Below are 71,731 nucleotides of genomic sequence, written 5' to 3' on the forward strand. Positions count from 1 at the left end.
AACTTTTTAGGTCGCAGCTGTGATAATACTAATTTCCCACGCGTATTGATTGTACACATAATTCCAATGTTTGGGACTCGAACAAACGAGGGAAAGTAGTCATGTTTGTTTGGTTTTATCGTGGCCTGTACGTAATGTGATACACATAATTCCAATGTTATGGGTACAGTACAGAACAAACAATGCAATGTCATATTTGCCCAAATGACTATAGTAATGTTTGTCCAGTGCAATGTGATATTTGTCCAACAAACAATGCAAGTTGAAAGTAGTAATGTTTGTTCGCTTTTACCACATGAATTATGTTTGTTCGATTTTTTTTAATGCCATGATTTTGTCCAAAACAAAGCAAAAAAAAGCCCACAGAAGAAACAAATGGCGGTGACTATAATGCACTTTGAAGGGGAATTGATTACTTCATAAAAATGCACAAACGGTGAAAAATTGCACAAAAAATAAAAACAACCATACAACAGACCATTAAAAACACAGATTATTGATATTCAATTTTTTTTTTTTGTTCAGCAAAACAAAAAACTGTATTGATGGAAAAGCACATACAAGGTGTCAATGATACATCAACAAAGAGGAGGTTGGAGACCAACGAAGAGAAACAAAAACAGAAGGAAAACAATAACAATGTAACTCCAAGCCCATCCTCACAAAACCACATAATAGGGCAACCAGATGAAACTCCAAGGCAGCATGAACAAACTTCAGACCATACAGCCACCATTGAGACTTGAGCCTGAACCTTCAACCTCCATTGAGACTTGAGCCTGATCCTTCAACCTCCAAAAAAAAAAAATTAGTACAGCAGCAGACCAACAATTACAACAAGGCCCGCAGCAGACCTCCAATAACTTTCCCCAATCCAACAGCAGACTTCCAATACAGCACACCAAAACATCATTCAAACAATTGCAAAAAGGCCAATATGCAGCAGCAGACTGAAGCCTATTCGTTGATCCCATATAGCAGCAGCAGAGTACATATATAGCAGAGCAGATTTGAAGCACAGCAGAGCAGCAACCAGAAATGAGCATGCTTGACCCCATAAACTAAGCCAGAGCAACAAGCCAAAAATAAGGCAAAGCATAGCAACATTGAAGCACAGCAGAGCAAAAGTAGCCACCAAGAAGATATGGTAATACCACAGACTGACCAAAATCCTGCATACCACAGCTTGACCAAACTCCTGCACCCCAGTTTCAAAAAACACCAAACACCACCCCCTAAATGAGACTTTGATACTATCCAGAATACAATATATGTCGTCCACTGAATACTGTAGGCCTCTATAACTTTGCTTACAGCAAAGTGCAACCCTCACTTTCACCATCTCAGCCAATTCAGGGCCATCAACAATCTTATCATTAAAAAGGCAATCATTCCTACCTTTCCAAATCATTCCTAGGTGTGCAATACAAAAGAATACATATATAAACTAGCCTAGGATTTGGGGAACAGAACGCCTAGAACACCCCACTCTGATTGAGCATCTGCCAGCATGGCTTGGGCTTGGTCCAACTCAGCTTTAGTTGTCTGAATGGATGCAGAACGATGTCTAATTTGGGAGAGCATCATCCTTGCTTCTTGATTAAGCTGGTCGTGTTGCTGCTGCAGATGAGCCTTTCTTTGCCGGACAGAGGCAAGTTCTGCCATGAGTTTGGCTTCCTCAAGTTCAAGTGCTGAGTGTTGCTGAAGAATGGCTGCAGAGGTCTGCTGGCTGAGTTTGAGTGAAGTAGATATGGTGTGGGCTTCGTTTAGGAAATCCTTATTGGTTTGAATATCCTTCGAGCAAGTCTGAACCATCTCTGAAAGGGTTGGCCATTCTGTGATGATCTTGGCCAATTGCTTTAGTTGAATGGGGTTGAAAGGATTAGGGGAGAGGTTTACAACAGCAGAAAGACAGGCCAAGGTTTCATCAGGTTTGTGGAGAATGATTTCTTCAACTGGGGTGTTAATGAGGTTGATGAAGGTGGTTAAGGTTTGTTGAGTTTCAGCATCAAACAGATGTAGCCTTTGAGGCAATGGGGATATTTCGTCTAGATCTTGTTGAAGAATAGAAACTTCGGCCCAAATATCCTGGCATGGACCGACGGCCTGTGAACATTAATAGTTTGGTGAGAATATATGCTTGCAAGTAATAAAGAGTAAATAGGATGAGGTTGGAAATGGTAGTACCTGTCCTGATAACGTGCACGCAGACGGTTGGCCTTGTTCAGCTGTGGTTGTCGCATGAGGACGAGTTGTTTCTGGTACTGATGAGATGGCAGCATCAGCGCCTTGAGGGTGTTTCTCTGGTTCTGCTAGCAGGGGAAAGTCATGAGGACCTTCAAGTTCTGTCTCGCCCATTGGTCGTGGAGATGAGTCCTGTATTATGTCCATCCCTGTAAATTGGAGAACAATACCAGTTACTTAAAGAGAAGTTTTTTTTTCCCAAACGAACAGTAACATTTGTATTTCTATTTACCTTGGTTGTGGTGAACTTCTGGTTGAGGGGATTTTGTGTTGTCATCTGTTGGAGAGGATTGGCTGTTGATTGAAATGTCAAATTCAATCCTCTGAGATTCTTTGTTTGACGTTTGGGAATTGGAGGGGTTGGATGGTGATGGTTGAGGGCTAGAGACAGAAGGGACAATGTGTTGAGGAGAAGTGGAAGGATGTTGTGATGCAGACTGTGTGGATTGCTGTGGCAAAGACTGTGAAGCAGGTTGTAAGGGAGTTTGTTGCGATGCTTCAGGTGGTGGTGGAGTTGGTTGTACAGTGGGTTCTGTGGGTACATTACTGATTGGACTGGGAATTTGATGAATGTGTTGAGGAGAAGTGGAAGCATCGTCATCATCAGCAGCAGCAAGGAGTAATCTCCTTCTTTTTCTCTGCACAAAAGTAAGTGATCAGTCGGGCGTGAATGCAAATTCAGATGCTGTAAATATGTAAAGTGAAGGCTTACTTGGTAGAGCTGCCCTGAAGGATTTGATGTTGTTTCGCCAACCATTTGGCTGAGAGGGATATCCCACTCACTTAGGTCTGTGCTTAGAGCAGGAGCAGTGGAAGGCTCTTCTCTCTTCTTCGCCGTGACCTCTGTCTCAGCAGGGGTACGGGTGGTAGCTCCTCTCTGTGCTTGTGTCTGCGCGGCTGCGAAAGAGTCTGCCATTAATTTCGGAACTGAGGGGGTGTTTGTCTGAGTAGTTGCATCCATTGGATCCTTGCCTTTACGTTGGTCCCTAACCAATGGTTCAGCAGCAGGCACAATTTTGGCTGTCAAGGGTTAAACAAGTTAGTGTTGTAGAGAAAAAAACAAAACAAATTGCATGACACAGTCAGGGATATGAAGTATATGAAGGAAGGATACCTGTAGCCTTAAGCTTGGAAGGCGAGGATATGCGGCCCTGAATATGAATACAAGTATCGTTAAGGCAGCTTTCAAGTGGCTTGCAGAAAATAATGGCAGTCATAAGTCCCCACCAATGGTCAAAAGCAGCCGAGCAGTCCGAAGCAGGTTTGAAGAAGAAGGGGCCAAAATCTTGGAAAAGTTTGGTGTTCTCTGTCAGAATGGATTCAGCTTGTGTAGGATCTTTCAAGTGGATTCTGGATCCAATCTCCTCATGGATGGTTGGGTGGAAATAAGGATAAGGGATAGCCTGGGAAAGACCAAATTGCCTGGACCATTGATTGGGACAGTATGTCTCAAAACTGCAGCTGGATAGCTTGGCGGAGGATATGGAACAGCCAACCAAGACATGTCTACAGGTGAGAATGTGTCTCCAACTCTCATTTTGTTCTTGGACTTGCTCATTGTGTAAATCAGAAGGGTCTGTGAAGAGGAAGCGAAGTCTACTGGAGGAGAATTCAAAGTTTTGAAATGGCATGTACAGGTTGGAAGGTCTCTGGGAAGGAAGGTTGTAAAACATGGTAAGATGATTTGTGAAAGTGAGTTTTGAATGGCTGTTATAAGTGAGCAGTTGCTCAGCATAGGAGTGGCAAACAGGTTTCAAGGTGTTAGGTGGTGGGGGTCGTGCCTCAGGGAAATAGGCATACAACCAGGCCTGGAAGAGCCAGAAGGGGCCACCACAGTTGCCAGAAATCTTCTTGTCGACAAAGGAAAATAGGGCCTTGTAAAGGGTGGCAAGAAGATAAGGGGCTAAAGCCATAAGTTGGCCGTCTTGCATACACAAGGCAAGGGGGAGGTATTCTTTCGTGATCTTGTACCCAGGGACACAAAAAAGAAACTCACAAAGCCAAAGTAAGTAAAAAGCAGTTCTTTCTTTGTCATCGACAGGGGAACCACGCTTGCCTTGGTATTTTTTGGCAAATTCTGTATAGCACATGTCAGTGTTTAAAGTAAATGTCACTTTTGGAGGCTCAAGGAGAGCATGAATTGGATTGCCCAAGATTGGCAGACCAGTCAAGTGAGCTACATCTAAGATGGTAGGGGAAATCATACCAAAATTGAGGAGTAGGGAGTTACTAGACTGCGACCAAAAGCATGCAGCAGCAGCAATCAGCCCTTTCTCCACGTCATAAATTTTAGTCGACAGTCTAATTGCTTCAGCAATGCCCTGGTGCTTCCATACTTCGGCGTCGTGACCTTCAATTCTCCTGGCCCAGCTTCGCCAATCAGAGTCTGGTGACCTCCACCCTCTGAGTGGGTTTTTGCTGACATTCCAGTTAGTCCACTTGAGTCCAGCTTGGTTGAGAAGAAGGTTCTCACCATTACCAAGGGGATAGTATGGAGCTAGCTCGTCTGGGAAGTAAGACGCGAAGGTAGGGCCTAGAGTAGCCTTAGCGACAGAGCTTGGGCTGGGCAATAGGGTTGCAGCAAATTTTAGAGGAGCGATAAGTGCTCTGATAGGGTCTGGAAAGCGGAGTAGGTCTTCATTGTTCTCCTCAGATGGAGATGGTTGAGATTTTTTCGGTGCCATGGCTTAGGGTTTTGTGGTGCTCTGGTTTTGAACGGCAATGGTTGAGAAGAAGGAGTACAGTCTGGGGAGTTCGAATCAGAGGGAAATGAAGTGGTTTGAAGTTGAAAGGGTGGGTCTTTTATAGCTTATGATGGGGCCAGTATATTTAAAAGCTCTTATATTGGGCTGTACTTTATGCTTGTTTTGGGCCCAAACAATGGCCCCCTCGTTGAAGTTAAATATCATATGACTTGGACCCCCATGACCCCCTCTCTCTCTGATTGGCCACTTTTTTTTTTTTTTTTCAATTTCTTATTTTTTTTCCTTCTCCAAACAGCAGCCCCCACGTGTGTGTGTGTGTGTGGGGGGGGGGTGGTGGTGATTGGGGGGGTCTCAATCACTTCCGCAATATTTAACTTGAACATGGGGGCCATTGTTTGCACCAAGTTTTGCCAGTCTCTGTCGACAGATGGTCCACTTAATCGAGGGCATGTGGCCAAGTCTGAAGGAATGTCCACGACCTGAAAGTGGGCTCTCTGCATGTGGGTCACCTAGAAGTGATAGGGGAAGTTTTTACCACCAGTCACGGAGTTAGCGGGCACACTTTCAGGAGGAAGCATGAGACAAAGCAGGAGCCTTGCTCTGTCGACAGAAGTTTAAAACAGTTGGTGGCCATGAAATAAACACAAGAAAAGGGAGCTCGACAGATAGAAGTGGAGGTTTAGTATTGATATCCGTATACTGTTTTTGTGGCCCATCATTGCATGATCCTACACGTCTACACCATAACTGCCACTGTAACTGCCCCGACTTCGAATCTTCAAGTCCACTCTGCCAAATATTGACTCTTCCCTGTCGACCTTCCTTTTCACCATTGTGGGGCATGTCCCTCATCATTATGAGACAAAAATCGACAGAATATTGTCCACTAAACACAACCACAGTCCTTGCAAACTGGGTCAATGAACCGCAACACTTGGCCACTCACAGTTACTGCCCCTGACTATGAATCATCAAACTCTGCCAAATATTGAATTTTCCCTGTAATTTAATCAAAATATATTCAATGTCGGTAAACTTGAAAATACGTTTGAAATAACCTTTTTCTGTATTGTAATGACTTAAACACAATTGTTGTCCTACATTTTACGTAACGAAAATACACAACTTGTTTATATCAAAAACAAAATATACATCTCGGGTTTATAATCCAAAAAATGGGAACTACTTTTTTTTAAAAAAAAGTTCACTCATATTTTCACCTACATTCTGATTGGATATTAGATTAAAAATTCCTCTTTGCACCTATTTTTCCCACATCCTCCCAACAGCTGCTCCATTCAACTAACATTGAATCTTGCATGCCACCTGACTTACACGCTGGAGCAGTTACTGGCAGTGCTCATGGATTTAGTGGCCACCCTCCAACAGGAAACATGAACGAATTGGGAGTCTGTATCTGTCGAGGAAAGGCTAAAAGGACCTGGGCACAGGTGGTAACTTCAATTATATGCACTTCGACAGGTGGCAACTTACTTTCTACATTGTAACTTCTGTGTAGTTTTTTCCCTTCTACTTTCTACTTTGTTACAAACAACACAACAAAACAACAACTTACTTTCTACTTTCTACTTTCTACTTTGTTACTTTCTACTTTGTTACCATCACTTCATCGAAAGAAGTCTTCATCCATTTCAGGCATTTGAACCAATACCACAATTGCTTGATTTTCTTCTTGAACTTGTCAACTTTAAATTACTGCTTCGTTGCTGTCCATATAGGCCCACCATAATTTTACTAACAATAAACCCATAGTAAACATTAAATAATTTCACAACTCCTGTTCGTAACTCGTAATTCATATACCGATCGGCATGGAGATAAAGTAACGAGTTCGTTGGGTTACTTTCTCCAAGTAACACCCAAAATTAACTGCCACTTGGATTATATACAAAATGCATGTGCTGGTATGTAATTTTGCAAACCCACTTGGACAAAATTCGTATTTTACTCGAAATATAATACTAATTTACAGACACAAGTCATAACAAATCAATACGAAGCGAAACACATCGTTAGTTGATAAACCACACCGCAAAAAAACCCTTCAGTTAGATCCAACCAAATATGGAACAGAAACAAGCAACCCGCAATAGGAATCTTGGAATACAGACATAAGCCAATTTCCCACCCAAAACAACACACAGACAACCCATATATATCTCACCTCACCTTCAGTTAGTTTTGAAAATGACAAGTCACTGCAAACACAAATGACAACATCACTCTAAACAATATGGGAAATTTACAACTCGTGGCCTTGTACATAAGTAACGTTGTGCCATTTCCTGGCATTGTACATAACCAATTATTTACACGTTACGTACAGCAATCCGTGCAAAATGAAAACTACATACATTATTTCCATGTGTTTTCAATAGCTAAGGGAATAAGTAAATCATACAAATTATACAATTACCTGATTCACCTCATCAATTGTGTTCGAATCATTTTTCCACACTGCTGCTTCAACACTACCGTATTGGCCCACAGGCTGCTTGGAATCAGGAGAAACATCAAAAAATAGTCGCCGTTGCTTAATGTGCGGTGTACTTGGATCCACCAACCCAGTTTTGCAGCGAACGGGCAATGACTCCGCATTGTACTCACGGTCAGTTATGTGGGGTGTATCTGCATCTGAGTTATTACCCACTGTTCGGCTAAACCGAACCTTAGGACACGTTCGCTTTGTGTGCCCAATGCATTTGCAATTCCCACATTTTCTTGGTCTTCGACAGTTGGACGAGGCCCGTCCTGGGTTCCCTTTTGTCTTCACAACATCAGGATCTTCTACTCCAAATTGTCGACGGAATGAATGTTTCCCTTTGTCTCCATTCCCACCGTTCAAATTCCTCTCATATAACTCCTTCATCCGGGTCGTCATCGGAAGACATGCATCCCTAGCATCCTTGAAACCTTCCGTTGATTGCGAGGCATAGAAACACATTTCGTTGTAGGAAGAACACAATATCCCATACCGGGCCGTCTGTGTTGTAGTGCTATCAATTGAGGGTTGAGGCCATTGCTGGCCATCCTTGCTTGCAGCCCTTGTCCATCTATGCAGCACACAAGTTGGGGGAATTTGCGTTAAATTTTCAGCTTTCATAACACATATCATGTGGCAGCAAGGTAGCCCCAACGACTCAAACTTCATGCAAGAACATCTCATTGCAGCATCCATTGGACTGTGTGTTACTATCCATGATCTGTCCTTCACTCTGTACTTATGAATATAGTAGCATTTCTGACCATCCGGCAAAGGGAACACATCCTTCACATTCAACTTCCCCTCTTCTAAGATTTCATCACGGAACATTCTAAATATATTTCGGGTGAATAGCTCAGCTCCATGTCTCTCTATATCTCGCAATGGAGTAATCAATACCGGAAAAGTGTTATTTGTTTCAGCATCATCTCCAGCCTCGTTATACCTTATCCTTGCAAGAGCCCGATCATAGTGCCTAACAAATTCATATAGCTTCAATTTGTGTTGGAGGAAGGGATTGAAATAAGCATTCATACACTCCGAGCGCTGAGTGCTCTTCATCCCAGCAAAGAAATGTCCACGCATATATGCCTCAGCCCACATATGACGCTTCTCATATGTCTCCAACACCCAACTGTTGGTTTGAAGTCCAAATTCTTCGACCATTGTCGTCCAGCCATGCTCAAACTTTGTCTCATCCGTTTCCATGTCCATGCACTGCTTGAAAGCATGTGCAAAGCCACTTATGTGAACATTTGAAACAGCATTTTTCCCAAGATGCCAATTACATAATCGATGTCTTGCATCTGGAAATACTCTTCTGATTGCCTCTCGCATCGACTTATCCCCATCTGTCAGTACGGACACAGGTGCTTTATTGCCCATCGCCTCCATAAATGTTTCCAAAACCCATGTGTATGTCTCAATTGTCTCATTAGCTAGCAAAACACATGCAAATATCGTGGTCCTAAAGTGGCTAGTCACACCAGCCAACATGACAAACGGTTTCTTGTATGCATTGGTTCTGTAAGTTGAGTCAAATATCAACACATCACCAAACTTTGCGTAGTCGGCCCGCGATTTCGAATCTGCCCAGAACAGATTTTGTAACTTGTTATCGTTACACACATCATACTTGTAAAAAAAACGTGCATCAACATCAAGTTTTGCGCATAGGTAAACCAACGCACCCTGCGCATCACCATCCTCAACTTCTGCTCTACGTTCGGCTTGAATATGGTTGTGCAGATCCGTGCGGATGAAACCAACATTCTCATAAGACCCGGACTGATTTACCATATAGTCCATGATTTGGCTAGTCTTCACACCGACATTGCGCATAGCCATTGCTTGAGCTTTGTCACCGCTGTTTAAACTGCGATGTGACCTCAGATACATCACACAGTGTTGTTCCGCCAATTCATGGTTGTGGTCTGCGACGAAGTGAGTCACAACATACTTTCCCCCTTCACCAGCATCCGCATCGTACCGTATGCGAAATTGGGCTTTGCAACCTACTCTTGTTAGTGCCTTGGGAGCTCTACTCTTCTCAGCAACACGGTCCAAGTATTTTGGTAATCTCTGACCTTCCCTTGAACACAACCACAGCCTACTAACGACCTTTCCCTCTTTATTTGTGTTAAATCTGGATTTTCGTATACTAAATCCCTTCGCTTTAGCATACGCATTGTAGAAATCTTCTCCATCTTCGACCGAATCAAATTTCTGTTCCAGAATAGCACGTTCAACATCACCAACCATGTCATTGCGATGAGCATCGTCAACCATTTCTTTTTTCACATCGGCTCCGCCATCTTCAACGTTCATGTTGGTTGCTTCTTCATTGCTCGGACCAGCTTCGCAACCATGATCAGGTTCTGCCCGACTTTCATTCATCAAACGGATGTCATCTGCTTCATTTGGAATGTCATAACCATCACCTTCCCTTTTAACTTCCGCTGGGGCCATACTGCACATGACATTACTACCAACAATTACTTGATGACCGAAAATTGTTAACACAAACACAAACATGACATTTTCACACGGGTTACCTGTTTGTGCAAACACAAACACTCGCTTGAGAAACAGAAAGAGAAAGGTTAGCTGCCAATGGAGGGGTTTCCGTTGGAGCGAAGCGTAGAGCGGTTGAAGTTAGGATGGGGGTTTAGTTGAGGGAAAATAGCTGAAGTGAACGGGCCAGAGAGACAGAGAGGGAGACAGAGAGAGGGACACAGCTCCATACCTCATATCTAGTTCGAGAGAAGGGCTTCACTTCAGCAATGGAACCAACACAGCCTTCTAGTTACGTTGTTGTTGGAAATCGCCCGTTATACTGTTCCCTACAGAGCTTCGTCAATGGAACGAACCCAACAGGGGCTTCTCCCTGTAATGGAAATCAACGGTTACACTGACTCAACCTTACACACAGAGGAGAACAGAGAGAGATAGAGACGAAATACAGAGAGTGAGTGGGATGCAATCATGCAAATACAAGCATTAACCGGTTGCCCCGGTTTCAACTTTTTCAGGATTAAACAATTCAATGGTCTTGATCAATTATTGTAATCTAACGGCTAACAATTGGGTTGCATATGGTGTGCAACCTTAAGGGGGTTGCACACTTAAGCATGACCCTTTTATGTATTATGCGATTGGTGTATTTTTCCATTTATTATTTGTCAAACTATATAAGTGAGATTTGAAAGATCATTTTATATTCTATCTGAGGTGCTGAAATTTTACACAAATCAAACTCTACTGTTTTTTAATTTTTTATTTTATTTTATCAGATGACAAATATTAAATAAATAGATCAGTTGACTACTAGTTAGATAAACGATTCTCTCTATGCAGGAGAGAGACATTGTTTGGAAAAAGCTAAAAATTGGTTTTTTGGGTTAAAATTCACAAAAAAAATAAAATATGTTAAAATAGTCAATAAAATTAAGGCTTGGTTTGGCATCTACTATATAATCTATCTTTTTATCTTTTTTCCATCACATCACCTCTCTACTTTTCTGCACATCTTTTCGTAAAAAGATAAAAAGTGCACTTTTTTAGGACATCTCAAACCAACCATCAAATCAAACTCATAATTATTTCATTTTTTCTTTCACAAACATCACATCTGACTATAAAAAAAAATCTAATCATCTTTTCAAACATAAAAATTTTATCCTACTAAAATAGCCAACTTCCCAAACAAGGCCATAGAGTTCTCACTCCTAATAACATACATACGCTGTGAACAGTGTTGATTGTAATAACTAAAGATTAATACACACGCATATACACCAATCAGTTGTTGAAATGTTTCTTGAAGCTTGTCATGTGCATCTTTGTCACCCTTCTTTTTTATTTTTTATTATTATTATTTTTTTGGCTTATATAGTAAGCCTAGATTTAAATCTCTCACCAAAGCAAAGTTTTGAACCTCCAAAAACCCTCCCTTTTTTTCTCCTTCCGTCTCTCTCCCTCTCTCTCTCATGGACAATTTTTTCTTGTTATTGTATGTCATACCAATCTCCTTCCTCTTATTCAAGCTATTCAAGATTGTAGATCAAAAGAGACACCAATCATGCTACATATTGGACTACCAATGCTACAAGCCAAGTGATGACAGAAAGCTCAACACTGAGTTCTCTGGGGAAATCATGAAGCGAAACAAAAACCTAGGCCTCAACGAATACAAATTCCTCTTAAAAGCCATTGTCAGCTCAGGCATTGGAGAACAAACTTACGGACCGAGAATGGTTTTTCTCGGACGAGAAATCTGTCCACCATATGAAGATGGGATCTCCGAAATGGACGAATTCTTCGTGGACAGCATCGACAAGGTCTTGACGAGATCAAATGTTTCTCCCTCGGAGATCGATGTTCTCGTTTTAAATGTGTCGATGCTGTCTTCAGTCCCTTCTTTAGGTGCTCGAATCATCAATCGATACAAGACGAGAGAGGACATCAAGGTCTACAATCTCACTGGTATGGGTTGTAGCGCGAGCCTAATATCAATCAATATTATCGAAAACATATTCAAGACTCGCAAGAATTTGAATGCTCTTGTTGTGGCATCCGAGTCATTGACTCCCAACTGGTACCCCGGCAATGACCGATCGATGATACTGGCAAATTGCTTGTTTAGGTCAGGTGGGTGTGCTATACTCTTGACTAACAAACTGAGTTTACAACACAGAGCCATGTTTAAACTCAAGTGCTTGGTTCGAACCCACCACGGCTCGAGGGATGAGGCCTATGGTTGTTGCATGCAGAAAGAAGACGAACAAGGTCGAATAGGGTTTTACTTGGGTAAGACCCTTCCAAAGGCGGCCACACGAGCTTTCATAGACAATCTCAAAGAAATTTCACCCAAAATATTGCCTCTTCAAGAGCTGCTTCGGTTCACAATAGCCTCATTTCGACGAAGAATGAGTCAAAACCCTAGTAAAACCGGAGGAGGTATACCGGTGATCAATTTAAAGACAGGTGTGGATCATTTTTGCATACACACTGGAGGGAAGGCGGTGATCGATGGGATAGGACAGAGCTTGAGTCTGAGTGAGTATGATCTTGAGCCGTCGAGGATGACACTTCATCGGTTTGGTAACACATCGGCTAGTAGCCTTTGGTATGTGTTGGGGTACACGGAGGCTAAGGAGAGGCTCAAGAAAGGTGATACGGTGTTTATGATTAGTTTTGGGGCTGGTTTTAAGTGTAATAGTTGTTTGTGGGAGGTGATGAGAGATTTGGGAGACAGAAATGCATGGGATGACTGTATTGATAGCTACCCACCAGGAACCCTAGCCAACCCTTTCATGGAGAAGTATGGTTGGATCAACAATGAAGATCCTAGCACCTTCAAACTTCCAGGATAAAAAGGTCACAAAGCTTCATGGTCAGTTTTTTTTTTTTTTTAATCATCAAAATTCAAAACTCTATTGCTCCTTGTATTAATAGCGCCTTTTCTTCTTTTTTTTTTTTTTTTTTTTTTTTTTTTTTGGAAGCCAATGATCTACCCATAAGTAATAAGGTGTGCCACGTAGTTGCGGGAAATGTTTATTATTTTTATTTTTAGTTTTACATGTTTTCCTCGAGATTGATGATAGTGGTATTGGTTACTTATTTTGTCATCACTCAAGAAAGGATCGTTTGAGATGATCTAAATAAGTGTATTTTTTGTCTTTTTATGAAAAGATATATAAAAAAGTAGAGAGGTGATATGATGGAAATTAGGGGTGCAACTCGGGCGGGTTCGGTCGGGTTGGGGGTCTGCCCAAGCCCGACTCGAATTGTATTTGGCAGTGCCCAAGCCCGCCCAAGCCCGACCATGAACCCGAGCATTGCTGCCCAAGCCCGGCCCGAGCTTTGTATTTTGAGCTCGGGTTAGCCCGAATTGCCCGAATTGCCCGAATTACCCGAATTGCCCGAGTCCAGAAACATGTAGGTAGATCTAAGGGTAGACATAAAAGATGCTAATCTAATGGTAGAAGACTAACAAAAAAAAAATAAAAAATAAAAATTAAGACTAACTCTTTTACTTAATAGAAGACTAACCAAAAAAAAAATAAAAATTAAGACTAACTCTTTTACTTAATTTATATATATTATATAATTTATATAATATATTAAATTCAATTCGGGTTCGGGTTGCTCGGGTTGGCCATTGGTTCTGCCCAAGCCCGGCCCGAATTGCAATTCGGGCATCAAAATTTTGCCCAAGCCCGTCCAGATTGCAAGATATAGTTGCCCAAGCCCTAAAAAAACTCGGGCTGGGCTCGGGTTGCTCGGGTTAAGCCCGCCCGAGTTGCACCCCTAATGGAAATAAGATAAAAAGATAAAAATATTAATTATATAGGGGATGCCAAACCACTCCTTATCTTTTTTTACTAGAATTCTCTACGTTATTGAATAAATAAATAGATGGATTTGATTTATTTTTTTATAGATAATGGACATTTATAAGCTTAGAAGATAAATAAATTTAATCATTAAAATAGGCTACATAGCAAACTAAGGAAAAAATTATTAAGTATTTCCAAGTCCATAACAATTAAAATTTAACAATTTTTACATTGTCTATTAAATTATCAACAAATGCAAAAATGTTGGGTCCTTTTATCTAAACTAATAACCATCAGGGAAAGTCTATAGTACATTTTGTTCAAAAAATGTACGGTACATAAAAAATCAATGGTTAGGATTGAGCCACATCATTAAAAGTGACCTGCTAAACAGGTCACTTTTTATAATTATGAGTTAAAATCATATTTTTTCATAACTATAATCAAATTGATCATAACTTAGTTATAACCACATCTCATAACCAATACCATTTTGTTCATAACTAATATCACATATTTCATAATCATAATCACATATCTCATAACCAACACCACTTTAAACATAACAAATATCACATGTCGCATAACCATTGATCACATATCTCATAACTACTATCCACATAAATCATAACCACATCTCATAACTAGTCCCATTGAGTCATAACCAACATCACATATCTCATAACCAGTAGTCACATATCTCGTAGCCAATACCTTTTTGGCATAACCAACATCACATATCTCATAACCACTAATCACATATCTTATAATTAACACATTTTTACTCATAACCACACCACTTTGATCATAACCAACATCACATATCTCATAACTACTAGTTACATATCTAATAACCAACATCACATATCTCATAACCACTAGTTACATAACCAATATCTTATAACTCATAACCATTAATACATATAGCATAACCTCATCCTTTGACACCACTTTGCTCATAATCATTACCCACATATCTCATAACCACTAACACATATAGCATAACTAAACACCTTTTGACATCACTTTGCTCATAACAATTACCCACATATCTCATAACCACTAACACATATACCCACATATCTCATAACCACTAACACATATAGCATAACCAAATACCCTTTGACACCACTGTGCTTGTAACCATTACACACATATTTCATAACCACTAACACATATAGCATAATCAAACACCTTTTGACACCGCTTTGCTTATAACCATTACCCACATATCTCATAACCACTAACACATATAGCATAACCAAACACTCTTTGACACCACTTTACTCATAACCATTACCCACATATCTCATAACCAACATCACATATATCATAACTACTAATCACATATCTCATAACCAAACACCCTTTGACTTGTAACTATACCATTCTGCTCATAACCAAAATCGCATATCTTATAATCACTAATCATATATCTCATTACCTTTACCCACATATGTTATAACCATATCTCATAACCAGCACCCTTTGTTTCATAATCAATATCACATATATCATAACCACTAATCATATATCTCATAACCACTACCCACATATAGGGGTGTAAATTTGGCCCACGAGCTCGCGGCACACCCCAAGTCTACTCGTGTCCTAGATAGGCCCAACTAGGCTCGAGGCTAAACCCAACCTAAGATATGTGTTCTAGAGCCCGGCCCGACCCTGGTGTGTTATGGAGTGTGACCCATCTCGTGAGCTCGTCCCGAAATTTTCTTCCCCATCTGGCTCGACCCGACCCCAATGGTTCCCTACCCCCTTTGTCAGTGCAATGGTAAAAAATTTAAATCAAAACAATTTGAAAGAATCAAATAACCGTTAATTCCACCAACAATCAGTTTTTATTTTATTATATATATATATATATATATATATAAATTAACTCCTCCCTCCCAAGTCCTATAAATACCACCCCTCTCACATTTTATTTCTCACAAACAAATCTGTCTCTCAAACTCTCATTCTCTCTAAACTCTCAACTCTCTTAATTAATTTTGAAGTGTCATCCCTAAGTGACAATTGCAATTGATCACCTATCTCTATTTTAGATTTATTTTTAGTCATGGTATCTTCATTAAAGATAATAGAAATAATAATATACAAACGATATACTTTTTAAAATATCTATATACACTTATAGACATATATATATATATATATATATATATATATATAATTTAACTAAATTTTAATAAAAAATATGCTGATAAAAATTATCTATGACGTGATTTTATTTTGTTGCACTAAATAATTTTTCTCCTAAATTTTTTTCCCAACTTTTCTTCATTTTTTTCTCCACTCAATTTTCTTTCTCTTGATTTGTCCTAGTTGTGCCTGAGCTCTCTCTATTTCTTAATCAGACTTCTCTATTTCGCTGAATCATCGAACGACCATCGTTGATAGTTCTTCCTCACTGGATTCTTCTTCTCTATACTCTTGTGTCTCTGCAATAGATCCTTGAATGTGGGCTTTATTCACAAGGATTTGCACAATTATATTCAAGCCGAGCGCAAAATAGAAATGAAGGATGGTGACGCGGAGTGTGCTTTGGCTTACTTATGTGCAAAAGCTGATGCTAACCCTTACTTCTTTTACAAGTATGACAAGGATCAAGAGAACCGGCTTGGCAAATTGTTTTGGGCAGATTCAAGGTCTCGCCTAGACTATGCTGCATTTGGTGACGTGTTGGTCTTTGATATGACTTATAAAACGAATGCATATAACAAATCTTTTGTTATTTTCGTCGGGGTCAATAACCATTTTGAAACCACCATATTTGCATGCAACTTGCTTGTTGATGAGACAATTGTAACATACACATGGGTTTTGCAGAAGTTGTTAGAAACCATGGATAACAAAAGACCGGTGTCAGTGTTGATAGATGGGGATATGGCCATGCGTGAGGCAATACAAAAAGTCTTTCCAAATGCCAAGCATCGTCTATGTAATTGGCATATGCACAGAAATGCCAAGCGAAATGTTCGAGTCGATGGATTTGAAGGACATTTCAAGCATCTCATGGATCTTGATGCGAATGAGGTTGTATTTGAGGAAGCTTGGAGTAAGATGGTAAGAAAATATGGCCTTCAAAATAACAAGTGGGTATCAGACACCTACAACAACGAAGGCATGTGGGCTCAGTCATATTTGCGTGGTCATTTTTTTGCTGGAATGAAGAGCAGTCAGCGTTGTGAGGGTATGCATGCTTTTTTCAATGAGTGCCTCAAATGAAAACTGAAACTATTCGAATTTGTTAGATGTTTTGACATGGCCCTTTATCGATTACGGAACAAAGAAGCGGATGCCGAGGCAAAAACTGACAACAGTGATCCTTGTCTTACCACAACACTTCAGCCTCTAGAGAAACATGCAGCAACCATCTTTACCAGACGTTTGTTCTTAATGTTCCGTAATGAAATAATTGAGGAAGCATTGTTGATTTTTGATGGAAGGAAAGAGGAGTTCGATCATCGCATATACAAATTTTCAAAGTACACTGAATTTGGTTCCACATGGGAAGTGTCATACCATCCCGCAACTAGCATAATGAAATGTAGTTGCAAAAAGTTTGAGTTCTTTGGACTTCCTTGCAGCCACATGATTTCTATGATGAAATGCGAACACATGACTGAAATTCTCCCAAGTTGTGTGATGTATCGTTGGACAAAGCAAGCAAGAAAGGTTGGTGAACAACATTGCCAAGCCCAATTCTCTAGCACTCTCACACAGGAGACGCGTTTTGGGGTACTTTGCTCTTCTTTTACTGAAATGTGTTACTATGCCTCACAAACATCTGAAGGATTTGAAGAGGCTAGGAATGCATTTTTCACTATGACATGTCGGATGAAGCAGCTTTGCATGGCCAAGGGAACTAATGTTGATGAAGGAAAAAGTTCACTGCCGCCATTTGGGGTTGGGGATTCGAAAGTAGTGAACACGAAGGGGAATACTGGGGGATCCTACATGGCTAAACCTCGAAAGCCAAGGCGATGCCAGTGTTGCAGGTATACATTATATTGTGCTTTGTGTCTTAATTTTGTTATTGTGAGGTAGTGTTGACATTTTTGTTCTCTTTAATGATTGGTGATTTACTTGACAATGTAGGGTCGTCGGCCACACAAGGAGAACTTGCCCCCAAAACGATCATAAAACGGGACAAGTGGGTAGCAATTTGTTTGAGGAATAGGATGATTATGATCCAATTGGTACTCCCACCCCTTTTACACCGAAGCGTCCCAGGAATAATATTAGGCCATGTAAGACCCACCCTGTGAAGAGACGACTTTTTGTCACTAATGTGGATACGTCTCCAGTGCAGTTGAGCAAGGATGTTAATGACTTGCGTAGTTGCGATGCACAAGTCGTCCAAAATTCAGCGTTCATTGATGCGGATACGTCTCTAGGTGATTACTTTTATGGCATCTTTTCAGTTCAAATTATGTTCATTTTGCTTACATTTGCTTTGCAAATTTTTATGTGGCAGCTTAATTCTAATTTCTTGATATGCCAAGATAGATTTTAGCTAGAACATTTTGATGTCATAACTAATTATGATGTTTACAACTTGATTATGAAAATAAATAATTTACGAAAACAAAATGACAAAAGAGTGTGTAATGACCAATATATCAAAATTCAATTTGTTATGATTTGAATCATAAATTTCAAGTGAACAAACCTTAATGACAATTTAATTTGTTTTTGCAGGTGTTGCTATGGGTAATAGTTGCTATGATCGAGCAGGTGATATTGGAGCTAAACTAAGATTTTTTTTTAAAAAAAAAAATTTGAGGACTTAAATTTGTTAGTATTTTGTATAAATACTCTTAAACGATGGTTGATGGATATTTGTTTTGTTGTATGGACTTAAATCTGTTAGTATTTTGATGGATATTTGTTTTGTATAAATTTCTAGCAAAGGCTATGAAGCCATTTTGTTTAGTGTTTTCGCTCATTTTCGAAGCAAATGCGCAACAGCAAGTGCATATAGAAAATTGAATGCCATTATTCAATCGTCTTTTCCCATAAAATATTCTCTTGAAAATGGCCAAACCATCATTTTAGCTCTGACAATTCTTTGCACAGTAGCATTTGCCACCAAAACGTCAATTGGAACTAATTGGCAGCATGCCTTGTTATTGTCGACCTCTTGTTTACTTTTATCATCGATGTTCTATGATTCGAGAATTTTATTTTTTTCATCTTGAAGAGTTCAGTTGGTACACCCTTCTCAATCTAGGGTCTTGGCCTTTTACAGCAATGAAAAGGATAAAGAAAGGTGACAGGCCTTTTACAGCTTTTAAAATTTTTATAAATATAAACTGAAAACTAAAAACGAAATAGTTACCAAACATACCATAATATTGTAATCAAGTCACAAAGTTTTGTGATATAAAATAGAAAATACATAACTGCATCACTAATTGGCGTAACGAAATTGTTTAAAATTTTAGAAAATCACAAATGTCGTAACTAATTTCCAAAATTTCATAACATTAACAAAAAATTATGTAACTATCCACTAATTGGTGTAACAAAAATATCTAAATTTTTTAAATAATTTAATCACCAATCGGGATCTCTAATGATACAGATAAACACAGAATGTAATGACAATAATCAAATAATTTAATCCACGACTTATAGCCATGGAACAGAAAATGAGAGTTGGAGAAAATTAACCAATAGAGCGAAAGGAAAGGGAATATGAGTAAGAGAGACTGAACGGACTTGTCGTCTGTGAAAATAATGTCAAAGATGGTGTTGTTTCCGATAAGGAACATCGGAGATATCTACAGTGACAATAAGGAATGAGAGAGATGTTTGATAGATGAAGAGAGCTGAGATAGCAAAACAGTACAACAAAATCGTAATATTCATTTTCAACAGTTCTATAAGATATGTACAAATTGATAAAATCATAACTACGGCCAAAGATTTGTATATGTGTGAAAGTTTAGAGAGAATGAGAGTTTGAGAGACAAATTTGTTGTGAGAAATAAAATGTGAGAGGGGTGGTATTTATAGGACTTGGGAGGGAGGAGTTAATTTATATATATATAAATAAAAAAAATAAAATTGATTGTTGGTGGAATTAATGGTTATATGACTCTTTCAAATTGTTTTGATTTAAATTTTTGACCATTTCACTGACAAAGGGGGCAAGGAGCCATTGGGGTCAGGTCGAGCTAGATGGGAAAGAAAATTTCGAGGCGATCTCACGGGATGGGTCACACTCCATAACACACCAGGGTCGGGTCGGGCTCTAGAACACATAGCTCAGGGTCTTAGGTTGGGTTTAGACTCAAGCCTAGTTAGGCCTACCCAGGGCACGAGCGGACTTGGGGTGTGCCGCGAGCTCATGGGCTAAATTTATACCCTTATATGTGGGTAGTGGTTCTGAGATATATGATTAGTAGTTATGATATATGTGATATTGATTATGAAACAAAGGGTGCTAGTTATGAGATGTGGTTATAATATATGTGGATAAAGGTAATGAGATATATGATTAGTGATTGCGAGATATGTGATTTTGGTTATGAGCAGAGTGGTATAGTTATAAGTCAAAGGGTGTTTGGTTATGAGATATGTGATTAGTAGTTATGATATATGTAATGTTGGTTATGAGATATGTGGGTAATGGTTATGAGTAAAGTGGTGTCAAAGGGTGTTTGGTTATGCTATATGTGTTAGTGGTTATGAGATATGTGGGTAATGGTTATGAGCAAAGTGGTGTCAAATGGTGTTTGGTTATGCTATATGTGTTAGTGGTTATGAGATATGTGGCTAATGGTTACGAGCAAAGTGGTGTCAAAGGGTATTTGGTTATGCTATACATGTTAGTGGTTATGAGATATGTGGGTAATAGTTATGAGCAAAGTGGTGTCAAAAGGTGTTTGGTTATGAAATATGTGGGTAATGGTTATAAAATATGTGGGTAATGGTTATGAGTGGTTATGAGATATGTGGGTAATAGTTATGAGCAAAGTGGTGTCAAAAGGTGTTTGGTTATGCTATATGTGGGTAATGGTTATGAGATATGTGGGTAATGGTTATGAGTAAAGTGGTGCCAAAGGATGTTTGGTTATGGTATATGTGTTAGTGGTTATGAGATATGTGGATAATGGTTATGAGTGGTTATGAGATATGTAGGTAATGGTTATGAGCAAAGTGGTGTCAATGGGGGTTTGGTTATACTATATGTATTAGTGGTTATGAGATATGTGGGTAATGGTTATGAGTGGTTATGAGATATGTGGGTAATGGTTATGAGTAAAGTGGTGTCAAAGGGTGTTTGGTTATACTATATGTGTTAGTGGTTATGAGATATGTGGGTAATGGTTATGAGTGGTTATGAGATATGTGGGTAATGGTTATGAGCAAAGTGGTGTCAAAGGGTATTTGGTTATGCTACATGTGTTAGTGGTTATGAGATATGTGGGTAATAGTTATGAGTGGTTATGAGATATGTGAGTAATGGTTATGAGCAAAGTGGCGTCAAAGGGTATTTGGTTTTGCTATATGTGTTAGTAGTTATGAGATATGTGGGTAATGGTTATGAGTAAAGTGGTGTCAAAGGGTATTTGGTTATGCTATATGTGTTAGTGGTTATGAGATATGTGGGTAATGGTTATGAGCAAAGTGGTGTCAAAGGGTGTGGTTATGCTATATGTATTAATGGTTATGAGTTATAAGATATTGGTTATGTGACTAGTGGTTGTGAGATATGTGATGTTGGTTATTAGATATGTGACTAGTAGTTATGAGATATGTGATGTTGGTTATGATCAAAGTGATGTGGTTATGAGCAAAAAGGTGTTAATTATAAGATATGTGATTAGTGGTTATGAAATATGCGATATTGGTCATGACAAAAAGGTGTTGGTTACGAGATATATAACTAGTGGTTATGAGATATGTGATGTTGTGTTGGTTACGAGATATGTAACTAGTGGTTATGAGATATGTGATGTTGGTTATGACTCAAAGGGATTGGTTATGAGATATGGTTATGATGTATGTGGGTAGTAGTTATGAGATGTGTGATTAGTGGTTATGAGATATGTGATATTAGTTATGACAAAAAGGTGTTGGTTATGAGATATGTGACTAGTGGTTATGAGATATGTGATGTTGGTTATGACTCAAAGGGATTGGTTATGAGATGTGGTTATGAGATATGTGATCAATAGTTATGAGATATGTGATATTTGTTATGATCAAAGTGGTGTTGGTTATGAGATATGTGATTATGATTATGAAATATGTGATGTTAGTTATGACTAAAATGGTGTTGGTTATGAGATGTGGTTATGAAATATGTGATATTAGTTATGAACAAAATGGTGTTGGTTATGAGATGTAGTTATAGCTAAGTTATGATCAATTTGATTATAGTTATGAAGAAATATGATTTTAGCTCATAACTATATAAAGTGACCTGTTTAGCAGGTCACTTTTAATGACCTGGTTATGAAGTAATATGGTATAAGTAAATAATTGAATATAACTAAGTTATGAGTTAATATGGTGATAGTTATGACTAATATGACATAGGTTATGATATAAAATCATATAAGTTCATAACTAAATGTATAGTACACCTAAATGTACCATAGCATCACCCTTTTAGCCTGAGGCTAAAAAGTCTCGTTTGGGATGGACTTTTGACTTTTTGACTTTTGTGAGAGAAAAAATATAATAATTATCAATTGAATGTGATGTTTTGTCTTATTAGACTAAAAAGTCTATTTTATGTTTTTGTGACTAAAATAACCAAAAAAACCTCAGGCTTTCTCTTCCCAAACGAAAAAGGACTTGAATGCCATAACTAGGCCCAGCTGCCCTCGACAAAAGATGTGGTTCGTTGCATATGTTTCTAATAGATAAATAAAATTTTTCACCATATATATAAGTACATATATATGTATAATATAATATATAAATTATATCTATACATATAAAAAAAAATTTAAATATATAGAAGCAATTTTAAATAGGATAAAAAAGTTTTTTGGTGCAAAATAAAAAGAGAAAGCAAGATGAGATAATAATGAAATATGTATTTTTTATCACTACAAGAAAAACCACCTTTGGCGACTAAATTTTTAGTCGCCAAAAGTCCGTTTTTAGTCGCCAAAAGTCGACTTTTTACTTTTCCCGAATAATTTTTTTAGTCGCTGGTTTTGTCGCGTATAGATAGTCGGCAGAGGTATTGCCGACTAAAACTTTTTTAGTCGCCAAAAAGCAGCTCTTTCGCGACCAACATTTTAGTCGCCAATAGTGATTTACACTTTTCAAAATCATACATTTGGCGACAAATCCTTTAATCGCCAATACTCACTGAATCGCCGACTAATCCATTTAGTCGCCAAAATAAAGACTTTTGGCGACTAATAATTTTAGTCGCCAAAGGTGCTTCCGTGAAAAAAAAAAATTATCAACTTTTTTGCTTGTTCTAAGATTCGAACCACGGACCTTCTACTTTGTAGACCTTTACCAACACACTCCCTCCACTATGCCACCACAAGATCACATGAATATATATGCAATATATATTATTTATATAGTATATTGACCCGTATTAATTTAAAACTATATATATAAATATAATTATTTTTATTCAATATTAATTTATGTAAAAAATAAATTAATTATTAAAAAAAAAAGGGAGCCACTTTTGGCGACTAAAGTTTTTTTTAGTCACCAAAAACCTTACTTTTGGCTACTACCAATAATTTAGTCGCTAAAAAAATTAATTTCCGTCTAAAAATAACCACTTTCGGCGACTAAACTGATTTTTAGTCGCCAAAACCGCCACTTTTGCCGACTAAACTCAATTTTAGTCGCCAATTGTCCACTTTTAGCTACTAAAAATTTTTTAGTAGCCAAAAACCTTTACATTTGGCTACAACATTTTTTTTGTCGGTAAAACACCTACAATCGGCGACCAAACCATTTTTAAGTCGCCAAAGCCTATACTTTTGGCTACTAATCTTTTTTAGTCGCTAAAAACCTTCACCTTTGGCTACTAAAATTGTTTTAGTTGCTAAAACCCATGTAATCAGCGACTAATCTGATTTTTAGTCGCCAATAAGTACACATTTGGCTACTAAACTGTTTTAGTCGCCAAAAGTTTTCACTTTTTGCTACTAATTCAATTTTAGTCGCCAATTTTCCTACTTTCAGTGACGAAATTTATATTTTTGGTCGCCAAAACTACTTTTTGTTGTAGTGTATACTGGGGACATTTTATATATAAAATGAGATATATATTTTTAAAATGGGGCGATGCACCAATAAATCCTAAATCTTTATCTTATGACCCATTTGGTCCTATAGTTTATCTTATGATCCAATTAGTCCCAAGCTTATGTTAATGACAAAATAACCGGTATTACACTATGTTTTGCGCTTTTTAATAAGGGTAAATAAGGAAAATCCCAACGTGGTATTGACTGAAATGCCCAAAACTCTGTAGATGTTTGTTTTCCCTCCAAACACATCAACAACATCAAACATCAACAAAACATCAACAACATCAAACTTTAAAAAAACATCATCAAACATCAAACATTACAACATTAATCATCAACATGTGAACATCAAACATTCCGGTCCAACAACGTCAACAAAAATTTTGAATTTTGGAAATTGACCATAGAGGGCATATACATCAAACAAAAACATCAACAACATCAAACATTAACAAAACATCATCAAACTTCAAACATCACCGACATTAATCATCAACATATGAACATCAAACATTCCGGTCCAACAACATCAACAAAAAAAATTGAATTTCAGGGCCTAAGCGAACATCAAACATTATTCTTCAAACATTGAACATCTCTACTATCAAACATCAAAACATCAGGGCCTAATTAAACATCAAACATTGAACATCAAAACATTGTTCTTCAGACTCCCATTTCCTCTGTGGAATTTCTAGATGGATTGATAACTGAGATCTCGTGGCAAGGTTTGCTTACGGTTCATGACACAACAGAGAAATATACGAACCAAAATTCAAGAGAAACATATTAAGATTTGAATTAATTAATAATTAAGGATTTAATGTGTAAATTGAATATGACTAGTCCTATTTACCTCTGGATCTGGATGAGTTATATGATCTCTTGCAGTGAAGAATGGCGCTCTGGATCCCATCGTGTTGTTCGAGAAGCGAATCGTCTCTTCTGGAAGCTACCGGCGGTATGATTCCGACGGCTAACGCAGCCGATCAGCTCTTTCTGAGATGCTTGCACACCTCTCGAAGAGGCGCTTGTCGAGACATAGACGGCGGAGCAACTGTTGTCTGCGGTGGCTTGGGCCCACTAAAAGACTCCACAGTGCTACTCAAACTGCTCGAAGTCGGCCTCTAACAAACATCTTCTCTCTCTTTCGCCATTGATGAATAGTTGCACAGTGAGAGAGAGAAATCACACCCTCAAAAGAGTATTGATGTAAAAATAAATGAATCAAATCACACCCTAAAAAATCTGGCAATACATTAGGACTAAATGGTATACAAAAAAATTTATAGGACTAAATGGTTTAACTTTTTCCAGCATAGGATTTATGAGTAATCTTTCCTTTAAAATGTCATGACAAATCATATTTTTTACAGAAACAAAAAAGCTATGATCCTTTATAGTTTTGTGGTAGTTCCGGCCCTACACACATATTGCATTAGTTGCAAGGATGGATTTAGGGGTTGTGAGTGGAGGTGAGTGCACCCTCAAAAATTTTAAAAATATTATATATTATATTAAAAAATTTTAAATAATTAAAAATTATAAGAAATTATATTTTTAACATTTTTTTGATACTCTCATAATAATAATTCTGAATCCGTCCATAATGAATTGGTGGATGAAGATTATTGGTTATGACACACCTTCAGTGCATGTCCATTCCAAGCAAACCATGGACACTACTAATAGACGGCTCTACTCAATGAAAATTTTCCATGTTGTCTATGTCCAAGGCCGATCCCGAGATTTAGGGTCGAATTTTAGAAATGGGATCCTCTTACATTAAAAAAAAAAAATTATAGACAAAACGATAAGTTACAACGTTTTTATTTATTTGTATCCACAAAAAAATTTACTTGCACATATAATCATTAAAATTATAAATAAAAATTTATTTTCATATATTAAGATAGGAAGCAATCATTAAAAATATTTAAAAAAAATAAAAATTTAGTCTTGTTGCTTTTTTTTGAACCCCATGTTCTTTGGGCCTATAGTATTTGAACCTTTTTTTTTTTCTAATATTTAAAAGACAAAATTATATTTGGGGCCCCTATTTTAGCCCCTAGTTGGGAGCCCAAGGCGCAGGTTACTGAGCAAGGAATCCGTGAAATCCGTAATCCGATCCAGTTCAGTCCAATCCAATAAGTTTGGATTGGTTTTTTGAATCCGTGGTTCGGTTTCGGATTGAAGAATTAAAAATCCGTAGTCCACAGATTGGTTCTAGATTAAACCACACGGTTCCGGATTGGAACCGATCCGGACCGTATACAAATAGTCTATATTTTTATTATATATCCTCCCCCATAATATCTTCTCTTATTCCATATAAAACTTAAACTCAAATCTAAACTCGCATAATATCTTCTTTTATTACTTTTGTTTGTTAGTTTTTAATTTTAATTTGTAATGGTCTAAATATTTATGGTGAAACCAATTTTCTTATGATTGTTTAAATTCTAGAACAATATGTCGCTATTATAGAAAGACATGTTGCTATTGTGGAACTAATATAGCGCTATGTTTATGTTTTTATGAAATTAAAGTGTTATATATATATTTTTTTGTTATTTAATTATGTGAATCCGTGGTCCTAAATCGATCCAATCCGTGTTTAAATGGATTGGTTCGGATTGATTCCATGATTTAAATGGATTGGATTAATTCTAATTTTTTAGGAACCGTAAATAACGAATTGGTCCTAGTTTTACTCCAATCCGGTCCAATCCAGACCATGCTCACCCCTAGTGCAGGCCTCTTTTGTCAGCGCCGGCCCTGCTTATGTCATACAAAGAAAATAAAAATAAAAAATTGATGTACTTGTTTAGAATTTTTTTTTTGGAGCCGTGCTACGTAGCTCGAAAGAGCGTCCCCCCTAATCCCCCAAAACGAGAAACGACGTCGTTTCGACGTTTTAGAATTTTTTTTTTTTTTTTTTTTTTTTTTTTTTTTTTTTCCGGTTCAATCAGAGAAGAAGAAGCAGACGAAGGGAAGAAGGGAAGAAGAGAAGAAAGAAAGAAGAAGAAGAGAAGAAGAAGGGAAGAAGGCAGAGGCGGAGGAAGAAGGCAGAGGCGGAGGCGACGTCGGCCGGGTGGAGCTACGACGATCGGCGGAGCTGCGACGATCGGACGATCGGCCGGAATGTAGGGGCCTCTGTGTGTGTGTGTCTCCATTCCCTCTTCTCTCTTCTCTCCCTCGCTCTCCCTCTCTCTCTCCCTCTCCCTCTCCCCCCTGCGTTTGAGCTCGAAAATGGTCGAAAATGGTCAAAAATGGCAGAAAAAAAAAAAAACCTAATGCCCAAAACGAGATTAGGGGAGGCAAGTTTCGAGCTCTCAAACATTTTTCTTTTTTTTTTTAATATTTATTATAACAATGACGTACCTGTTTAGAGTTTTTTTAATTTTTTTTAAAGTCAAAACATTCATATGGATGTTTATTTTAATTATGTTTTTGTATATATTTTACTTAGACACGGATGGCACTGAAACATCTAGTTAAATTTTGTCTAAAATTTAAAATTGCAAATTAGTTTCATTGCTCATATTATTATTCTCAACGATGATTAATGCATGAAAAAGAAGAAATCAATGTAAACTATTCTTGTATGGTAAACGACTTGACTGTACTAAAAATTTATTTTGGTTCAACTACACCATTTATTTTTATTTTATTTTTTAAATTGAAAAGGACATTTTCGAAAGTAGCGTTAAATTTAAACCACTATAGTCGATGAACAGCTGTTTCTTGGGTCCATCGAAACCAAAACAAAAAATTTAAATTTTTAGAATTTGTTTTTAAATTTAAAAAAAAATAAAAATAAAAATTGAAAATAAACACCGAAAACAAATTTGTAAATTTTCAAAATTTGTTTTTGACTCAAAAAAATAAAATCATATAAAATGATAAGTATTTTTTATTTTTTCATTTTTTTTTACCAAACTAAATTTTAGTTTGTTTGGAAAAAGAAAATATAAATCATATTTTGAAAACTCAATCAAACCGGGATAAGTGTGTTTTGTGCAACTTTTTGCAAACTTAAAATTGATAATTAAAAGCAAAAAGTTAAAATCATTCCTGTGCTTTTCAATAATCAAATTATTTAAGTTATTTCTATCTCATAAGTTATAAAAATAAATAAATAAAAAAATTAAAAAAAAACTCTATCACAAATTTTCAAAATAAATGAATATATATATATATATATATATCCCCATATAAGTTGCACGACACAAGGCGGCAAACGTTACCAGGCACTATATAAAAAGATTAATGCTTGGGAGTACTAAAAAGGGAGCACTACTGAGGTGGCTCTCCCTTTGATGTGATGGTTGTCTCTTGTGTTTTTCTTTTTTCTTTTATTTTTTACATTTTTTAACTCATTAGAGTTATTAGTGATGAGATTTTTTAGTGGTCTCTATCATTGCTGATATAAAAGTTAAGAAAAGACTTGGGGGTGATTTGGGAATCCAAATATAAACCGCCTTTTGCAGCTTAAAAAATGCAGCCTGAGTTAGGTAAAAAGGCTAGAACAGTACTTGGGAAGTTAGCAAAATGCAAGGTGTGAAATTACATGAACACTTCATGTTTACAAGTTGAGGGCTAGGGCAAATCACCATTTGCGGGTATTGTGGTCGTTTTATTGTGATGTAACATTATAAATAAATATTAACTCAAAAAATAAAAAATATTCTTTTATCACTTTTCAAAAAAGCCAAAAAGCTTGATTAAAAGTCAAAAGCCAACTTTTAACCATTTTTTCAAAACACTCCTTAATTTTGTAATTAAAAAATGCTAGTTTTTTTTTCGAAATTGGAAAAAAAAAATGCTTAAGTTATAAAATAAAATATATACAAAAAAATATTATAATTTATGTCCTTCGTGTCTGCATCAAAGTTTTAAGGTATGACCAACCCGTAGTTGGCTTTAAAGCAGTCACAAATCATAATAATGCAAACAATCATGTTTTCTAATCATGGATACTATAAAATTTTGATTAAGACATGGTTCCATTTATATTTTGTTTATTTGTTTTTATTTTAGTTTGATGATTCAGTTCCAGCCAAAATTTGCTACCTTCATTTGATTTCATAGAAAATCTTACATAAGGCATATCCTGCACATCAAATTAGTTTTTAAAACCATGTAAAAATGGTTAGGAATCCCATGTTCCCAAGTCTCAGTATTTTTTTGTCCCAATATACTCTCAACTGCATCATTTCTTGGACATTTTGAGAAACAAAATTCTCGAGATATAAAACTATACTGTTGAAGTGTATTGAGACAAATGAATAAATAGATTTGATAACAAAAGAATCGTGACTGCGAAAATGAGAGATGAACCAATTTGTGATGCATAGATTGATTTATATCATAACAAAATACCAAAAAGGGCAGGTGTGTGTGTGTGGAAGCAAGCATTGAAGGGGTTGTTGGGAGTTTTTGTGATGATCAATTGGGGGTGGTGATAACAGAAGCAGAGGAGAGATAATTCCTATTAATGTTCATCTTGTTAGGTGGGCACTTGTGTACATGAATAGGCACTGTAATTACTGCCTTCAAAAGGGCTTTATTGGATCATACCAAAACTCTGAAACTGCACCATTTTATTTTTTCTACTTCCTCTGCAATTGTCTCTGTTAACTACTTTAATAGCTGGGCAATTGAATCCAACTGTATTGGTGTTGGGTGGTATAAATCTTGATAAGTACTGGACACTAATCACTCGACTTGACTATAAATCCAATTCAAAATTGAGGGTGGTTATGTTTGTATCTCAGTTACTCTTCTGATCATAATGAAATCACAATAGTTATAAAAATAATCCTAATTTTAAGATGAAAATCGTAAATCTTGTCAAGCTAATTCCGATGCTCTTTCAAATGAAGTTGATGGCAGAGAAGTGGAAAAGAAGCATGGCGTTGCGCCAACAAAACTTAAAATTTGACAAGAAGTAACTATCATATATATCATTGTCATGACAGAATGCAAATCATGCAAATTGTCAAAGTTTTAAATGGCATTACATAAAGATGCCTTGGCCATATTTAGAGACCATTAGGCCTCCGTTCGGGAAGTGGGTTGGCTTTTTGACTATTTTAGCCTGGGGCTAAAAAGCCTGGCTTGGGAAGGATTTTTTGACTTTTTAATTTTTTTGACTTTTTTTGTGAGAGAGGAGTGTAATGATTATGGGTTGGATTTGATGTTTTGTTTTTTATGGCTAAAATAATCTATTTTATTTTTTGTGACTATTTTAGCCCTAACCCACCAAAACCTACTTCCCAAACTATGCAGTATTACAAATTACATGGCCCAATTTGAAAACAATGTTTAAACAAAGGTGTCCAACTTTCAGGCGTTAAACTCTTCTCCAGACTTCATTAAGCCACTAATTTTGAAAAGGCTCATGGTCCAACTCAAAGACCCAAAAAAAACAAAAAAAAAAAAAAATACTTCATTATAAAATGTTCCCAACTACATGTTTTTGTCCAAAAACACATAATGAACGTCTTTGTTAAAGCGTCCTTTTTTTCGTAATGATTTTTTTTTTTTTTTTCCAATTATATTTCGGTCTTTAAAAAAAAGCCAGTTCTCATACAAAGGCCCAGTCAAATCTTCCTTGAATAATGATCCTAATAATAAAGGTTGAACGTAAATTTTATATACAAAAATTAATAAATGTTTTTTTTTGTTTTATATATTCAAATATTGTTTTAACCTTCAATAAAGGTTGGGCCGTGCCTGAAAAGAGTAGGGCCCATTAGTTGGTGTGCAAAGTAGCTCTTACATAATGCCATTCTAGACCAAACCCAACAAAGTTTGGGGTTTGGGTTGTGGCCCATTGCATCAATTTCAACCCTTACAAACTAATGTGGGGGTGTGGGTATTAAATTTTGCATGTGGGTATATTCATTATGATATACACACACCAAAAAAAAAAAAAAAAAAAGAGTATGTTTATTATCAGTAATATTATACATAAATAAATTATTTTAGATTTTTTCAACGAGTCACAAATTTTTTTTATTTTTTTTTTTAAAATAAACGAGGCACAAGTTAAGATGGTTAAAAAGAGTGTACATTTTACATGAAAGTGATTGCAATAATATATATATATATATAAAATATAGCCTTTAAACATGTGCAAGCACACATTAACAAGACCATAGATTTACTACCAAATTCCTTAATAATTGAACACAAAAATTGGGGGATCGACATTAATAAATATACGCATGTGATTTAATATATATATATATATATATATATATATATTTTTTTTTACATATAAACGAAATTCTTACTACATTTTTTACCACTAGACTAGACAGAAAGGATTGAATCACATACATATATTGATTGATATAACCCCATTACTTGTAGAATATGTGCTAGGCGAAAAATCTCAAAGTCAGATAAATAAGATGGCACTTAAATTTCATATGGTGGTTCTAACTTGTAATCCCCAAATTCGTGCCATGCGACACACTAGAATGAATTAATACTTCGATTCCCTGCCAAATTCTAAAATATCTATTAATTAATTTGGATTATAGGTTAAGTTAGATATACTTTTCTTTGTTAACTGAACCTGATGTTGATTGATTTTAATACTATGTAGGTTTTGAAAACATCTTATTCGAATCGGAGTACTTAATGACAAAATTTTCTGTTGCTAAATTTTAAATTGCTTGCAAAACAATGAACAAATTTGTTATGTGCAACATTCGACAACGAGGGTTTGAAAGAGTTAATAATCAATCAAATAATTGGGAAGGATTATTGTTCATATTGAGGCAAGTATATGATTTTGGATTCAAACTAAAGCATTTTTTAAGATTTCGAAAATTGGCTTCTTCTATAATTCACATACAATAAACATTGTCTATATTATGACCTGCTCTCAATTGAAGGGCTATTATTGAAATGTTGATATGGATAACTCCGAAACATAGAGAAATCAATGTATATTCGTATTCTACCAATGTTGTTTTACTACACTGATGTACGTAAAAGTCATTATTTGACACAAAATCTTATGTCTTGAATTGGTAGATTTTTATCTAGTGCCCAATACAAATAATGTTTGGGAAATAGTAAAAATAAAAAATAATAATAAAAATGTCAAAGAAGACAAAAGGATTTTAAAAGTAGGTTTAAATTTCGTCTCATTAGACTTAACCCCGCCGATCCATTAGGTGTAGGCATGTCGGTCAATGGAAGAAAGTGTTTTAGGCATATATTTCTTGAAAAACAATAGACTTGTCATTTAAATCGAGAGAGTCGTTTCATGCGTCTAGTTCTAAATATTGGCACAAAAATAAAAGGTCATAACATAGTTATTGTAGTAATAATATTATCGACTTGGGATATCAATATTGACCAAGGTAATAATAGTAACAAAGACACATCTTTCAAAAATCAAGGGCCTTTAGTCTAGTTGGCTAATCTTTTGGCCACCAAGTCTCTCTTAGTGCCATTTTGGGAACATGGTAAAAAGTCACGTTTTTGGACAAAATGTCAAAAAACGTGACTGCCAAAAACGCCAAAAAAGTCATTTGGCAAGTGCTAAAAACGCAGCCCTAAAATTACAAATTAGGGCCCATGAAAAATAAATAAAAAAATAACTCTCTTATGTTGGGTAAGGGTATTTTGGTCATTTTAATTTGATTTGACACCATAAATAAATATTAAACTAAAAAGCAAAAAGCCAGCTTTTTACCAACTTCCCAAATCACTTCCAAAAAAGCCAAAAAGCTTGGTAAAAAGCCAAAAGCCAACTTTTTACCAACTTCCCAAAACAACCCGTTAATTCCTAGGAGTGAAATGAGAGGGTAAATTTTCTTACAAGGTGTATGAGGGTGAGTTTTAACTCCTAAAAATGCTAATTTAATAACTAATCATTGACTTTGGCAAAAAAAAAAAAAAAAAGAAAAAAAAAAAGACAATTCTTTCAAAGGAGCCTCTTCATTCCTTGAATACAGTGGTCACTCAAAGGCTGGAGTTTGCTTATTTTTTGGTGGAGAACTCTTTTCAACATCACTTTTTGCACCCTTTTTTCTCCTAAATGAAAGCATGCTATTTGGTGGTCCGAGTTTGTTTGACATTATCTTCCTAGTATCATTGCAGATCAAAAATAAAAACTAAAAAATCAAATTTTATTCTCTTATATGATTGGTTTTTTCATTGAGATTTACTACTTTATGAAAGATAAACAGAAAATGGCTAAAATCGACAATCCCGTGAGGGTGTATATCACATAAAAAGAATATACAATCTGAAAGTGAAAATAAAGAGAGAAAATAATTAACAATTCTAATTGGTTTGTTCTATTATTTCAGCCATCTATTTATAGCTTACATGATGCCTCTTTATCAATGGTTACAACCATTGGTATTGAGTCTCCAAACCCAATAGTCATAATGCTTAAAAGCATTGTGTCTTTGTGTTTCAAATTCAAACAACTTCCAGATTTATTTCCTCCTGCAAGAAGGTTTATTTCTTTGGGCAATGATTTGGTGTCACTACTAAAAATCGAACTTTTTGCGACGGTCTCAAACGTTGCAAATGGTCCATATATCGTGGCAAATTTGCGACGGTTACAAGACGTCGCTATCTTGTAGCGACGGCTAATCAATGATTTTTGCGACGGTTTAACTTGACAAAAAAAAGAGGAAAAAACTTCACTTTTAGTGACGATGTTGGTTGCCGTCATCAAAACTTTTTTAGTGACGGTATTTGACGTTGCGAAAAGTATTATTAGCGATGGTCTAAAACGTCACGAAAAAAGTTAAATTAAATTAATATCGTATTTGCGACAGTTTAAACTGTCGTGAAAAGTATTATTAGTGACAGTCTAAAACGTCACAAAAAAATAGAATTAAATTAATGCCATATTTGCGACAGTTTAAACCATTGCTAAAGGTTTGAACTAATATATATATGCTACAGGTTAATCCGTCGCTAATAAAATATAAGGAAATGATTTTTATAAAATCAATATATATTTTATTAATTCATTCCCTGTACAATTATTAATATTTTCTAAAATAAAATACATCCACATCCACATCCACATCTACATTCACATTCACAAACACAAAATCATACGTATATATATGTACCCTGTAATAATTGTCAACCAAATATTCTTTACAAAAATATATAAACCAACCTCCAACAATACTAATAATTTTTTATATTGAAGAGCTTAAATTTTTGTATCTAAAGCAAAACAAAAGTATCGACAATACAAATAAAAAAACATATATATTATAGTTTGTTTTAATATCAACAGTAAGCTCCAGTATTGATGTGAAGATATCATCACATACTCAAAAGGAGTTGCATCTGCAAAAAGAAACACAAAAAAAACATCATTTACAATATAATTAATTTCAAGCTTACAGAAAATGTAAAACTTTTGATATTTATTTCAACAAATAAATAAATACAAAAAAGATTGTAAACTGCAATATCGACATGCGAAGATATCATCACGTACTGTCAGAGAATATATAGATATATAGATATGTGCCATTATGGTGCACTGTGAGAGAATTTCTCAAAAGAATTTCAGACGTGAAGCAGAAGAATTTCTCAATGTCAAAGATAATATCACCGAGCAAACACAGAACTTTGACTTCATACTGATAAGACATTTTACGGCTAACATAACCACAAATCAGCATTAACCAACTTAGTCACTCTAGCTGGAACATGTTCTGATGCATTCCTCACTCCTTACACATCTACCATTTAAGAATGAGAATCCATTACCTATAAATAAATAAACAAAAATTAAGTATAACTGTGGGGATATATTTTCTGAATACCAACACGTGGCATGGTGACGCCGACGTGTCAGCCGAGGTGCCACGTGTCCTGGTCATGACGCCGAGATGATCTCGGCAAGGCCGAGGTTAACTCCGAAGATATCGGAATCCGAGATAAATGAATAATGGATAAGAGTCCTAAGACGAAGAGGGGACTTAACCAAGATAAGGATAAAGCTCTTAGGGAGTTTATCTTTATCTCTTAAAGAGTCCAAAGTAAGCACTAAATTGGAGTTCATAGAAGTCATACTTCTAGTAGGACTTGGATTGAGTATATTATAAAAAAGAGGCACCCCCGTGGGTCTAAGGTATGCAATTTATGTTTTGAGTATTAAGTTTTGCACTTGATTATCTTTGAGAGATATACTGACTTGATCGTCGGAGTGCCCCCGGGTGGAAGAACCACTGCCGGAGCCTTTTCTTTCTGTTACAGGTTACTGAAGCCATCTATTCTGCCTGTGCTCTCCAGCTGGTTACTAAGCAGGCAGTGTGGTCAGATTTTCACCCACACAATTTGGCGCCGTCTGTGGGAACGAAGGAAGAATAGATGGCCAGTAACGGACAGCAGGAAAATATTGGGGATGACGCTCCCGCTGGGAGTGGCAGACCAATTGACCTTGACATTGAAGGAGACCACCACAATACAGAAACCCGTGACCAGGGTCACAGAGAGAAAGACGTCATCCAGGAAGGCGACACGTCAAAAAGGACAGACCAAGGAAAGTACTACAATGAAGATAACCTCCAGGTATGGAGGGACAGATGCCTACGGAGGGATGAGGAAGTAAAAGAATTGGCGAACAAGCTGGCAGACCTTCAGTCAGTCGTCAACTTCATGATGCAGAATAATGTTATACAGCCACCATACCCGCTGCAAGATACGCCGATGCCACCAACCAATGCCCAGAAGGGCGGAAGAAAAACAATCCCCGACGTCCCAAAGAACATCGGCATGTTCAAAGGCAAGCACTTTGCTTTGACACAACCCATGGAGAAAGATCCAAACGGGCCCACCACGAGGACGAAAGCAGTGTACCAAAAAGACTAAAATCCATAGACAGCCGAGCTCCAGGAAGGAGTAAAGAAGACCTGAGGGATTACCTAAAAAGGAGGCAGCAGAATGTTAAAGCTGAGGTAAACTCCCTAGTAAAATCGAAGACAACCTTTTCGGTGGAACTGGACAAATTCGAACCACCAAAGAGATTCAGTATGCCGAGGTTTCAAATTTATGACGGTAAGTCAGATCCAAACTTTCATGTTGGACTATACCTGAATTCAATGGCGTTATATAGCGGGAACGAGCCGTTGCTCTGCAAAGTATTCCCCTCATCCTTTGGGGAAATTGCATCTGATTGGTTCCATAAATTACCAAAGGGAAGCATAAAGACATGGGAAGGCCTGGCCGAGATGTTTGTGGCCAGGTTCGTGACCAACAAGCTGGAACCCCTGAGGGTTGATGCTTTGATGGCCCTAAGAATCACCAAGGAAGAAGGCCTTAGGGCCTATGCGAAGAGGTACTACGAGGTGTTCAACCGAATACCCGAATGCAACCAAGAGGTAGTGATCGTGTCTTTCAAGAACGGCCTGAAAGATGACTGCCCGCTATGGAAGTCTTTGGCAAAAACATTGCCAAAAAGCATGGAAGAACTCATGGCAAGAATTGAGAAGTATGCCAGAGCCGAAGAAGATACATCGGGAAACAAAGAGATAAAGCAAGAAAAGGGAAACGGCTCGCCGAAGCGAATCCGAGGCAACAATGGGCCGACCAAACAAGAAACAGAGTTGAGAAGTAAACAGGCGGTAACGACGGTATTCCGAATCCCAATCCATAAAGTCCTAGATCAAATTCGAAACCAACCTTATTTCAGGGCTCCGGCAAGAGCACCAGGGGAATTCATGGGAAGGAACGTTGGTAGACGTTGTGCCTACCACAATGAAGAAGGACACCCAACTCAAGGTTGCAGAGCCTTGAAAGCACACTTGGAGGACCTGGTGAGACAAGGCCTTCTGAGGGACCTGGTCGATGAAGCCAGGACAAGGGAAGAACAGGCAAGGTTGCCTCAAGCACCAGTAGCGCCGCCTCCCCCAGCACAGCCACCACAAGCAGGAGGTCCGAGGGTGGTTAATGTGATCCGCTCAAGGGTCAACGAAAACGAAGTCAGAGGGGAGACCCAGAAGGTAAGACATTTACAGCATGTCTACTAAGTCGGGGAGAAGAGACATCGGCCAGAAGAATGCCAAGGGCTGATGATAGCCTTTATTGAAGCCGACCTGGAATTGGTCCAACATCCGCATAATGATGCCTTGGTAGTATCCCTCCAGGTTGGGGAGTGCCAAGTGAAACACATCCTAATAGATCAAGGCAGTTCCTGTGACATCATGTATGTCAGATGTTACAAGGAGCTGGGCCTTCACCCTGATGACTTAGAACAATCCAGCGGCCCGATGGTCGGCTTTAATGGAACGCCGACATGGCCACTGGGCGCAACAAGCTTGGAAGTACAAGCCGGCACTAAGAAGATCCAGACGGAATTTCTGGTAATTGACACGCCCTCACCATACAGCATCATCTTGGGAAGGCTGTGGTTGCATGCAATGGGGGCAGTTCCCTCAACGTTGCATCAACTACTGCGCTTCCCAACAGAGCATGGGATTGAAGAAGTCAGAGGGGATCAACTGCAAGCAAAAAACTGCTCCATGACAGCAATGAAGTCCACCTGTAGTATACAAGAGCCAAGGAACGCAGAAGTTGAAGATGAGGACATGGAGGTCCTAGAAGACGTCGGGAAAGAACCAGCCGAAAAAAGCAAAGAGGCGCTAAAAAAAATCTTCGTCCAGGAGGATGACGAAGAGCGTTTCTTTCTTCTCGGCTCAGGCCTAGCTAGAGAAGAAGAGAAAGAACTAGAAGATTTTTTAAGGGCAAACATAGAGGCGTTTGCCTGGACACCTTATGAAATGCCAGGCATTGACCCCGAGGTCACTTGCCACAGACTGAATGTCGACAGATCGGCAAAACCTGTGATTCAACGAGCCAGAAGACCGACGTTGATGCACGTCGAAGCAGTAGAAGAAGAGGTAGACAGACTCTTGGAGGCCAGGGCCATCCGAGAAGTTCAGTACCCAACATGGCTGTCCAACACAGTAGTAGTAAAAAAGAAGAATGGCAAATGGAGGGTTTGTGTAGACTTTACCAGCCTCAACAAAGCTTGCCCCAAAGACAGCTTTCCTCTGCCCAAAATCGACCAACTGGTAGACGCCACTTCAGGACATGAAAGGATGAGTTTTTTGGATGCATACAGAGGGTACCACCAGATTGCCATGTACCCTCCAGACGAGGAGAAAACCGCGTTCATCACCCCTAAAGGCCTGTACTGTTACAAGGTAATGCCTTTTGGGTTGAAAAACGCAGGAGCAACCTATCAGAGGTTAGTGACAAAGATGTTTAAGCACCTGATTGGCAAAACAGTAGAAGTCTACATCGACGACATGGTCGTGAAGACCAAGGAATCAAAGGGTCATCTTGCCGACCTAAAAGTGGTCTTTGACATACTCAAAAGATATCGGCTCCGACTCAACGCCTCGAAGTGCGCCTTTGGAGTTGGATCAGGTAAATTTTTGGGGTATTTGGTAACAAGAAAGGGCATTGAGGCCAGCCCAGACCAAATCAAGGCCATCATGGAACTACAGAGCCCGACATCGGCAAAACAAGTTCAAATGCTTACTGGAAGGGCCGCAGCCCTAAACAGATTCATCAGCAGAAGCTCAGATAAGTGCAGACCCTTCTTCAAACTGGTGAAAAAAGCCGCAGACTTCCTATGGACAGAAGAATGTGAAGCCGCCTTAACCAACCTAAAAAAGTACTTGACCACAACTCCGGTTCTTTCCAACCCAGTACCAGGGGAGGAACTGTTTTTGTACTTAGCAGTCTCAGAACATGCAATCAGTGCAGTGCTAATCCGAGAGGAAGAAGGGGAGCAAAAGGCAGTTTATTATGTAAGTAAAACTTTGGCCGACGCAGAAACAAGATACCTACCACTGGAAAAATTAATGCTGGCCTTAGTAATGGCTTCAAAGAAGTTGAACCATTACTTTCAGGCACACAAGATTGTGGTCCTAACAGAGCACCCACTGAAATCCTTGTTGCAACAAGGAGACTTAACAGGAAGGATAGCAAGATGGGCTGTAACCTTGGGCCAGTTTGACCTGGAGTTCAGGCCGAGAACAGCAATAAAGGGTCAAGTTTTGGCCGACTTCGTCGCAGAACTCACACCTGAAACCATCGCACATCGGGCTCCGTCGAGCGAAGATGAGCATTATCCCAACAAGCAAAAAGAATCCCAGCCAAAGACAAAAAAGCAAGAGAAGGAAAAGCTCAGACCCTGCAGCATCTACATCGGCGATACATTCAGACTATTCATCGATGGAAGTTCAAACCGCCAGGGAGCAGGGGCAGGAGTACTGCTGATATCTCCAGATGGAGAAATAGTAGAATAGTCCATCCGTTTGGGGTTCAAAGCCTCAAACAATGAGGCAGAATATGAAGCATTAATTACAGGGCTAAAGCTGGCAGCAGCAGCAGAAGCAGATGAGGTAATTGTTTTTTGTGATTCACAACTCATTGTTAACCAGTCAACAGGAGAATTTGCAGCCAGGGACGAAAGAATGTCGGCATATGCAAAATAAGTCATCAGATTGGCAGCCTTATTTCAGAACTGCAGATTGCTCCAAGTTAGCCGAGATGATAACACCCACGCCGACGCATTGGCTAACCTGGCCAGCTCAATTCAAACTAGAAAAACAAGGACAATTATGATCGACTACATGTCGGCCCCGAGCATAGATAAACAGAGTACCGAACAAGAAGCAATGTGCGTGGACTTCGGACCAAGCTGGATGGATGCAATCATTGCATTCCTAAAAGAGGGAAAGCTGCCAGAAGACCATAAGGAAGCACATAAAATCAGGCTGAAGTCGGCCAGATTCAGTCTAACAGCAGAAGGCCATCTCTACAGGAGGTCCTTCACTGGTCTGCTCTTAAGGTGCGTACACCCTTTGCAGGTTGAAGATTTTTTTTTACGAAATTCATGAAGGAATTTGTGGAAGCCATGCTGGGGGCAGATCATTAGCCCACAGGGCCATTACCCAGGGGTATTGGTGGCCCTACATGCAAAAGGATGCCGAAGCCTATGTGAAGAAGTGTGAACAATGCCAAAGGTTTGCACCTTTGATACATCAGCCAGCTGCTGACCTGAACCCAGTATCCAGCCCTTGGCCGTTTGCCCAATGGGGCATGGATCTGGTTGGACAACTTCCCCAGGCAACTGGGCAGAGAAAATACTTGCTGGTAGCAACAGACTACTTTACAAAATGGATAGAGGCAGAACCTCTTGCCAAAATCTGAGATGTGGACGTCAAGAATTTTATATGGAGAAACATTATCACCAGATTTGGGATTCCAAGAGCAATAATTGCCGACAACGGAACACAGTTTGACAGTAAACTCATCAAGAACTTTTGTGCAAAATTCAAAATCAAGAATTATTTCTCAACACCAAGTTTTCCTCAAAGCAATGGGCAAGCAGAGGCATCCAACGAAGTAATTCTAGATGGAATAAAGAAGAGGCTGCAGGCAGCAAAAGGAAAGTGGGTAGACGAGTTGCCCAACGTACTTTGGGCATATCGGACTACGCCGAGAAGATCAACAGGAGAATCCCCCTTTGCCATGGCTTATGGCACAGAAGCAGTCATCCCATTGGAGATTGGCATCCCGGGGATCAGAACCCAGGGAGTAGAGAATGGCACCAATGACGTACTCTTAGCCCGAGATCTGGATTTGTTGGAAGAACGAAGAGAGAAAGCTGTAATTCAACTTGCAGTATACCAGCAACAGCTTGCCAGAGCTTACAACAAGAAGGTCAATCCAAGAGATTTTCAAGTCGGCGACCTAGTCCTGAGAAAAGTCGTCGGGAACAAGAAGGATCCCAGGGAAGGTAAGCTTGGCCCAAACTGGGAAGGACCCTACAGAATTACATCAGTATTAGGCAATGGAGCTTATCGGCTTGAGGACAATGAGGGCAAAGCATTGCCCAGACCTTGGAATACTTGTAATTTGAAATTTTTCTATCATTAGATGTACATCATATTTTGGCCGATATCATCAATAAAGTCTTTTCAGAATTCTTTCAACACATATGATTGAGAAAGTTATGCATTGATGTTTATTGAAGACATAATTATGTGAACCCAAGTCAAACTCAGGTTCACATTGGGGGCAAAGAAAAGGCAGAGATTATTCCTTAATTCACTTGTTGAAATTTGTAGCAATTTACAAGTTGGAATTAAGCTGATTCCTTATCTTCACTTGTTGAAATTTGTAGCAATTTACAAGTTGAAGTTAAGCCGAGATTATTCCTTAATTCACTTGTTGAAATTTGTAGCAATTTACAAGTTGGAACTAAGCTGATTCCTTATCTTCACTTGTTGAAATTTGTAGCAATTTACAAGTCGAAGTTAAGCCGAGATTATTCCTTAATTCACTTGTTGAAATTTGTAGCAATTTACAAGTTAGAATTAAGCTGATTCCTTATCTTCACTTGTTGAAATTTGTAGCAATTTACAAGTTGAAGTTAAGCCAAGATTATTTCTTAATTCACTTGTTGAAATTTGTAGCAATTTACAAGTTAGAATTAAGTTGATTCATTTTCTTCACTTGTTGAAATTTGTAGCAATTTACAAGTTGAAGTTAAGCCGAGATTATTCCTTTGTTGAAATTTGTAGCAATTTACAAGTTGGAATTAAGCCGATTCCTTATCTTCACTTGTTGAAATTTGTAGCAATTTACAAGTTGAAGTTAAGCCGATGTTATTGCTTAAGTTCTCATAGCAGTATGTGGGTTGCTTAACCCTAAGGAAGATGCTTAAACACTTGTTGAAATTTGTAGCAATTTACAAGTTTATGTTAAACTGACATATGATCACCCGCTAAGGTATACAGAAATTTATAGGTTAAAGTAAAGGATAAGTATATTATTTAAACACTTGTTGAAATTTGTAGCAATTTACAAGTAGGTTAGACCGAGATCACTGTTTGATACTTGTTGAAACTTGAGAAGAAACTTGCAAAGTTTACATTAAGTAGTATATGTTTATACTTGTTAAAATTTATGAAAAGTTTGCAGGTCAGTATCTTGCCGAAGTAAAAGTTTTATTGTTATACCCGAGGTATATAACCCCGAGAAGATTACACAAAGGAAGCAAAATGAAAAAGCATGCAAAAATTTCTAAGTATAGAGCTTTGCAGAAGCAATCAACAGAACATCAGAAGGTTAAAAACATTCATAGAAGGAACAGTTGCAGTTACATAGAGAAAAGGCTACGTCGGCCATAAGAAGGAGTTTTTCATTGTCCAGAAATTAAAAAAGAGTACAAAATGCAAAATGCAGAAAAAGAAGAGAAAAGTACAAAAGACATTTTTTCAAGATTCTTCAGTGTTAGCCGCTGCAGGGACTGGGACCTCGGACGATTCTGGTGGAACCTCCTCGGCAACCTTTTTTGCTTCAATCTCAGCATCAATCTCAGCCAACGTATTGTCTAGATTTCTTTCAGCCAAAAGAAGGTCGGATGATAGTTGCCCGATGGCAATTTCATTGGGTGCCCCCCCAACCTCATCACCCTCCTCCTCCAAGGTTAAATCCATCACTTGCTCAGCAGGAGGAGGGGACTTAGCTTCAGTAGCATCCTTGGGTTTTCTCACCAAGGCCTCATCATCATTTTTTCCTTCATCCTCATCTTCGGCATCAGCCTCAGTCTCTGATTCAACCTGACTTGGAGGAGGAAATGGTAAAGGAATGGCATCGGCCTTACGAAAGGGCGAGTCAACAGGAAGATCAAGTTTTTTTATCAGGGACATCCAACCAAGGGAAAATCCCCTGTTGCATGCCTGCCTGACTTGAAGTTTATAATCCTCTACGACGTCGGCCATACCCTGGGCATAGGCCTTTTCATCGGCCTCTTTGACTTCGGCCTCTTTGGTGGCCAGAGCTTGCTGGAGCTCTTTCTCCGCTTGGGCCTTCTTAGCCTCGGCCTCTCTTTTCTCAGCCTCAGCAACTTTTTTAACAGCCTCAGCGGATTCAGCCTTCTCAAGAGCTAAAGTTTGGGCCTTAGTAGCCGCCTCGGCCTGATCTTCCAATTTTTTCATCCTTGATTCAAGAGATTTGATCTCTTTCTTCATGGAAGATGCTTCCCTCTTCATATCAACCAACCTTTGCCGATTTTCAAAAGATTGCATTGAAAATGAATGGGCGTGTTGGATGGCCTGAAGAAAAAACAGAAGTATTAGAAAATATTATCAGTAAGAAACAAGAAAGAAGAATCACAAATACAAACAGGAACACTTACTTGAACGGAGTGTTGGAGCATAAGAGTGTAATTCTCATACTTACTAAGCTCAGCATTTCGGTTCAAATCCTTCGGAAGAAGAAGAGCAGTACTAAGGGCGACACCAACGTTAATATCGTCGGCACTTTCACTGGCCATGATAGGCCTATCCTCCAGGGTTAGTTCAGGGGCCCATGGAACGTCGGGCATCTTGGACGCCGAGGTCGTCGCAGATGATGACCTCGGCCTTTTTGATTATGTAGACCCTGAGGGTTGGGCCCCAGCAGACCTCTTGGTGGAAGCAGAGGTTGATTTTTTGCTTTCTGCCAGCTGGGAGATAGGCAAAGCATCCTCAACCTCGGCATCAGTAGCCTTGGGCTTGGGCTGAGCCTTTTTTACTCTCTTTGGCTTTGGTGGGGGCATCGCATGCGATGGTTCAGCATCAGCGTCGGTTGGAAGGTCGGCAAGAAGATCTTGAACGACAGGCCTTGGACGAACCATCTCGGCAGTCTTTACAAGTCTTCGTCGACGTTTACGTTCTGGAATTGGTATTAAGTAGGGGGCCGAAGTGGATGAAAGATCGGCTGGGTCAGAGGTGGATCCTTGATCTGTTCGGGATGAAGACGCGGTTACAGTTGTGGCAGTTGGTGGGGAAAGACTCTTTTTCTTCTTTTTTGGGACGTCGGGTAAAGTGGATTTATATGTCGGAATGAAGTTCAGCAACAGGGGAGCCTTGCGCTTATGGATTGGAAGACCAAGAAGCTTCTTTAAATCTTGACCAGGGAAGAAGGATTGACGGAAGTTCTTTGGTGGTTGATGAAGATCTGCAGGACAAGCAAACAGACATTAGAAACAGACAAATTTTAAAGACTTAAATAAAAACAACTAAGCGTTGGCACTGGGCTCTTACCCTTGCCCTCTGTAATTGTTCGAGGAAGAGGGTAGAGGTGGACATCTTCATCTGGGCCAAATTCCCAATTTCCCGAAGCAATAAGAAAGTCATCCCCAGCCCCCTTGTTGGAGTCTGGGAGGTCGGCTACAATTTTGAACTCAGTAGACCTCGGCTTAAGGTAATAAACAAAGCCCCTATCCTTCAGGTTAAGGGGGCACATTATATAACAGTACTGAAGGTCGGCCAGGGTGATCCTAAGATTCTCTTGCCTAGCTAAAGCTATAATACCGTTAATCACCCTGTAGGAGTTGATAGTAAGTTGCATGGGGTTCAGCCTGTAGAAATGAAGAACTTCGCGAAACAAGGGATCAAGTGGAAGCCGAAGTCCACATTCAGTAAAAGCTACTATAGGAAAGAGCATCGTATGGTCTGTGGGCATGATGGTATCACCATCCCCAGCTAGCTTAAGGTGAACATCGGCTGGGATAGAGAATTCCTGCCTAAAGTATTCGAGTTTTGTTGGGGTATTTACCCTATGCCTCCACATACCCATTACGTCGACTTAAACAAAAGAAGAATGTGTTTCAGAAGATGGGCGCTTAAAGAAGGGTTGCAAAAACCTCGGCAAAGACCTAGGAAAGGACTGATAAGGCTTGTTTCAGTTTTCTCTAAAACTTAAAGGTTCTACACAAAAATCCCAAGCCTAAGAACTATAAAGATCAAGATCGAAGGCACAGATTTGGGACAGATACGAAAAACAGAAAACAAAGACGAAGTTTCAGATTCAAGAACAGAAGTATAGTTCTCAGAAACAAAAGAAATACAGAAGTAAAAAAAAAAAATCAAGAACAGTGGCAAGAAAAATGTTGAAACAGTGCAAATGTTCAAAATATGAGAGAAATCGAGCAACAAAGCGGTAATGGTAAAAACACATAAAAAATTGGGAGTAAAGGAAACAGGGCCTTACCAGAACAAATGAAGTCGGAAAGAACGACGCCGAGAAATAGTAACGATTGCAGGCACAATGAAACGGAGGAAACTTTGCTAAGGTGAAGGGACAGAAAATCGCAGAACTTCGAGTTAGAACAATGACAGCTTCGAAAGAGCTTCTTCAGAGAGAAAGAGCAAGAAATCAGAATAAAAAAGTGAAGAAAGAAAGAGGCAAGGAAAAGTTTTGACAAAAACGTGAAACGGCGGCAAAAATAGGGCATTTATTACGCCTAGAGCAACGCACGCGTCAGACGGCGCAGACAAATGACAGACGGCTTTCAGGCACGTCACAGACACGCTCCAATGAAGACAATACACGTGAAAAGAACGGTTAGATATGCATGACAGCTCATGCGCGTGAGAGAGTACGTTCGAAACCTTGTTCTCCGAAGAGAATACATCGGCTCGAAGTGGATTATCTCGGCTAAACGGTTTTTTTTTAGTTATTACTCAGAAAAGAAACGTCGAAATATCGATATAGGTTCCATCACCTCAGAATGCTGAGGTAATAGAACCTAGGGGGCAGTTGTGAGGATATATTTTCTGAATACCAACACGTGGCATGGTGACGCCGACGTGTCAGCCGAGGTGCCACGTGTCCTAGTCGTGATGCCGAGATGATCTCGGCAAGGCCGAGGTTAACTCCGAAGATATCGGAATCCGAGATAAACGAACAATGGACAAGAGTCCTAAGACGAAGAGGGGACTTAACCAAGATAAGGATAAAGCTCTTAGGGAGTTTATCTTTATCTCTTAAAGAGTCCAAAGTAAGTACTAAATTGGAGTTCATAGAAGTCATACTTCTAGTAGGACTTGGATTGAGTATATTATAAAAAAGAGGCACCCCCGTGGGTCTAAGGTATGCAATTTATGTTTTGAGTATTAAGTTTTGCACTTGATTATCTTTGAGAGATATACTGACTTGATCATCGGAGTGCCCCCGGGTGGAAGAACCACCGCCGGAGCCTTTTCTTTCTGTTATAGGTTACTGAAGCCATCTATTCTGCCTGTGCTCTCCAGCTGGTTACTAAGCAGGCAGTGTGGTCAGATTTTCACCCACACAATAACATATTCTATAAAGTTTCAATTTTACAATTGTTCAAAATCCATTGTAAAAGAATCATTGTCTAAAACACTAAATGCCACCTCAAATCCATCACCCATCACCTATCTATATCTTTAATTTCAATTTTCTTGATTGAAACTAGCATATAAAATACTAGTTCTATTGAATTAAGTAATTTGCTTGAGTCCAAAATAAAAAATAATAAACAATGGTAAATTACATTTATGGGCCTCTGGCCTCCCATACTATAAGCCTGTACCATACTAATGTCCTCATTGCATATGCAATAACATAATTCAACTAAGATTCATAGTCTAGTCTTGCCACAGTTCTTGTGCCCATTAATTTAAAGTAATCTGTTACTTATTATGGCTATACAATAACTAAGGTGATGAAATAACAATGTTTTATGTTTGTAGAATTGTGATCTTATATATCAATCTAGCATCAATTCAAGTAGTCATACAAAATGGCCAACCTGATAACATGAGTCAAATATAAAGTAATAATGACTTGAAGCAGATACATTTGAATTGGATGAAACAAACACTAGGTGCGGCAAGGGGCTGTGAACCATAAACCAAGAATGTTCTATTTTTAGCATGCACACTATAGATTGAAATCAAAAGTTGGTGTCTTTTTTAAGTGGCCCCATGGAGCAAAAAACTTGTGTGGAAAACAAAATCAATGTTTGACGTTGTCATTAGTTAGAAAGAAAAATATCAGTTAAGCACCTTCTCTATCTTTAATTCCTAGAAGTTGATAAACTCTTTGATATCCCCTTTGGTTGATTTCACAGATTTGTGCCCATGCTTTCCGATACTTCTCTTCCTCACCCTGTGATACAAGTTATGCCATAGGAAATGAAAACAAATAAGATAAATGATGAGACATGATGAAACCTCGAGATAAAATCATTAACCGGATTTTCTTCCAAAACAAAGAAACAAAATTTACAGTTTATAAATCAGATTTCCTCCAAAATAGAAAATTGAAAGTTATAGCTTTTAAGTTTTTTTAACAAATGAGAAATTTAATTATTACTATAATCAATCTCATAGGTCTTTAAGGCATAAAGGTAAATGATTCACCTGGAGACTGACCACCGCTTGTTGTGCCCTCTTCTTAAATTCAAGATCACTGTCAAGTCTTTGCTTTGATGCCTTATAGAATGCCTAATGATAGCATTCAAGTTAAATCAATAATACCCACTTTCGTTGAATTTCATGACTCATTTCAATGAAAAAAAAATTGAAATGTGCTAATTAGTTGTCTACGGCGAAGGCATAAGTTGCTCAAAGCAGCACAAGCAACTAGTTACTTGAACTGTTTGCTAATATAAGCAAGGGACTTTTTTGCTTGAACGTAGCATCAAAAAATATTCAAGTAACATGAAGAAGTATTCCGTCTGTACAAATTCAAGAATTTGACCTAATTTCCAAAAAAAAATTCTCACCACGAGATCTCCGATAGCTTGATCATTGACAGCCACCACGTTTGGAAATTTTTCGAAAAGAAATTCAATCAGCATACCAAACTACAGAACAAAAATAACATCTTTAAGACATAATAGGAAAGTAACAAAAAAAATTATCAAAATAGACTTTCATAATTCAGACAACACATAGGTCATAATATTATCACCTTCTAGAGCAGCAATAATCAATAAAAAATTATAATTTTTCCACTTAACACAATAAGGGCCTGTTGGAGTTCCTTCTCCAATCACATATCAAGGAGGGAAAAGGCACTGAAGAACTTAAAACCACTATTTCACCCAAGAAATTATTTTGATCCAAATGAAAAGGTTAACTCATAAAATGGGACAACCCATTACTAAGCCTCATAAAAAAATAAATAATTTTGACAGAACTTATATAAAATTTCAAGATGAAAGAGAGAAAACAAACACACAGATACAGATATGCATGTGCTCACACACACACAAACACTTACCTGTGTACCCCAGTCACCAACATGGTATCTCCGAAGAACCTCAACATTTGAAAACTCTAGCATGCGGGGCTAGAGTGTCTCCAATAATTCTAGATCGTAAGTGGCCGACATGCATTTCTTTGGCAATGTTGGGTGAGGAAAAGTCAACCGCTGCCCTTTTGACTGTAAGTTTCGGCGACCATGTTTCAATACCGTTTATTAGCATCTCTTGGCTACTCTGCAGTAGCAACAATATCTTTTAGCAAACAAGATTTTCACACCAAGTGAACTAACCAAGATAGCCCATGATTTTATATTGCTATCCATTGCTTTAAAAAATTATCAATACCTTTCCTATCCATTTTTTTGGGTGAATAAGTCATAAAATAAAAGACAAAAGATTACACAAATACAAGGGGAATTCCCCTGGCCCTAATAGAAACAGACAAAACACCCAGCAGAGCAAAAACTGAAGAAAACAAAAAAACTACCAACAAACTGCTAAAACCAAAACCTAAGGGACCACCACAAAAACAGCAGCTCACTGAATTAGAAAGCTACCAAACCCAGCATTGCAGCAAACAAAGAGAACCAGCTTGAATACTAGCAACAAGAGACAGCCACAAGAACAGCAGCACACAGACAGCAGGCACACTGCCATGCACCATTACAGAAGACTCTCACCATGTACCACAACAGGAAACTCTGAACAACACACTGACAGCATCAGCACCACTAAGAGCCATGAAAGGCAGCCAGAGACATAAAAAAGGAGCGCCCAGCTACAGCAACTTAAAGAATTCCACAGAAATGGATGATTTGCCAACTACCTCCATAAAGAGATCCTGAAAGGCCAAGAGATCAACACCACAGTGGAATATTCAACAAGCACTCAAAAGCAAAGGATTTCCTGAAATATAAGCTCTGTCACTCAGCCCACTAACTCTCAGCAGACTACCCTGCTGCAAACAAAGATAACAAATATGCAAACTCATATCACTCAACCCTCAATATAGAGTAAACACACAATCTCCCCTAACTTTTAACTCACTAACACTCAACACACATCCCTAACAAAGAGCCAGCTTAGGACCTGCATGAACAAACAGTTAGAAAGAATTTGAGGGCTCACATACTCAACCCTCAAAGAAACTCACTATATCACTCACTAACCTATTTTAGGACTCCCATCACTCAACCATCTTCCCTGTAGTGTACCAGTCAAACCTGCCACAGTTAGCTAACGAATCCAAAAAAAAAAAAACACTAACCAACTTCAGTGTACCTGTAAACAGAACATTAGCCATTTGATTGAACAATAGAAGGAGAAAGTGACCACTCCTTTATATGCGAATCATTAGCCTGATCAGCTTTAAACTTGCTCACAGACAACAATCTATGTCCGATCAGATTTTTAACCCTACTCAGCACAGAGTTCTCATTAGACTTTTTTGATTGGAAAATTCTGTAATTTCTTTCATGTCCAATACAAAAGATGGAGCAAGTAAGCACAAGTTTGTAAATGGTAGTGGACAAAGATGAGAGAAAAAGCAGCCAAAAAATAGGTGATTGTGGTCCTCATTTTGCTCCTCACACAATACACGTGTAGCAGATACACTAATACCAAACATAATCATCCTATCCAAGGTGCTAAGTCTATTCTGGAAAGCAAGCCAACTCACAGTGCTAACTCTAGGAATATGACACTTAAACCACAGCAGAGTAGACGAATTAACCTTGGGACCCTTAGGCCTCCATTCATTCCAAGCTGACTTTATAGAGAATACACCATCAGCAGAAGGTTGCCAAACAATCAAGTCCTCACTCAAACTGGGTCTCAAATGCTCAGGTGTGTACTACTCTTGATCTCATCTAACTCCCAAGTCTGGCAACTAGGCCACCTCCAAGTAAAACCATTGACAATAGACTCAACCTTAGCTTGAGCCTGAATACCAGAGTCATATATAACCCTATCCCCAAACTTTCTATGAAGAGGCCCCAAAGGATGCCAGTGGTCAAACCAGAGAAAAGTCCTCTTCCCATCACCAATTTTGCCTCTTATTTTTGTCCATAAGCTCATGGCAATGTGGCTGCCTCAAAAGAAATCCCCAATTTAACAATTCAAAAAAAATATACAAGAGTTTCCATTTCTATAAAAACCTGAGAAATTTTACAGGTGAACAACTCAAAACTTCAATTCACATATTTCCATAAATGAGCAATACCATTGGTAATCACCAAATCTTGGATTGCAAGCAGCAACAAGAGGCTCAACGTCATACTCATTATAGGAAGCACGTATGAAAGGAATAAGAAGTGTATCATCTTGTAAGAAGAACATTCAATTAAGTATTAAAGTGTATCATTGCTTCAGAAACTGTCATGGCAATGGGATTATGATTCTTTTTCTGCTTGTTCTTAGGAAAAATGGTTTTGATGTGACCTTTTTGACCGCAATTATAGCATGGGCCAACTTGGTTCTTGTTATGTTGTTATTTTTGCCATCCTTGCTGCTTTTTCCACCCTTTGTGGAACCCCTTCTTTCATTTTTTCTTGAAAAAAGTAGCCTTTCTCTTGTTGAATGGCGTGTGCGAATTATTTTGTGACTGTGTCGAAGATTGTGCCATCAACAAGTTAGAAGACAATCTTTCTTTACGCCTTCGCTTCATTCTTTCTTCTTCCAAAACTAAGAGTACATACAATGTTACCATTGAAATCTCTCGTCCGCTATGAGTTAGAGATGTGACAACATGATCCCAAGACAATAAAAGACTATTAAGTATGGTAGTTACTAGCATTTTGTCTGATAAAGAATGATCAACGTTGAGTAATTCTTTAACAATTAATTCCATTTGATTAACATGATCACAGACACTATCATTTTCACTCATACGAGTGTTATTGTATTTGTCTAAGAGCAATTGAATTTGAGTGTTTAATTGAATGCCATACTTACATTCTAGTGCTTCCATCATTTGTTTTGTAGTTTCATGTTCTTCAAATAGTGGAATAATATTGTCCTTCATATTGTGTAACATGGTTGCCTTTGCTATTGCATCGTCTTCTATCCACTTGTTTTGAGTCCAATTTGAATCATCATTTGGTTTATAAGTGGATAGAGTGTACAACGTTTTCTCATGTGTAAGAAGATAAGAAATGTGGCGCTTCCATGCTTGAAAATTAGTTCCATTAAGCACCTCAATTCTTGAAGCATCAATAGCACTTTTAATAGCCATTTTAAAAATGTGTTACAATAAAAGTAACAAATATGAATACACATGTCACGACCCAAACCCGCCCCTATAGGTTTAGCATCGTAACCGGCCAGTAATCCTTGGATTACCAAAGGCCTCTTAGCATGATAACATATTGCAAGGGCTGTGGAAGCAATTAGTCAAGATATACATAGTCCATAGAGCTGTGCAAACATACATGGAACCGATAACTTAAAACTTTTTATAACAGTGATACAAACTTTACACATCACTTCCAGATACACATTACTAGGCGTTTTGTCCAAGTACAACATGGTATAAACATAGCTTAACATGATTACAAAAACAGCCATGAAACTTGACTTCAATCGGAACCTCCTCGGGAGGCACAAAGGTTGGTTGACCAAAATTGAGACTTAGGCCATCAACTCTGGGCCTGGTCACGTGCCTGCTCACCTACATACATAATATAAATAGTGACCTAAAGCCTAGTGAATAACAACAAAGTAAAGACTTTAATGAATGTTGTCCATAACATATCTTAAATCTTATAGCAAAGAGAATCATAATCAGTTAATGGAACAGAATCATAATCTTGTCCATATTCAAATTCATGCGTGGTACATCCATTAGCACAAACATGTTTCTTAGGTCAAACTTATTAAGTCCCATAAAGGAACCTCTGGTACTGGGTATCATATCTCATACATCGGTCATAGTATTATTTCCCCCGGGCGAGGGCCTGTGCCACGGTATTGTTTCCCCCGGGCGAGGGCCTGTGCCACGGTATTGTTTCCCCCAAGCGAGGGCCTGGGCCACGGTATTAACCCCCGGGCTAGGGCCTCATGACCATAAGCCACAGTATTATGTCCTCTGAGCGAGGACCTCTGCTAAGGATACCACAATTACGTTCAAAGAAACTTGGACAATCATTCATTCATACAAAACATAGCATTTCAGAAACTTATCATCTCATATCATCTGAAAATAATTAAAGTTAAACATAACTTTATAGAGTTATTACTCACAGATAATTGGTAGCTCCAATCAGATGGTAAAGTGAGCAATTCACTTATCTTGAGGCGTGTGACCTACATAACATGGTAGATACATACATTGAATACACACACTTGGTTTAACATAACTTATTTTGTTGTTCTTAGTGTGTCTTTAGCCTTTAACCTCATTATGGAGTCTTAAACATGGCCTAGGAATGTCTAGGATGGAATGAGGATGCAAAAATGTACTTGAAACACTTAGCCAAATTTTTGCGGAAATAGGGGTCTCGCTCGAGCATGGCTTTCTGCGCTTGAGCGGACATGCCAAAAGTGAGTGGTCGCTCGAGCGTGGAATCCTTCGCTCAAGCGGTCTGTGAAATGTGAAAAAGTTCTGGTTGTAAGAAATCTTCGCTCGACGCTCGCTCGAGCGTGAGACATAGTTCCTCGCTCGAGTGCAAGTATTGTCGCTCGAGAGTGCGTCTAAATATGCAAATTCCTGAGAGCTTGCAATTTACATTCAAGCCATCCTTTTGTCGCTCGAGCGGAAGCATGAAAACAAAGACGGTCGCTCGAGCGTAGGATCCCTCGCTCAAGCATGGAAGCAAAATTCTGAATTTTTCAGATTTGCTCCCAAGCTTCAAAACATGAACCTAACACCTCAAAACTCATCCTCTTAGGCCAAAATTTTGGAAAATATTTAGAAACTCACAAAACATCATGGTTTAAAGATCATTTCATGAGATCAAGGCCCAAAAGTATGCCAATTGAACAAAATTCTGATATAAACTTTATGAATGTTTCAAGAACTTAACATGCAAGAATTTTCTTGAACTCAACATCTTCAAAACATGATCAAACTTGACAATTGGATAGAAAACATGATGAATAACCAAAATGTAAGTGAGATTGACACATGCATGAAAGAAGTCTTTGAAAGCATGCTCAATTTGTGAAGAAGTGAACATGCATGTATGGTATAACCCAAATCTTCCCAATTCTAATGCAATTCCTGCATGAATTCACTTAATTCATCAATAATCTTGTAGAACCCAACTTAATTACTCAATTAAGAGTTTAATCCCTTACCTAGAGGCTTGAATCTACAAGAGTTGAAGTTTAAACCCTCTAATCTTCTTCACTTAGACAACAACTCTAGAAATTCTTGGTTTTGAATTCAAATTCTCAAGTCTTGGACCAAATCTCCCTTCTCTCCCTCACTCTCCCGTTTGTATCATCAAAGGAATGAATTGGGAGTGTTTGGTTCTCAAAGAAGTCCACTAATTCCTTAATTAGATTTGGACAAAAGTGTAATTAATTTAAAGCCAAATAAAAGGACATTAATTTAATCTAATTTAATCGTTCCAAATTGACTTTTAATTAAAATTACCATAAAATTCCATAAATTCTAATTAACATATAAATCAAGTCAATTTCTAAGTCGGAGGCCGATAAGGCCTTCAATTCGCAAATCAAAACGAAGACATGAACAGATCTTTTTACATTAAACAGATATAAACACAAAATGATGCAATGCACATATAATCGACTCAGGATTTCTCCTTAATTACTTATCTGGCATACTTAAACATGAATTAGTGTTAATCATAGGTCGGGGCTGTTACAACACAAAAATAAAATAAAATAAATTACAATAAACATAACAACAATTTTTAATAAAGTTGTGCCTTGTAGTTGTTGAGTCAACCCCTGCGATAAGTAAAATATCGATGTGGCAGAGGAACGAAGTTTCCTTGCCTTGGGTAAGAAGAATAATGAAAACCCAGTAGCCAATTAAACCCAATCCTCTTTTTTTGAGTCTTATGAAACTAGGTACGAGCCCTAGGAACACAATTTCGCCCATAAAATGTTTTTACTTATGGTGATTTTGGTGATTTTGGCTTTTGAATTACTAAAAACGGCTTTGAAATGAATGAGAACGAGCCAAAAAACCACTCATAAGTGGGTTCAGCCGGTTTAAGGGGTTGGCTGAGCTAGTTTGAACTAGCTGGTGATGAGTCGGCTCAACACACAGGTTAACACATGGGTCAGCATGCAAAGCGAACAGGCACAAGTCAAGGTGCAGAGCAGAAGGGCGCAGGTTGGGGCCAACACGCGGAGCGTTGGGTGTTGGGCTAACGCACAAGTTTGGGCGCTGACGGATGGGCCACGGCTCTGGGCTGCGTCTCTGTTGTGCTTGGTTAGGCTGCTTGTGCCTCTGATGTGTTGGGTTGGCCTAATCTAATTCTTTTTAATATTTAAGCCCAGTATAACAAATTTTCTTGCTGTGAGTCTAAGTTTGGACCTTTTATTTTTGGTTTTGAATTTGGCCCAATAACTTGAGTTTTCGAAACAAATACAGATGCACCAATGGTATTATTGCTCTGGTTGTCTTCTCCGGTGATGGGTGTCAAAGACCAAACTTTGAAATTCGATTCTTTTGGGTCAATCCTTTGTCATTTTTCATAACAAAATTTATCGTTGTGATCAAAAGTCTGAGAAGAACAAGATGGTGCTAATGTGGAGATGTTAATGGAACTGAAAATTATTTCATAAAATTTCTTCCACCGGTATACTTCGGCTATACTTTTGGCAAGGTTCGGTACAATATCACCACCAACTGTTATTTTCTTTGGATATTTCTTTGGAAATACAATGCATTGGTGATGATTAAATAAACAAACAGAATTAACCAATGCCAAAGCTTGTCGATCAATAACTCTCTAAATTTTCGGTAAAAAGATTTCTGAAATTTTTTGTTCTTCTGAACTATATTTTGACATCTGCGATTATGTGTAAACAAGGCTTTGATACCACTGAAAGATAAACAAACAATGACTAAGATCGATAATCCCGTGAGGGTATTTATCACGTAAGAAGAATATACAATCCGGAAGTGAAAATAAAGAGAGAAAATAATTAACAATTCTAAGTGGTTTGTTCCATTGTTTCAGCCATCTATTTATAGCTTACATGATGCCTCTCTGTCAATGGTTACAACCATTGGTATTGTGTCTCCAAACCCAATAGTCACAATGCTTCAAAGCATTGTGTCATTATATTTCAAATTCAAACAACTTCCAGATTTATTTCTTTTAGGAAGGTTTATTTCTTTAGGCTATGATTCGGTGTGAGAAGGTCTGAGAGGGTAATTTGTGCGCAAAATTAGGCCGAGATAAGTAAGCCTGTGGGATTGGGCCGAGATAGGTGTATTCAGGGGCCGAGCCATGGACTAAAGTAATTATTTTGGAAGCTTTGGTCATGGTAGCTCGATCAGGGCTTGGCTATTAGAGTCCGGTCTAGCGGTCACACCTAAGGTACTTGCTTGAGTTAAACCGAGCTAAAGATAGCTCAGCAGAGCAACTCCAGAGACCTAGTTGACTGAGATTAGCTTGTTCAGCACCGAGCTACGTGAGCACGGTTATACTTTGTGTCAACCGAAGTAAGGGTTGTTGTTATCGTATTTTGATAGATAGTGAGTAGGGTGTTATCATGGCATGTATTATCCTTGCGAAAGTAATTCCTAAGAGGACTTAGCTAAGGAGAGTTAGAGTCCTATTAGGATTGTGCTAGGGATTTGTGATTCCTAGGAGGCCTCTACTAAGGAGAGTTGGAGTCCTACTAGGATTGTGCTAGGTGGAATCTATAAAAGCTCATGACAGGACTTATGTATAGGTATCACAATTTTTACTCTAAAAATACACAGGGTTTTTGGGTCTATTGTCTATTTGCTGACTTAGGCATCGGAGAGGTTTCCGGTACACACCCGCCAGCTAGCTCACATTTGTGTTTTCAGGAAGTAAAGCAACAACGTTTGGAGGAGGGCAAACTTGATCGACAGGTTTATACGAGAAAGATTATTTTGTGCTCGTACAATTGGCGCTGTCTGTGGGAAGACACAAAGAACAAAACCTTTTGATCGAGTTTTCCTCTCTAGTTGAAACCAATGGCGCACAATGAAGATTTTCTGCAATCTGTTATCGATGGGCAAACCCCGAATGGGGGCGGGAGGCACGAAGGTTTACCTTCTATCTCACCCATGGCAGAATTAGAACCCTAGTGACGGAACTCCCGGAGGGACACATGGGAGAGATGGAGCACTAGTCCCCGTTGCTCTCAAAGTCCTGAAAGGTAGAGGCGGAGGTTGGATTCTCAAGTTCTGGAGGATCGCGTGAGGGAGCAAGACGAGTTAATAAGGAGAATAGTGGTAGACATGGAGGCAATAAAGCGCCAGATAAAGGAAAAAGGGGTGGTGACAGAAGAAGCGCTCAAAAGCAACATGCCTTCCTACCACTCGAAAGATTGTGACAGACATGTCACGCCATCGCAAGCAGAAAGTCGGAGCCTTAGAACAGGCAACACTCAATCAAGGACTTCCAGGACTCATTACTCCAGGTCTGAGAAAACGAGGACTGAAAGGTCGTATACAGAAGGAAGCAGCTATCGGCCCTCGCACACGCACCAAATGACATCTAGGCACACGGAGTTACCTAGGTCGGCAGATCTGCGAAAAGTGCTCCAAGAGAGGGCCCGATGGAAGGAGGACACCAGGGCTCACGACCCTTGCAGAGTTTTAGCCTTACAGCGATTGGTCCCAAGGACACATGGGAGTGTCGAGGTAGGGATGCCAATACCGCACCTTGCTTATGAACCAGCGGATAAAGTATTAGCAAGGTTACAAAGCTTGCCGTTCGTTTTGGCAATTGAGAATGCACCACTACCCTCAGGCTTCCACCAACCTAAGTTCACCACTTATGAGGAGAAGTCAGACCCCTACATGTACTTAAGCCACTTTCACCAGGTTATGGCAGTATACCAGTGAAACGAGACTCTAATGTGTATCCTATTTCCATCCAGCCTTGGCGACATAGGTCTAACCTGGTTCGAAAGGCTACCAGAAGGCAGCATAGCCTCATGGGCCCAGTTGGCAGAAGTGTTCGTGACTTGATTCCGAACGAATACCAAGACACCAGTGGAGATTGACCAGTTACTTTCCATTGACATGGGCGAAAAAGAGACATTGAGGTCTTACAACAGTCGATATTAGGAGACTTTCAACCAGATTGGGGATTGCCCTACAAATCTTGCCATCGCACAATACAAACGAGGTTTACCAGTCGGTAACAAATTAAGGGACTCAATGACAATGATGCCACCCCTCACGATGGAAGCCCTAATGGAGAGAGTGCATCAACATATCCGAGTAAAGGAAGATAACGCCCGTGCTAAAGCAAAATCTGGTACAATATCGATGCCAGATAAAATGGCTACAGCAAAAATCAACACGGTAGAACAACCAAGCCAGAATGGACGAGGCCAACGAGCCAACAGAGAGGACCCAGAAAAAAGGAAGTTAAGAGTCTGCACTACCATTACCACAGTATTCAATAAACCTATCTACCGGATTCTTAGCGAAATACGTGATAAATCCTTCGTTTGGCGACCAGCCAAGTTGGGAGAAGCACAAAAGAGCTATGATGAGAGGTCCCGTTGCACTTTCCATGATGAGAAGGGGTACCGCACTAAAAATTTCACACCATTGAGGCAACATCTAGAGGAGTTAGTGGCTGCTGGACACCTGGACCAGTATATAGAAGGGGGAACACTGCCAGCCCCCTAGGACCTCAACAGACCAAGCGGGATGCCGGTCAACGGTCCACCCCAAGGTGTACTCAACGTTATATATGGGATCGTCGAACCTAAGTGGGTATGTGAGCTCAGGGGGATGATCAAAAAGGCTGAGCACTTGAGAGAGGTATTAAGTGCACAACCTACCATCAAAAGGGGCAGAACAGAGGCTACGAACGAAATATCCTTTTCGGATAAGGATCTAGCAAGGCTACATTGCCCCCACAATGATGCGCTGGTGGTCACTTTACGCGTCAAGAATTTCAACATTAAGCGGATTCTGATTGACCAAGGAAGCTCATGCGAGATAATGTACTACGAGACCTTCAAATAACGAAAATTGAAGGACAAAGACTTGGCACCTGCAACATCTCCCCTTTGTCGGTTTGAACTCAATGCCAGAGTGGCTAGTGGACAAGATAGTCCTCCCAGTCAAGGCAGGAACCATGACAAAACAGGTGAAATTCTGGGTATTGAAGGTCCCTTCCACTTATAACATAATTTTGGGAAGGGAATGGCTGCGTGCCATGCGCTCAGTGGCGTCAACCTACCATCAGGCATTACGATTGTCTAACGAAACCGGTGTGATTGAAGAAGTCTTAGGAGACCAAATCATGTCGAAGCAGTGTTTCGTCACAGTAAATGGCAGAGGTGCTGCAAAAGGGTTTGTTCAAATGGTAGAAGAACCAGAAAGCAACGAACTGTTTGCAGATGTCGGCAAAGCAGCAGAGCAGAAGGCAGTGGAAGACTTGGTTGAGGTAAGGATAGATGAAAAGAACCCAGAAAAGTTCTTTTTGCTCGGCTCGTCTTTGTCCAGCACTGAGAGAAAAAAAGTCATGCAATTCTTAACCTCTAACATTGAAGTGTTTGCTTGGACACCATACGACATGCCTGGCATTAACCCAAATTTCATCTGCTATCAACTTAATGTCCACCTAACTGCCAAGCCAATTATTCAGTGAACTCACAGATTGGCACTCCACCACGTAGAGATAGTAACAGAAGAAATAGGAAACCTACTGGAGGCAAGAGCCATCAAAGAAGTACACCACCCCAAGTGGATCTCCAACACTGTAGTAGTGCCAAAGAAGAACGGCAAGTGGCATGTTTGTGTGGACTACAAAATGGTCAACAAAGTATGCCCAAAAGACAGTTTTCCCCTACCACGGATAGATCAACTGGTGGACCTGACGGCAGGACATAATCGACTTAGCTTCTTTGATGCGTATCGAGGTTACCATCAGATCGTTATGTATGAACCAGACCAGGAGGTCACATCATTTACAACGCCTAGGGGATTGTACTGTTACAAGGTCATGCCTTTTGGCCTAAAGAACGCAGGGGCTAAATTCCAATGGATGGTCACCACAATGTTTGAACCATTCTTAGGCAGAACAATGGAGGCTTACATAGATGCCATGGTGGTCAAGAGCAAGGATAAGAAGGACCATCTCAGGGACCTAGATGAAATGTTTCAGATTTTGAAGTCCCACAAGTTACGTCTAAACACATCTAAGTGCGCATTCGGCATAGGATCAGGTAAATTCCTAGGCTTTCTAGTGACCAACAGGGGTATAGAAGCTGATCCCTCTCAGATCAAAGCAATCCAAAATCTTGAGAGGCCCAACACAATCAAAGAGGTACAGCATCTCACTGGCCTAGCCGCGTTCAACCGGTTCATAAGTCGGTTGTCAGAAAGATGTCGACCATTCTTCCAAGCATTGAAGGCCAAATTTGAGTGGGATGAGGAATGCGACTGCGCCCTAGAAAGCTTAAAAGACTACATGACCTCTCCTCTGTTGTTAGTAACCCCGGTGCCAGGAGAAGAGCTCTTTTTGTATTTAGCGGTTTCACAGCATGCAGTCAGCGCAGTGTTGGTCAGAGCGGAAGGAATCCAACACCTGCCTATCTTTTATGTTAGCAAAACCTTGCTGGGTGCTGAAACAAGGTACCTACCATTGGAAAAGCTGGCATTAGCTTTGATGATGGCCTCAAGATAGTTGTCTCACTATTTTCATGCCCACACCGTGATCGTCCTAGCGGTTTTTCCATTAAAGGCCTTGTTTAAGAGGGCGGATTTTTCTGGACAAATCTTGAAATGGACAGTAGAGTTGGGGCAGTTTGATATCAAGTTTTAACCCAGAATCGCAATAAAATCCCAAGCTTTAGCAACTTTATGGCTGAGTTCACACTAGGAAGTCATCACATATGCCCGGTCGATTTGACCGACGCAACCGAAGTAAGAGGGAAAAATGCTACGGGAACTACGCAGCCCCTAATGCAGGATGCCCAGCTACATTACAAGCCATACAGGATTGAGGACAGGAAGGAAGGAACAAACCATGCTATTCCAAGTGAGGACTCATCAAAAAGTAAAGACTTGAGGCAGTTAGAAAGTAAGGATCAAACCCCAACAGCAGGCATGGACTTGGAAGAAAACACCAGCAATACCCATGATCCCAAGACATCATCCGATCCCTCTACTTGCTGGAAGTTATTCGTCAGAGAGATGTGGAAACTCTTCGTGGAAGGAGCATCCAACAGGCACGGTGCAGGACTTGGCATAGTCCTCATCTCACCAGATGGCCTAACAATTGAACAGATAATCAACCTTGGCTTCCCAGCATCCAACAAGGAGGCAGCGTATGAAGCACTATTAGTAGGCTTAAAATCAGCACTTTACATGAAGGCCACCGAGCTGATGGTATACAGTAACTCCCAGTTGGTAGTCAACCAGATTTTGGGGGACTACGAGGCAAAAGATGATAGGATGGTTAAGTACTAAGAGTTAGTCAGAAAAGAGATCATGAAGTTCGAAGTAGTCCGGATAAAGCAAATCGGCCGAGAGGAAAATAGTAGAGCAGACGAGTTGACAGGTTTTGCTTCAATGGCAGATACATTTATCTCACACCCATTACTGATCGACTTCCTGCCTAGACCAAGTATCAAGGAACCCGAAACAGCCAAGGCATATTGTGCTGAACTGGGCCTATCTTGGATGGATCCCATCATAATGTTTTTAAAAGATGACATCATTACACGATTCGGCATACCTAAGGCTCTAATATCCGACAACGACACTCAGTTCGATGGCAAAATCTTCAGGGACTTTTGCGAAGAATACAAGATAGAATTCTACAACTCTACACCAGCATGCCCTCAAGTGAATGGTCAGGCAGAAACATCAAACAAAGTCGTCTTAGATGGTTTGAAGAAAAGATTGGAGAGAGCAAAAGGCAAGTGGGCTGAGGAGCTTCCTCATGTTTTATAGGCTTACCGTACCATACCTCGGCGATCAATTGGAGAAATGTCTTTTTCCTTGGCCTATGGCATGGAGGCAGTAATCCCAATGGAAGTAGGCCTCCCCACTATTAGAAGTGAAAATTTTGACCCAAACTTAAATGAAGAAGCCATAACCTTGAAACTCAACCTTGTAGAAGAGAGAAGGGAAAGAGCATTAATTCACATTGCCTCATTCCAGCAAGAGTTATCCAGAAAATATAACAAAACAGTACATCCGAGGCAGTTCAAGATTGGAGATTGGGTATTACGCAAAGTAATGGGCAGCACCTTGGTACCTAGAGATGGCAAGTTAGGACCTAACTGGGAAGGACCATACAAAGTAGTCGGGTTAGCAGGAAAATGGGCATATCACTTGGAAGATGGAGATAACAAAGCTATTCCCAAGCCATGAAACACTTTCAATCTCAAACTATTTTATTTTTAGCTTTTCCTTAAAATACTTGTAATTTTTCTTTTTCAAATAAAACAAGTAGTTTCTTTTTTAGCATAATTCTTTCTACTGTAAAAGTTATTCTTAGTTAGTACCAACTAAGGGCAATAAAATAAGTTGGCAGGTATGACCAATATTTAGCTCTCTTCAGCCGAGATAAGGATTTAGGCTGAAGAAAGTTGACAGGTATGACTAACATTTAGCTCTATTCAGCCGAGATAATGATTTAGGCTGAAAAAAGTTGACAGGTATGACCAACACTTAGCTTTTTTCAGCCGAGATAAGAATCTAGGCTGAAGAAAGGTTGGCAGGTATGACCAACATTGAGTTCTCTTCAGCCGAGATAAGAATCTAGACTGAAGAAAGTTGGCAGGTATAACCAACATTTAGTTCTCTTCAGCCGAGATAAGGATCTAGGCTGAAAAAAGTTGGCAGGTTTGACCAACATTTAGCTCCCTTCAGCCGAGATAAGGATCTAGGTTGAAGAAAGTTGGCAGGTATGACCAACATTTAGCTCTCTTCAGCCGAGATAAAGATCTAGGCTGAAGAAGGTTGGCAGGTATGACCAACATTGAGTTGTCTTCAGCCGAGATAAGAATCTAGGCTGAAAAAAGTTGGCAGGTATGACCAATATTTAGCTCTCTTCAGCCGAGATAAGAATCTAGGCTGAAGAAAGTTGGCAGGTATGACCAACATTTAGCTCTCTTCAGCCGAGATAAGAATCTAGGCTGAAGAAAGTCAGCAGGTATGACCAACACTTAGCTCTCTTCAGCCGAGATAAGGATCTAGGCTAAAGACAGTTGGTAGGTATGACCAACACTTAGCTCTCTTCAGCCGAGATAAGAATCTAGGCTAAAGAAAGTTGGCAAATATGACCAACACTTAGTTCTCTTCAGCCGAGATAAGGATCTAGGCCGGATGAAGTTGGCAGGTATGACCAACACATAGTAAAGTTAACAGATTACAGGGCTATTGGACCGAGATGGCTACCTCAGCCAGAAAATATTAAGACATCACAACCAAGCAAAAAGTTCAAGACTGATACAATTAAAGTTGAAGGGTAATTACAAGTAAGAGTGAAACCGAACAAAAAGATTGGAAAATTACAGATTTCATTCCATTCCATTTGAAAAATGTGCATTACAAGAGGGGCTTAAGCCCGGTTACAAATTCTTTCAAAAGTAAACATCAAAAGAAGAAAAACAAGATTAAGCAAATAGATCGTCCAAGTCTGCATCTAGGTCAACCCGAGCTTCACCACTAGGTAGACCGATTGCAATAAGTAGGTCGGTCACAAGCGCATCATCAACTGTATTTGACACTGATGGCTCCACCCGAGCTGTCTAACTGGTATGGAGACCGTGACCATTGTTAGCAGATGGGGCATTATTTGGATTAGGTGATCCTTCTTTCTTCTCCTCCTCCTGGAGAAGCTTCTGTTGGATAGCATCAGCGTAGTCCGCCATATAACTTGGGATGAAGTGAATGGGAGGGTTCTGGAAGACCTCGATTTCTAGGCCCTGATCGAGCTTCGCAACAACTGCCTTCCAGCCACATTTGAAAAAGATGTCTTTTGTAGCTTCGCACTGCAAGACATACGTAGCCTCTCCTTCTTTGTAGCCATGGTCTTCAGCGTCCTGCATGTTCTTTTTCAGCTCAGCTATCTTCGTATCTTTTTTCCTTTCAAGCTTGGCCAATTCGCGCAGATAGCGGTCTTTTCTTTCTGCCAACGTCTTCTGCTTATCCGCTTCCACCGCATTGACCAGCTCCGTAAGTCAGGTGTTTTCAAATTCAAGCTCGGTCATTTTTTGCTTAGCCTCGTTCAGCTCGGCCGTCTTAGTGTTGACGTCTCTCTTACTTGTAATTACCCTTCAACTTTAATTGTATCAGTCTTAAACTTTTTGCAGATTTCATTCCATTCCATTTGAAAAATGTGCATTACAAGAGGGGCTTAAGCCCGGTTACAAATTCTTTCAAAAGTAAACATCAAAAGAAGAAAAACAAGATTAAGCAAATAGATCGTCCAAGTCTGCATCTAGGTCAACCCGAGCTTCACCACTAGGTAGACCGGTTCCAGTAAGTAGGTCGGTCACAAGCGCATCATCAACTGTATTTGACACTGATGGCTCCACCCGAGCTGTCTAACTGGTATGGAGACCGTGACCATTGTTAGCAGATGGGGCATTATTTGGATTAGGTGATCCTTCTTTCTTCTCCCCCTCCTGGAGAAGCTTCTGTTGGATAGCATCAGCGTAGTCCGCCATATAACTTGGGATGAAGTGAAGGGGAGGGTTCTGGAAGACCTCGATTTCTAGGCCCTGATCGAGCTTCGCAACAACTGCCTTCTAGCCACATTTGAAAAAGATGTCTTTTGTAGCTTCGCACTGCAAGACATACGTAGCCTCTCCTTCTTTGTAGCCATGGTCTTCAGCGTCCTGCATGTTCTTTTTCAGCTCAGCTATCTCTGTATCTTTTTTCCTTTCAAGCTTGGCCGATTCGCGCAGATAACGGTCTTTTCTTTCTGCCAACGTCTTCTGCTTATCCGCTTCCGCTGTATTGACCAGCTCGGTAAGTCGGGTGTTTTTAGATTCAAGCTCGGTCATTTTTTGCTTAGCCTCGTTTAGCTCGACCGTCGTAGTGTTGACGTCTACCACAGCCAGCTGCGCTGTTTTACAAAGCTCTAGCACACGCTTATGAGCAATATGGTTCTTCTGCATGGCCTGCAAAATGAGAGATAGCGATTATGACTAAAACTGAGCAAACAGATGTGTAAACTGGAAAATAAACAGAGGGAGCACTTACCAGCACCATTGACTTAGTTGCCTAGCGGATGGCCTTGAGCTCGGTTAAATGGTCATGGTGCTCCATGTCAGATGGCAGGCACACGCTTTTAGCGAGATTGAAAGTAAGCATATGATCCTTATCAGCCACTACCGAGTCTGTGGTGGTAATAGCCCGGTTCTTGTAAGTTATTTTTGGTACCCATTCTGAAGGGCTAGCTCGGTCAGTGTGGATAAGCTCAGGGCTCGGTGGTGTTGTTTCAGGAAGCACGCGATCCTCCTCATCAATCAATCGCTGCTGCTCGATCGAAGAAGTGTGCGCACGCTTACTTGACCGAGATGATGAGGCTTGGGTTGTTGGGAGCGCCACCACAACCTCGTGTGTTTGACCAGCTTGTGGTGTCTCGGTTCGAACCCCGCCAGTTGGAGTTGGTGTTTGTTTGGTGACCAGGGTTCGAACAACTCGACGCTTGGCCATTTCTTGTTCTTCGGTTAGGGGAATGTGGTTTATTTGTGGCAAGTTTGGGTTCGGTTCTGGTGATGGTTCCAGAACAAAGTCAGTTACCTTGACCTTCCTCCTTCTACTGCATCGATAAGTCGGTTCGAAGTTAAGCAGCTCGGCCCAACCTCGATGACGGTACCGAAGTGCGGCACGAAGAGCGTCTTGGTTGGCGTATTGGTATTATGATTTTAGCTGGTTTAAGTCTGTATAATCAGAAAGGTAACGGTTAGCACGGTGTAAAATTGTAGCCTAGAATAGCAAAGCAACAAGAAAATCGAGGTATCCTTACTAGCAGTCCCTTATTCCAATTTATGTTATAGCCTGGTATTTGGGCTTCTTGGTCTTCAAAATTACTAGAAACCCAGAAGAAGTTGTCGTCATTTACATATTTATCCAATGTGTTTTTTATTATTTTCTCTTGGCCTCTTCTTACCCTTAAATAATACACCCAACTGTCATCATTTTGGCCGAGCAAGTATTGGTGGAATAGCTCAGCCAATCCAAGGTTGAGACCAAGCCGATGGTTTAGCTCGGCAATGCCATTTATTATTCTGTAAGTATTGGTGCTGAGTTGGGTTGGGCATAATTTCGTCTGCCTAAAGAATTCGCATATCAGTGGCTGTACAGGGAATCGGAGTCCGGCCTCAACAATTGATATTACGGTAAAAGGAACGAAGCCCAATTTTCCCCAAGGTGTGGTATCTAGTTCGGCAAAATTAAGATGTACGTCGTCAGGAATATTATAGTCCTTACGAAATTCGGTAATGGCCCCAGGTGAGTTCACCAGGAACCGATATTTACCCATCTAACTTAAATTGTGTACAAATTAGCATGGTAGCCTAGCTCGGTGTTGAGATAACTTTGAATGTCTCGGTTGAGCGATAATGCAAAGGTGTGCCTGGTCAACCTAGTCAAGTCTGCAAAGTGGAGATAAAAATTGTTATGCCCAGATTACTGGACCGGGCTAAGCAAGAAGAAAAAATAAATATAACCCTAGATCCGCTAAATGGGTTGCAACCCGTTCTTAGTTCGGTCATAGCACGAGTTTTTAGCCCGGTTATTGAGCATTAAGGATCTTAGATCGGTCCTAACACAAGGCATGGCTCATTGTTTTAGCTCAGTTATTGGGTGAGATTTTCTAGTTCGGTCGAGTACGCACCTATCACAAACAAGTTCCTAACTTGGCCGTGGTGTTATTTTAGATCAAAAGGATCGCATTCCAGATTGATTGAGAATTCAGCTAAAGGTGTGATTGTGGTCTGGGCATGTGGTTTTTGAGTTTTCGTGGTCCTTACCCATTTATGTAAAACTGTAGGAGTGCGTTTTGAAAAACATATGTACATATATATATATGTGTGTGTGTGTGTGTGTGTGTGTGTGTGTGTGTGTGTGTTTATACTATACATACTCGCGGAATAACCAAAAAAGAAAGGATTGAGCCACTTACAGTTTTAAAATGAAAGGACGAAGATCAACACAGTGAGGAGGCTAGCTAGAACACAAGTTTTACAGATGCTATGGTCGTGAATATGGAGACTCAGAAGGCAAGGGAGAGAAGATGAACAGTGAGAGTGTTTTGATTCAAAAGAGAGGTTTTTGTATAAAGCACAAAAATAGGCGGGACTGTTCAAAATTTTCGAGGTACAAAGACGGCTGTGACAGTTGTACTTAACTAATGAAAGCAAGCCCAGGGGAATAGATAACGATTCAGACATGCTTGAGAGGCGAAACGATGTGCAGAACAATTGACAAGACGTTTATGAACCGGGCAAATCAGTAGCCTAGTAGAAAACGAGCTCGGTTGTAGGCTTGGACATTTAGCTCGGCTGATAATGAGCAATCCCAAATCATGCGTTGCAGATGGAATTAAAGGGCAATTAAAAGGATAATTTGTGCGCAAAATTGGGCCAAGATAAGTAAGCCCATGGGATTAGGCCGAGATAGGTGTATTCAGGGGCCGAGCCATGGACTAAAGTAATTATTTCGGAAGCTTTGGTCATGGTAGTTTGGTCAGGGCTTGGCTATCAGAGTCCGGTCTAGCGATCGCGGCTAAGGTACTTGCTTGAGTTAAACCGAGCTAAAGATAGCTCGGCAGAGCAACTCCAAAGACCTAGTTGACTGAGATTAGCTTGTTCAGCACCGAGCTGCGTGAGCACGGTTATATTTTGTGTCAACCGAAGTAAGGGTTACTGTTATCTTATTTTGATAGATAGTGAGTAGGGTGTTATCATGGTATGCATTATCCTTGGGAAAGTAATTCCTAGGAGGACTCAGGTAAAGAGAGTTAGAGTCTTACTAGGATTGTGCTAGGGATTTGTGATTCCTAGGAGGACTCTACTAAAGAGTATTGAACCATTTTAATATCTTTTATTTATTTTTTTATTTATATTATTCTTGAATCTTCTTTTATTTTATTCATGAATCTCATCTTGTTCATGCATTGAGATTCATTGCTTTGGTGCCCTTTTGTTTTGTTCATGAATTAAGATTAATTAGAATTCATGAACTTGGTGATGAGTTAATGTTTGGTACACTCCCCATTTTCTCTAGGTTCTTGGTCATTTGTTTGTCTTAGTGGCCTATAAATAGTCCATCTCATCCACTATTTTCTACATTAACTCACCAACTATTTTTCTATACTTGAGAGATTACTAGCAAAGAATGGTGTTTTTCTTGGTGGAGCTTTGGGTTCACCATCTTGTGCAAAGTTGGTCTGAAACCATACGACAAGTGGTCGGGCTGTTGTATCCTGGAGGAAACAAGTCATAGTTTTGTGACTGCTGCACCGGTATTTGGGTTCTTCCTACCGCAGTGGGCTTGATCCATTTAAAGAAAATGAGATATCCGTGTCTCAGCCTGATCTATTTGTATCTCATTTTCTTTGTATTATTTATCAATAATTTTTTTTTGGTATTTTCACCAACAATTTTAAGGAGATCAATCATGGATCAAGTACCAGAAAATACCAATGATGGAATTAGAGATCCCAACAAGCCTTTCAAGTTCAAGGGAGTTCATTTTATGAGGTGGAAAGGAAAAGTTCTCTTTTACTTTAGTCTTTTGAAAGTTGTATATGTTCTTACTGAGAAGAACCCAAACAAAATCCCAACCGAAGAGATGAATGATGAAGACTACGAGGAACATGAACCAAAAGTGGCTTCCTATAACACAGATAAGTATAAATATCGTTTTTATCTCTTAAATTGCTTTACTGATTAATTTTATGATTATTACTATGACACCACTTACACATTGTCTTCTATTAACTTTTGGCATGTTTGCTTGCGTCATATTAACAGTAAATATGTGGAAATCATGAGTAGTTTAAGATTAATTCTTAAAATGACAAAAAATTTTGAGAAATGTGAAGTTTGCAGTAAAGCAAAAATCACCAAGAGGCCTCATAAAAGTGTTGAAAAAAATACCGAATTGCTAGAATTATTTCATACTGATTTGTGTGAGTTTGAAGGAATTTTAACTCGAGGTGGTAACCGATATTTTATCACTTTTATTGATGATTTTTCAAAATACACAAACATATATTTATTAAAAAATAAAAGTGATGCTTTTGAGAAATTTAAAGAATTCCTTCTTGAAGTGGAAAATCTATTCGATAAAAAGATTAAGAGAATTAGAAGTGATAGAGGCCGGGAGTATGAATCTCTTGGATTCAACTCTTTTGTTCAGTCATTGGGAATTATTCATGAGACTACTCCACCATATTCACCTTCATCTAATGGCGTAGCTGAAAGAAAAAATAGAACGTTAATTGACTTGACGAATGCTTTGCTTATCGATTCAAGTGCTCCCTCAAATCTTTGGGGCGAGGTTATTTTGACAGCTTGCCATGTGATAAATAGAGTGCCACACAAAAAGATTAAAATTGTACCTTATGAATTGTGGCGGGGGCATAAACCAAATCTAGGTTATTTGAGGGTTTGGGGTTGTTTAGCTTTTGTGTAGCTTGCAGATCCTAAACGACCTAAATTGGGTGTACAAGTTACCACCTGTGATTTTCTTGGGTATGCGTTGCATAGTATAGCTTATAGATTTTTTGACATGGAAAATAATATTATTTTTGAATCAGGTGATGCTATTTTTCATGAAAATAAATTTCCTTTCAAATTTAGAAATAGTAGGGGTCAAATAATTTCTGAAAATATTTTATCCGTGCCTAGCTCTTCTACTCCTTCTCAAGTTTTTCAAGAACAAGAAAATTTTCAAATCCAACCAAGAAGAAGTAGACAAGCTAGAGTTGAAAAAGATTTTGGCCCTGACTATTATCTTTACAATGTGGAAGAAATTTCTCTAACAGTGCAAGAAGTTTTATCATCATTTGATGTTATTTTTTGAAAAAAGGCTGTAAATGATGCGATGGATTCACTACTTTCAAACAAAACATGGAAGCTAGTGGATTTACCTCCAGGTTGTAAAACTATTGGGTGTAAATGGGTCCTTCGTAAAAAACTTAAACCGGATGGAACTATAGATAAATATAAAGCGAGGCTTGTCGCTAAAGGTTTAAAGCAACAAGTTGATCTTGATTGCTTTGATACTTTTTCTCCGGTTACTAGAATTACATCCATTAGACTATTGATAGCAGTGGTTGCTATACATGATTTAAAAATTCATCAAATGAATGTGAAAACAGTATTTTTAAATAGAGATCTAGATGAGGAGATTTACATGGATCAACCCGAAGACTTTGTGGAGCCTGGCCAAGAAAGTAAGGTGTGTAAGCTAACTAAATTCCTTTATGGTTTAAAACAAGCTCCTAAACAGTGGCATTCCTGCATGCTTGAGAATGGCTATAAGACTAATGAATGTGATAAGTGCATATATTATAAAACTTGTGAGAATGCACATGTAATTATTAGCCTATATGTGGATGATCTACTTATCTTTGGCTCTAATTTGCATTTTATAAATGAGACTAAAAATATGCTTAATAGCCACTTTGATATGAAAGATCTTGGTGAAACCAATTTTATTTTGGGAATTAAAATTACCAAGACTAATGATGACATTTTTCTTGATCAGTCACATTATGTTGAGAAAATTTTAAAGAAATATAATTTTCTAGATTGCAAACATGTTGCTACTCTTTTTGATGCAAGCATACATTTATCTGTTGTAACAAATAAAAAAGAAGTGATTAATCAAAAGGAATATGCCAACATGATTGGTAGTTTGAGATATGCTACTGACTGTACTAGACCTGACATTGCATATGTTGTTGAAGTACTTAGTAAGTTTACTAGCAAGCCAAGTCAAGATCATTGGCTAGCCATGGGAAGAATTATGAGATATTTATCTGGTACCAAAAATTATGATTTGTTTTATAACAAGTATCCTGCGGTACTTAAGGGATATATTGATGCCGATTGGAACACTTTGTCAGGTGATTCTCTCTCTACCTCGGGTTTTATTTTTACCTTAGGTGGTGGTGCTTTATGTTGGAAGTCTAAAAAACAGACTATAATTGCTAATTCTACAATGGAAGTTGAGCTTATATCGTTAGCTTCAGCATGTGAGGAAGTGAATTGGTTGAGAGATTTGTTACATAAAATCCTTTTTTGGGAAAACCAATTCCTCCTGTGTTAATTCGTTGTGATAGCACTGCTGCTATTGGTAGAGTGAACAACCATTTTTATAATGGTAAATCCAGACCTATTCGAAGGAAACACAGTAATGTGAGATCCTATTTGAGTAATGGCATCATAACTGTGAATTATGTAAGATCTTGTGATAATCTGGCGGATCCGTTAACCAAGGCCATGGCGAGAGATAGGGTCTGGAATACATCGAGGGGGATGGGTTTGAAGCCTATAAAATCATAAACCATGCATGAGGATACCTAACCTAGGGACCAAAGATCCTGTAACTAGGTTCAATAGGAAGAACGAATCATATGGTGGTTGTAAAAATGCACTCCTTAATATTTAGTTATCTATTCCTATGATGTAAGTGCATTTATTCTGTAATGTTAGAGGGTTGAGTTTTTATATTCTTAATGAAATTCTGTAGCTCTTGTTGAGTGGGGTGTGTAAATTATAGGAACATCCTTGACAGATTTCACCTATGTGAGCATAAAAGTGGAGCCGCTTTCTATGAGAATAAGGCTTATTCTCAAATATGCTCACGAAAACTGGGATAAGCACAAGGCCGTAATATGCTGGCTATTAAAAGCTCATGTCAACACCTGGATTATTATGTGTGAGCAGTAATACTTTATTTCCCCTAAGCAGCCATAGTTCAAGTCTGAGACCACTACTGACTCTGGAGTAGAGATTGTTTCACTAATGAAGGTTCAATGCAGAGCACACCTTCATGAGACATACTAGTTTATCTTTGTTTGGTAATCTCTCTTTCCTTGTTGATATTAAAATGAGTGAGGGATTGTTGGACCATTTTAATATCTTTTATTTATTTTTTTATTTATATTGTTCTTGAATCTTCTTTTATTTTATTCATGAATCTCATCTTGTTCATGTATTGAGATTCATTGCTTTGGTGTCCTTTTGTTTTGTTCATGAATTAAGATTAATTAGAATTCATGAACTCGGTGATGAGTTAATGTTTGGTACACTCTCCCTTTTCTCTAGGTTGTTGGTCATTTGTTTGTCTTAGTGGCCTATAAATAGTCCATCTCATCTATTATTTTCTACATCAACTCACCAACTATTTTTCTATACTTGAGAGATTACTAACAAAGAAT

The 71,731-nt window shown here is 38.9% G+C and overlaps 6 protein-coding genes across 9 annotated transcripts; 3 read left to right on the forward strand and 3 right to left on the reverse strand.

Moving 5' to 3' along the window:
* Positions 1-507: 507 nt before the first annotated feature.
* Positions 508-5,667, reverse strand: LOC145807442 (uncharacterized). The gene is made up of 5 exons (XM_082905639.1): positions 3,359-5,667; positions 2,957-3,264; positions 2,477-2,882; positions 2,188-2,393; positions 508-2,106 (listed from the first exon to the last, which is right to left on the reverse strand). Exons 1-5 carry the CDS (start codon positions 4,926-4,928, stop codon positions 1,453-1,455), a joined length of 3,144 nt encoding a protein of 1,047 aa, XP_082761765.1. The 5' UTR covers positions 4,929-5,667; the 3' UTR covers positions 508-1,452.
* A 1,514-nt stretch (positions 5,668-7,181) lies between these two features.
* LOC114272431 (protein FAR1-RELATED SEQUENCE 5-like) lies at positions 7,182-10,341 on the reverse strand. The gene is made up of 2 exons (XM_082905640.1): positions 10,199-10,341; positions 7,182-9,922 (listed from the first exon to the last, which is right to left on the reverse strand). Exons 1-2 carry the CDS (start codon positions 10,201-10,203, stop codon positions 7,375-7,377), a joined length of 2,553 nt encoding a protein of 850 aa, XP_082761766.1. The 5' UTR covers positions 10,204-10,341; the 3' UTR covers positions 7,182-7,374.
* A 941-nt stretch (positions 10,342-11,282) lies between these two features.
* Positions 11,283-12,923, forward strand: LOC114314320 (3-ketoacyl-CoA synthase 12). Its single transcript, XM_028260802.2, has one exon. The coding sequence runs from the start codon at positions 11,442-11,444 to the stop codon at positions 12,825-12,827; it is 1,386 nt and encodes a 461-aa protein (XP_028116603.2). The 5' UTR covers positions 11,283-11,441; the 3' UTR covers positions 12,828-12,923.
* A 3,405-nt stretch (positions 12,924-16,328) lies between these two features.
* Positions 16,329-17,039, forward strand: LOC145807074 (protein FAR1-RELATED SEQUENCE 5-like). Its single transcript, XM_082904995.1, has one exon. The coding sequence runs from the start codon at positions 16,329-16,331 to the stop codon at positions 17,037-17,039; it is 711 nt and encodes a 236-aa protein (XP_082761121.1).
* A 36-nt stretch (positions 17,040-17,075) lies between these two features.
* On the forward strand, positions 17,076-25,047 carry LOC145807075 (protein FAR1-RELATED SEQUENCE 3-like). The gene is made up of 5 exons (XM_082904996.1): positions 17,076-17,812; positions 17,913-17,967; positions 18,127-18,211; positions 18,516-18,551; positions 24,959-25,047. The coding sequence occupies exons 1-5, from the start codon at positions 17,076-17,078 to the stop codon at positions 25,045-25,047; spliced, it is 1,002 nt and encodes a 333-aa protein (XP_082761122.1).
* Positions 25,048-34,156: 9,109 nt separating this feature from the next.
* Positions 34,157-49,726, reverse strand: LOC114314335 (arginine--tRNA ligase, chloroplastic/mitochondrial-like). 4 transcript variants are annotated; one of them, XM_082906376.1, is made up of 6 exons: positions 48,845-49,726; positions 48,182-48,398; positions 47,682-47,762; positions 47,317-47,400; positions 46,960-47,062; positions 34,157-34,417 (listed from the first exon to the last, which is right to left on the reverse strand). In XM_082906376.1, the coding sequence occupies exons 2-6, from the start codon at positions 48,242-48,244 to the stop codon at positions 34,278-34,280; spliced, it is 471 nt and encodes a 156-aa protein (XP_082762502.1). In that variant the 5' UTR covers positions 48,245-48,398; positions 48,845-49,726; the 3' UTR covers positions 34,157-34,277. The 4 variants fall into 4 exon arrangements, with proteins under 4 accessions (XP_082762502.1, XP_082762501.1, XP_082762503.1 ...); XM_082906375.1 differs by having other exon boundaries at positions 48,182-49,005; positions 49,446-49,724; XM_082906377.1 differs by having other exon boundaries at positions 49,446-49,723.
* Between the last annotated feature and the right edge of the window lie 22,005 nt (positions 49,727-71,731).

Source organism: Camellia sinensis, chromosome 14 (genome assembly GCF_055761805.1).
Source record: "Camellia sinensis isolate YWXY chromosome 14, ASM5576180v1, whole genome shotgun sequence".
Classification (NCBI taxonomy): domain Eukaryota; kingdom Viridiplantae; phylum Streptophyta; class Magnoliopsida; order Ericales; family Theaceae; genus Camellia; species Camellia sinensis.

Excerpts from the sequence above, each read along its gene's own strand:
- LOC145807442 (XM_082905639.1), bottom strand. The coding sequence starts at position 4,928 with ATGGCACCGAAAAAATCTCAACCATCTCCATCTGAGGAGAACAATGAA. Across the intron at positions 3,265-3,358 it reads TTCCAAGCTTAAGGCTACAG|CCAAAATTGTGCCTGCTGCT; the intron begins GTATCCTTCCTT and ends AACCCTTGACAG. Across the intron at positions 2,883-2,956 it reads CTTCAGGGCAGCTCTACCAA|AGAAAAAGAAGGAGATTACT; the intron begins GTAAGCCTTCAC and ends ACTTTTGTGCAG.
- LOC114314320 (XM_028260802.2), top strand. The coding sequence starts at position 11,442 with ATGGACAATTTTTTCTTGTTATTGTATGTCATACCAATCTCCTTCCTC.
- LOC145807074 (XM_082904995.1), top strand. The coding sequence starts at position 16,329 with ATGAAGGATGGTGACGCGGAGTGTGCTTTGGCTTACTTATGTGCAAAA.
- LOC145807075 (XM_082904996.1), top strand. The coding sequence starts at position 17,076 with ATGGCCCTTTATCGATTACGGAACAAAGAAGCGGATGCCGAGGCAAAA. Across the intron at positions 18,212-18,515 it reads TGATGCGGATACGTCTCTAG|GTGTTGCTATGGGTAATAGT; the intron begins GTGATTACTTTT and ends TTGTTTTTGCAG. Across the intron at positions 18,552-24,958 it reads TAGTTGCTATGATCGAGCAG|TGAAGAATGGCGCTCTGGAT; the intron begins GTGATATTGGAG and ends GATCTCTTGCAG.
- LOC114314335 (XM_082906376.1), bottom strand. The coding sequence starts at position 48,244 with ATGCTAGAGTTTTCAAATGTTGAGGTTCTTCGGAGATACCATGTTGGT. Across the intron at positions 47,401-47,681 it reads AAGCTATCGGAGATCTCGTG|GCATTCTATAAGGCATCAAA; the intron begins GTGAGAATTTTT and ends TGCTATCATTAG. Across the intron at positions 47,063-47,316 it reads AAGCGGTGGTCAGTCTCCAG|GGTGAGGAAGAGAAGTATCG; the intron begins GTGAATCATTTA and ends CTTGTATCACAG.